This window comes from Miscanthus floridulus, chromosome 1 (genome assembly GCF_019320115.1).
Source record: "Miscanthus floridulus cultivar M001 chromosome 1, ASM1932011v1, whole genome shotgun sequence".
NCBI lineage: Eukaryota > Viridiplantae > Streptophyta > Magnoliopsida > Poales > Poaceae > Miscanthus > Miscanthus floridulus.
The window spans coordinates 57337766-57409854 of NC_089580.1; the positions used below are offsets into that span (position 1 = coordinate 57337766).

The window sequence follows — 72089 nt, forward strand, 5'->3', positions numbered from 1 at the left end:
TTAAACATTAAAAATTTATTCAAATTTCAAGTTTCATATTTTTAAACCATAATAGAACATGTACAAAAGCTACAAATAAATTTTTAGAATTTTTAGAACTATAATTATTTTCCTATAAATTTCCAAAGTTGCTGTACTATTCATAATTCAGAAAATATCAAAATCTCACTATTCTCTCTCTCTCTCACTGACAGTCGGTCCTGCTCATCAGTGACACAACACAGAGCATACGGCGGTGCTGTCAGCTCCGGCCAGCAAAACGCGCCGGCGATGAGCTTCCGACGAGACGGATTGCACCAGCACGACCTATGCCACCCCACGAATCCATCCCAGCCCTTAGAACGGCAGCAGGCGCACCGGAGGGAGCTCCACGCCAGCCATGGCGGCGCGGGCACGACGATGCACGGCGTAACCATGGCTACAATGCAGTAGAGGCTAAAGCGAAGCGAGCATCACGTTCAGGAGCTCACCATGAACATGACGGTGTGCTTGGTGAAGGCGGAGATGAGCTGGAATGTCCTGGCCATGGCGAGGTCAATGGTGGTGGTACTTCGGCCGACTCCGAGGAAGAAGGCGTCGTGCTGGGCAATTCCGGCCAACTTGAGTGATGCGAGCAAGCTAAAGATAAGCACTACTTCGAGGCGATTACGCTGGCTTAGCTAAGCACGATGGGAAGGACTCGATGGCGGCTACGGCGAGCGGCGGAGTTGATCGGTGGTGGAGCAGAGCAGAGAGGAAAAGGAGGACGACGGCAGCGGTGCTCCTATTTATGGACGGGAAGGATGCGTCCGGTGTCGACAGCTCACGCATGAGCTCACCACGGAGCCTACAGCATGTCACCGCATGAGAAACCGGCAAAAATCAACTGGCGGCGGCAGCTGCGTGGCGCCGGCGGCAAGCAGGGAGGTGGCGCCTGGCTTCGTTTTGATTTTTGGATTATTTACAGAATTGCCACTGCGTTTATTTTGCAAATTACTCACAAATTTTCTAAAGAAGTTGAAAATCTCTAAAAATGAAAGTTGCTCAACTTTTCAAACTCTACAACTTTGCTTCAAGGAATATTTTCAAATTCTGCCTCCATTTTAAAATTTGAATTTGGGATGCATTTGAGTATTTGAATCATTTCAAAATTACTCCAAATTTTATATGTAAACTTTAGAAACTTTGAATACCAAAGTTGATCCTTATCAAATAAGCTTCAACTTTGCTTTTTGTCACAACCTCAAATTCCAAATGGATTTTGAATTAGACAAAAGGGGCAAAAAGGACTTTCATGGTTTGAATTTGAATTCAAATTTGATTTGTTTACCTTTTTACTTTAACTTTGATTTTTGACCAGTAACATGGCCCATTAGGGTTATTTTAGTCAAATGACACATGGCCTCACAAGATCACATGAAATTTGACCCTTGTGGTCATGATCTTTATTTAGAGTTTTGAATCACATCACATAAAATAACAACTTATGAAATAAAGCTTATTTAGTGAATGCATTCAAAATTTTCTACTTTATGAATGCTTTGCAATGCACATGAAGACATGTCAAGTTTTAATGCAAGGTCAAAACACCAGAGGTGTTACACCAAGCCTATTTATAGGTCGCCAATGTCGGTTCGCAGCGCAGAGATCTATTCTCCGTGGTGAGATATTTTGTCGTGCCTTGGATTCCTTTGCACGTGCTCCAGAGCTCAAAGGCATTGGAGAATAGTGTGTGCTTATCCACTTTTGGCCAAGGAAGAGGCAGTGGTGATGGGCTTGAAGCGGAGGTAGGCGACATGGTATTTCCGTCGATGTCGTGAGGTAGATGACGAAGTTGACCAGCGGGTCCCGCCCGTCAGCAAAGTGAGCTAAGGAGAATGAGTGGGCTGTGGGCGTGTGCTACACTAGGTGGGGCTTGTGGCGCGATGGTGGCCCAATGCGGAGGGGAGAGAAGGGAGGTGAGCGGGCCATGGCGCGGGCCAGAAAGAGGGGGAGATGGAGAATGAGCCCGTGTGCCTTTTCCATTTTTGAAATTCCCTTTTCAATTCTAGAAATAAACTAAGCACAATTTGAATTTGATTTAAATTGAATTCAAGGGTGGAGAACATCAAGGGAAATTGCCAAGGAGAATTATTTAGTGCCAAAATAAATTCTAGAGCAAACAATCATACAATCAAACAATCAAGCAAATAATCATTTCAAACATTCCAAGCACTACAAATAAATCCTACGAGGCATAGAAATGCATATGGTGAAATTTTAATGCAGGGTTTTGGGAAAGCATTTTTCTTTTAAAAGTGGTTTTGTAGAAAATAAACTAATTAGGTTTTAGTTTGTTGTAAAGTTTTAAAAAGGTCAAATTTTAGTGGTTTTTAACATGATGCAAAAACACGGGTGTTACGGGCCCCTGGTGGACGCATCCACTTCGGGAGCCTTGACTTCGTCGACGCCGGTGGGCCAACGCCCACTCCTAGTCTTCTCCCTGGCCAAGCTCTACACTTTGGGGATCTAGACTTTGTAGCCGATCACCTGGGTCAACTGCACCTCTACGAAGGGGACGTGTCACCACCACAGACCCTATCATAGCACTCTGGACCGACCTGCAAAGGCCCCGCAATCACTGACTCGAATGCGCTAGCATGCAAGATCGACGCCTACCTCGGGATGGACCCTGAGCTGGAACAAAGCCAACATGTGTTCCATGTACTGGCCAACATCTTTGCTTAGCTTTTAGGGGTGGACTCATGCCGCTAGAAATAGAATTCTAGGACCCTATGACACATTGCCCTCTGGCTTGAGGGACGCCGCCACACTCTTCGACTGAGAGTTGGCTAGATGCACCCGCTTCTCATCGGTGCCCATTATCTTTAGGTTCGTTGGGATAGTGGAGTGGGCTCCAGAGTCCATCTATGACCTCTTGCCATTGACCCCAGGCGACATGGACCCTAAGTCCAGTTCCAAGGGTAGGTGTCACCCGTTATGAGAATGCAACATGTTGCACATCTCAAGAAATGGGGCAGCGATAGGGTGCAAAGAGGACGACGCATACCCGATCCTGTGCACCCTAGGTAGCAGGCGGCGTATGAGCAAGAGTGGATGGAATAGACAAGAGCTCACGAAGCTAACCAGGCAAACAAATGTCATGACAACAGATGCCCTAGCCTACAACACCTCAGCGTGGAGGACACGCGGCCATGGGCTCACCGCATGTGCAACCAGATCCAACATGGTGAGGGGGAGATGCTAGTCTTCCCTCGAGCTAGCCAGAATGTTGTAGCAACGGCCATGATCACATGGATGGCTCCTAAACCCTGGAGCAATGAGGGAAAGTGCGTTCATAAGGACCTACATATTTGCGAGAAGCAGCGGCAGTACAGCAAGCTCAAAGCTCTATGGAGAGGCGGCACCCCAAGGCTAGCATCATACCTATCTCCTCCACATGTGGCGGCCCCAAAAGGCACCACACGCAGACTAGATTATGGCTTGCCAAAAACAGAACGACGCTCAGGCGAGAGCTCTCCCTAGCGCGCAACTGTTTCGTTAGAAACCACAACACCCACCTAGCTCGAGGCACCTGACGCCACGAGCCAAGCATGGCAAACAATGACTAGCAACATAATGGCGACATTGACCTAGACAATCGCGATCGTCACCCTAGTAGGCGTTCACAAAGAGGATCCAACAAGCCCCATTCCTAGCATGGTTCCAAGCGCCACCTACAATCACCAAATGCTCTGGGGACACTAACCCCTCCTTATGGCTCTAAGATTTCCACCTCGCTTGCCTAACCGATGGAACAGACAACAACCTCTTCATCGTTCAATACCTACCCCTCTACCTTGCGAAAGCGCTCGAGCCTGGCTTGAGCACCTCCCCACGGATAGCATCCACTCGCGGGTGGACCTCAAACACAACTTCATAAGGAATTTTTAGGGTACATACGTGCGCCTTGGAAACTCCTAGGATCTCAAGGCCTACAAACAGAAAGTAGGAGAAACTCTACATGAGTACGTCCACCACTTTTCTAAGTAGTGCAACGAGCTTCCCAACATCATCGATGCAGATGTGATTGGAGCATTCATCTCTGGCACAACCAACGAGGCCCTCATCCACGAGCTCAGATGTAATAAACCACGGACAACATGGGAGCTGCTTGACCTCATGATGAGCCATGCCTTCAGTGAGGAGGTTGTTTGAGAAAACTTTGGCAAGGACAAGGGAAAGGCCCAGACTAAGCCTACGGATGAGGTCAAGGACCGTGCTCGGTGAGGAAAAGGCAAGGACAGTTGGATGCGTCACGGCATCGAGTTTGTTGTGGCGGTCAATAGAGTCAACAAGTAGAAAACTGGCAGGCCCAACCCTGCTAGTTTCAAAAAAATAATGAAGGCTCCATGTGTAGGGTCGAGATAGCGAACTAGAGAGGGGTGAATAGTTCTTTCTAAAATTAATCACGCCAGCGAATTGAGATAAATGCAGAATTATAACTAACTGTGTAGCCAAGACTACACTCCTCTATCTAAGTTCATAAGCACCTTACAGAGGTCCTAATATGAGCAACTAAGGTGTCGAGCTAGCTAGAGCTCACCTAAATGATTCTAGAAGCAAGGTCACACAAACCTATGCAACTAGTACTTTAAGCACCAGGAGAGCTCCTACACAAACTAGTAAAGCAAAAGCACAAAGCTCCTAAGCTCACTAGCAATGCTCAATAACAAGGCTACACAAGCCAAATTAGAGAGCCCAAAATATTTAGCTACACAAACTATGCAATGTGACTAACAAGGCTACTCAAGCCAATTATCCACGCAAGAGAGCAATTAATTTACTACCAAAGTAAACTAGCTACACAAGGGAGCTACTTCTAAGCTATACAAGCAAGAAGGTAACTAGCAATCTACACAAGCTAACTAATTATAAGAGCAACTAAATAAGCATAATATATGAATAAGTAAATACAAGCTTGTGTAAGGGGAATACAAACCAACGGGATGAACAAGGTTGACGCGATGATTTTTATCCTGAGGTTCACTTGGTTGCCATCAAGCTAGTCCCCGTTGTGTTGATCGCTTACTTGGTGGTTCGGCGGCTAATAGGTGTTTCACAAACCTAGCCCATACGTTGGGTGCCGCAAGAACCTCCCTCAAAAGTGAGGGTAGCTCAATGACACGCTTTACTAGAGTTGCTCTTCATGACTCCCGCGGGGCGAGCACAATGCCCCGCACAATCACTTCTCTGGAGCTCCGCAAAATCTTCTCGTGGGCTTCATGATGGAGACCTCAATCCACCAAGCCATCTAGGTTATGGCAATCACCAAGAGTAACAGGAAATCCCCAAATCACAAAGATTTCCTAGTGCCACCAAATGCAAATCCCTAATGCACACACTAGGCTCTTAATCCCTCACTAAAATTTGCACCAAGCTTGAGAGGGAGAGAAAGGGGAAGAGGTGGATCTTCAATCTCTCATGCACACCCACAAAGGGCACTCAATCTCTCCTAGAAATCTTAGCTCAAATCATGGGAGAGAGAGAGGAGAGAAGAACCCTAACTTGCTTGCTATCCAAATGTGAGAAATGGGGGAGAGAAATGAGGAGGAATGGGGCTGTAGCCCCCCAAATACCCTTTGCTTGCGCTCCTAATTGTTGGGACGCGTAGATCTAGGCAGAACCGGAATATCCAGGTCGGGCAGGAAAAATATCCGGGCAAAGCCCTTAGGCTACACTCACATCTGCTGGAATATCCGGGTCAAGTAGGAAAAATATCCGAGCAACCCCTCTCTGTTGGGGCACACCCAACAGCCCCTTTTGCCAACTTTAACCCTTTTTAAGGTGCTAACTTTCCCACAAAGTACCAAAACATTTTAGCACTTAAGTTAGCATTTTCACAAAGAATTTTATGGGCTTTCTCGTGCATCTCACCATGTCACTAAGCGCAATGCATATGCAAATGAAACTCACACTTAGTGGCACTAGATGACCATTGCAATTAACGATTTCCCCTCTTTATAGTACGGCTATCTATGCTAAACCCGGTCAAGCACTTCTCTACTCAACTTAGACCGATGAAATGAATTGCCCTATAAATATACCTTTGCCTTGCCCATTTCATTCCATCTCCTCTAATGTTGATGCCACACAAGCACCAATCCTTTCATCAGGCCTTTTGATCATCATCATGAGTCAACACTTGCCTTGATCTTCCTTGAATGATATGATTCACTTCATATCATCATGTGAACTTTGGTTTATCGACTTGATCTCACTTGCTCTTCATCATTGCTTCGGTCCATCAGCACCAAGTCTTACTCAAGCTTCCCCGCCATGCGGTTTATCACTTCAAAGCCTCTAACTTGCCCTTCACACTTGCGATCGGTCCATCAAGCTAAGCCTCATCATGATCTTCTCCACCTAGTCACATGACTCCATGTCATGTCTCATATGCAATATACTCCTTCATCATATGTGTGAGCATTGCAACATATACAAGCCATTTTCACCTCCATGGCATAGGTTGCTCACACAAGTGTACCTATGGACGAATCACTTGTGTATCTCAAATAAACACATATTAGTCCACCTAGGTTGTCACTCAATTACCAAAACCAAGCTAGGGACCTTTCACCATGTCACAACCACGGCTACCCCATCAAGCACACCCTTGAGGACTACGACCTCATAAAGCATGACCTCAAGGGCAAATACAAGACAACCAACATGAATAAGCTGGCTGGATCCACCAGTGATGAGGAAAAGGGAGACGCTTTCCCTGACTCAAAGGGGTGCCTCATGATATTTAGTGGACCGGTGGCCAGCGAGTCCAAACACCGAGAGAAGCTCACGAATAGAGAGATCAATGCAGCTACCTCTCTTGGTGAAGCTATCCCAACCTTCCTGAAGTGGTCGAAAACTGCCACCACCTTCGATAGGATGGACCACCCCAACCACATTCCTTACCTAGGTCGCTTCCCCCTTGTCATTGATCCAATCATTGGCAAGACATACATGCTTATCCTGGGTCCTCATGGATGGCAGAAGCGGCTTCAATCTCCTCTATGCCGAGACATATGACACCATAGGCCTATCATGAGCGGCGATACGGCCGTCCGGTGCTTTGTTCCATGGAGTCATACCCAGGCTCCAGGCCATCCCCCTCGGGGAGGTTGACCTACCCATGATGTTTGGAGGTTGAGCAAACTTCCACATAGAGATGCTCACCTTCGAGATAGCAGACTTCCTAGGTGCCTACCATGCCAGCCTAGGCCAGCCATGCTACACCAAGTTCATGGCCATCCCCAACTACACCTACCTCAAACTTAAGATATCGAGTCCCTATAGGATCATCACTATGGGCGGCGACCTTTGCCAGGTGCATCTCTATGAATGGGAAAATTGCGACAACGTGATGGCCGCATGTCCGGTCCCTGAGCCTCGACCCGTCCAGGTTGTAATAGTGAAGGCCACACCCAAATCAAGCATAAGGAGGCAAGTCCCTGGGAACCCAAGAACCCATGGAGAATGCCATAGTAGACAATGCAGGGTGGGCTGACTATGACTTCTCTACATAGTAGAGAAGCACACAGATGCCGCACCAAGCGACCTCGAGCATGCCTCACGATGAGACCCATAACAAACTAGGGCGAAGGTGACATGCTCAAACGACCCCAAAAGGTCTACATCATGCACACCTACCAAGTCACATGCTTAGGCTCGCTGCACTACAAACATCGATGGCAAGGCCCACATCAAACTGCACGGGCACCTGGCGACCACACCGATCCTATCTCCAAAATCCTTTACCCAATCATGTACACATTCACATGCACAATCATATTGTTCATGGCATCTAAGGCTCTCGACAAAACTTTCAAAATGCATCATAGAGCATGGATTGTGCATAACGCCTCATGACACGCTCATCTCCCGAGTGATCCATCTTGACCTGCGCAAAATATTCAACATGGCCCACTCATGGGGGCTACAACACATCGTGTTATGCGCCAGTACACACCAACGGGTCACACAAAACCAAGCCCTGAGGACCAGCTCCCAGGTAAGGTCAAGCGCCCGCGCATGAGAATCAAGGGGAGGGGAACACTGCCTCAACCCAAGTGAGAAAGGTCAAGGAGAAATGGGACACCGCTAAGTCTCGTGCTGCTCGCCTCCCTTGTCACAATGAATGGGTGACCTATACCTTGACATCTCGATCACATCAACAAACTACCCTAGACTAAGCTTCATGGGTCGATCCCCAAGCGAGGTCGCACATTGTTGGCATCCCAGTGGCCAAGCAATCAACAACCATGGCAAATTAACAATAAAGACGAGAATCAACATTCAAAACAAAGTTTCTTTATTTGAACAACCCTTGGTACAACCTACAAACCCTGGCCAGCGCCGCGGTGGATGTCCTCCACATTCATAGCTGCCACAATGGCATCCACAGCGGCTATGAAGTCACCAACTAGCTTCTCCTGCTCCTCCAGCCTAGCGTTGTTTGGGAAGCTAGGCACTAGGTGGCGGAGGTCGTGGCTAGAGTGCAGCTACATGGCAGCAAGGGAACCGCTGGCCCCTGCCGAATCTCGGTGATCACCACTTGATGGCAGTCTTCATGTAGGAGGGCCTCCTAGAGATGGGCCTACTCTGCCTCGTGGTGGGAGGCCACCAGCTGCTCCTCCAATGCTGATAACAAGGGAGATGAGAAAATAAAAAACGAAAGACACTAGACCAAACTTTGCGACAGAAGAAAAATCATACCCACTACCTGAGCCTAGGCGTCAGTAGCCATGGACTACGCGACAATAGTCTCCCTCTCTAGGGTAGAAAGGGCCACCTCAATGGCCTTGAGGTAGAGCTAAAGCATGCCCACCTCACGGGTGGCATTGGAGTAGATGCGGCAAGACTCGTCTGCCTCGCGGATGAGGTCTCGAATCTCCCACTGATCAGAAGAAGAAGAAGATGAGGAGGAGGAGGTATACCCCATGGTCGGTGGAGTCTCAAAATGAGCAACGTTGGGGGACCCCCACCACCGATGCCACATGCGAGGCGACCCTAAATGCATGAACAATCAGCACAGGTCAACTTTGATCTCAAAACATTGAATCTCTTACTCCTGACAATGCAAGTAAGGATGAAGGCATGGTGGTGGCCCACCAGCCTACGACGATTCCTCCCTCGGGTGCTTTCCATGGTCCATCACCCTAACTAAAGAAGAAGCTCCAAGCACAAGAACGAGGAGAAGGAAGTGATAGAGCAAGCGATCATGAACATATGCCTCCCTCACTTCACCCCTCCTATGAATTTATAGCCATGGGGCTTGTAATGACCCGAGTTTTTTTACAACATAGGTGATCATTTTGGACCCTCAAGGGAAGCAACCACCCGATCTCCTGTGCAGATCCCTAGTGCCTTGAGCAAGGCCAATCATTAAGTATTCACCGATTCACCCTGCAAGTACCCCCAGAGAATCCCAGTCAGGCTCACGCCCGAAGCAATATAGGAACTCTCAATTGGATTAAGAGTCATCCTATTGACATCATTAATACCAACTCAACCTCAGAGAGTACCCTAAGACATAACAACTTGGTCCCTAATGCCAGACCACTCAATGGTTGAATTAATTCAGCAGAGATAGTGAGACACCAGACAGTTCGCCAGATCTACTGGATCATCCAATGGATCACAGGACAGCAGCAGTAAGTGGGAAATGAGTTGTTTGCCACTTATGGGAGTGGGACCCACATGTTAGCATGAGTTTGGACATTTCACTAGCTGAAGCTACCCTCTCTCACCCACTCTCTAACTCACCCATTAATTTGCTACCCTCCCTCTCTCTCTACACCCCAAGAGTAAGGATGAACCCTAGAACTAGAGAGAGAAAAGATTGGAGGAAAGAAAAATAAAGAAGGAATCATGAGCACCACTCCATGGACACCATCAACATCTTCAATCTTGTTCATGGTGAGCTCAAGAAGAGTAGCTCTCATTTCGTGGATTTTCACCAAATGCCTAATTTGTGGTTTTTGATGGGAGATTGAAGGATTTCTTGCTGGTGGTGGATCCATCATGTGTAGAGTAAGTTCAAGAGATCTTCATCTAGTTCAATCACTCAAGTATCCCATGGATTACCTTTTAATTCATCTTTTTGGTATGTTGCAAGAGGAAGCTTATGAACAATCCATCTCTTTTTGGTATGAACAAGCCAAGGGTAGGAAGGAGTTGGATCTTCAAGTTTTTGGCTATGGAAGCTCTCAAATTTTAGAGCCAAGGATCCATCTCAATCTCATGGTTTTATCTTCTTTTTCTCAAGTTTTTGGTTTAATACCAAACCTATGGCTACACTTAGCAAACCAAGCTTTAAACCTAGCGACCTTGAGCCCAGTGAGTTGCCTAAACCACCCTAGGAATGTCTTGCACATGCATAGATCATAGCTTAGCACATCTAAGTTTGAAACCAAAGATCACCCAAGAACATAGGTTCTATCGATAGTTTGATGGAGTGTCCATCAACACGACGGAGGGTCTGCTAACTCTAGAAAACCATCCAACAAAGCCTTATCTTCTATCGACCTGAGTCAATGGAGCGTTCACGACATCATCAGAGTATCTGTTGATTTATAAGAGTGAATAACCTAGAAACCCGAGAGCACCGAGTTCTTAGCGGAGAGTTTGAGACCTCTCAAGGAGCGTCCACTAATTTATAAGCCTAGCTAGTCAGGAAACCCGAGACCTCCTAGTTCTACAGGAGTGTCCGACACATGGCCCGAACCATCCGATGAATGTTGTAGACCCTAGAAATGCCTAAGTCCTAAACCATTGGAGTGTTCCTTAGAGTATCCATGAGGTAACGAAGAGTCCATCATCTCTAACGGAGCGTCCATCAACCCAGATAGAGTTGAACTAGACCAAAGTCACCTCAAAGCCAAACCCGATGGAAAGTCCACCACCTAGGTCGGAATGTCTATCAAGGTAACAGAAGATGAGAATTTATTGAGAAAGCTTACCCAAGAGGTTAACAATACTAGTCTAAGCTTAGTTACAAATAGGGCAATAGTAGAGCCATAGTTAGATGTCTCTTCCCAAGTTCCAAATCAAGCCATCATCTCCAAGTCTCCATCAGTTATCTTTAATCTCGATCATCGTCTCTTTCAGGAATCATATAGCATGAGGAGCGTGTAAAAGCCATCATCTTCAGCTTTGAATTTGTTTGAACGACATAACCAGGCAGGCATCCCACTACTACGAACCCTATTTTGGATACCTATTATGTTTTATTATGAGTTATGCATTTCATGTAGATTTGGCTAACCAACTTAATGATGTTTCACTAAGTTAGAACTACTCACCAATTAATTAGAGCCTTTCACTTAATCAATGGGTTTGGAACGCTTAATTGCTTAGTAACGTTAGAAGTCGAGTATGAGAAGGGAACTCATGCTCACGCATGAAGGATGTCACACCGGGATACTCAACTATTAAAATGAATGAGGGTTGCAACTTATCTACTTCCCTAATTTTGACTAAGGATCCAACTTAATTTTGAGGTATGAACATGATGATCAATTTGGAAATTCTTGCTCAAGCTAGTGGTAGGTCACTGTGAGTGTGAGATCTCAAGTGACATAGTTTGTGGAGCAGTTAAGGACCGTGCATTGGGATATGTGACTCTGAGTAACCATCCATACAGACCACATGCTGGGGATGGGACTGGCAAGCCGAGTAACTAATTGCGACCGGTCTATCCATGAAACTAGCAAGAAGGTGGCATCGGTTAGATGGTGGTAGCATTAACCGGGCACTAGTTGAACCTCTCATGTGACATTTGGGCCAAATTAGGGAAAGGTTGGAAGACGTGAGGCAACCCTTACCCCGGTGCATGGGTATGGTGGTTAGTCCTATTCTTCCATGTGGATACAGTTGTTCACCTCTACAAAGTTTTAAAAGCCGGCTTGAAGTCCCTTGGGATGGAAACCCTTTGGTTGTTCCTACTTTTTATACCCATGGTAGTGTTAATTAATAATGAAACCCAATGATGATATGAGTTACATGTGTTGATCACTTACCTTGCTATCATGAATTTATAGATGCTAATACCTTTAACAATGGATTCATAGCATATCATCTAAGAAATGCCATATGCTTTTTTGCAAATGTACAAATGCCTGATAACACTCTTGCATCCACCAAATATTTATATGTTGGAATTAAGTTCTGCGAGTATGAAATGTACTCACGGTGTTGCCGATAAGTTGTTTTGCAGGTAATGTCATTTTGGTAGATGTGATCCAATGCTCTATTCTCCACTGCATAGTAGACCCTGGAGTGGGTGACTCCAAGAGTACTACAAGTTAACTCCGATAAGATTGCGAGTGAATTGCCGAAGACTTAAGCCTAGAAGGGAAATTCTAAAATGGTGTTTATCTATGTTCCACTATTTTTGTATAATAATGATCATAGTAAACCTTTCTAACTAAATTAAGTACCTTGGCACGATGTTATGTGTTATATGTGTGGTTTATTACATGGGGTGTTTTGTGTCACTCGACCATTACAAAGATCCTAAAGGTGGGGCGGGGTCCTCGCAGGGCCAACGACGACGAATGCCTCAAATGGACATGTTCTTTCCCTCACAATTAACCGCTTTGAAAGTCTCACAGAAATGAGGAGTCATGGCTAAATGAAAGGCAAAATGATGGTTGCCTAGGCGACGGTAGAAACAAAGTAAGCTTAGCACTTTCCCACATTTTGTATTTTTCAATCCACGTGCCTGCGCTCTATGATGCACGACCACTCATGAGTGGGCACCATGAAGGCATGATGTGACTTGGGAAGCCAACTGCCCCTAGATCCACGCACAGAGCGACCCACCGCATTCACGACCACGCATCACGTATATAATTTATATGTCCTTAACGGGCAGGCCCACAAAAGGGTCCGCATCCACCAAAGAGTTAGGGGTAGGGAGAAATGGGCCTCAGGCGACTCATACCAAGATGGTATGGAACCTCTTGACCATCTCCCCCTTTGTTTGAGTTGTTGGCTTTCAAGTCTCCTAGGTTGACCCCCTTTGGGGGGAAGGCATCTTACCCTCAAACCACTACGGAAGTGGTTGGCAAACAATAGGATTGACGGTCGACGACTTATGGGACATCTCTCGATGAGGCATAGTCAAACTCCACGTTGATTATTGGAGGATATCAGGTCCCACTCGAATTACACATTGAGCTTGATGAGGTGCACCGCTCGACCGGTGAGGTTATGATGGACTGTCTCTCCCCTCATGGGACAAAACCAAACCTACTTGTAGCAAGGCACCACAACCCCTTGGGGTCAACAAAGACACCGAGGAAGAAAGGAGTTAGGTCCCTGCGACCTCACTAGAGGTCAAGGCCAAGGCTCAACCAATTCCTCCTTGTGTCCATGGTCATCGACCTAAAGCTAGCTCTAGATTCTCACAAATGGGTAGGGGTCAACACGCCTTCCAGGGGAGATTAACTGGGTGGATGACTAAGGATTCACAATGGTGCCTTCCCTATGAAGCAATGCCAAATTTAGTAGGATGCGATCATGGCTCGGTCACGCCCGATCGAAAGGTCCTTGACCCATGAGCCAGGGCTCGACTGAGGGAAATCTCATGGTCAAGTAGAAGGAGGTCATAGCTCGACCTCTCACGTAACAAAGGTGAGGTGACCCTTTCGTTCTAGTGACCTCGTGCTAATGGCTTGGGCCAAGAGAGGATAGACCTCGACCCAATGGCTCGGGGGCTCACCTTGACCTTGGGAAAAGCAATGAAATTTCAAAGAGGAGCCCCTCTTTATTTATAATCAATGATTACAAGAGTGGTCATCCCGCTTACAAGGTATAGAAAAGCTGATACTACCTCATTGAAAGCCCAAAGGCGAATGCTACAAAAGGAGGGAAGGTGAGGTCGAGGAACGTCTCGCAAGCCTTCTTGTAGCATCATGACCTCAAGGCCAAAACATAGGGGGAAAGATATAGAGACCTTGATGGCTTTGGGAGCACCTCCACGTGGACCAGTGGACTTTCATAAAGCACCCCCGGGAAGCGCAAGGCCACCTAGCTCCAGCTAGCACCACCGTCGTCTCATTAGCGATAAAGGGAAGCCAGTCGACAACCAAAGTGCAACCGTGTCATAATCATGTCCTACACGATAAGGACGGAGTGACAAGGCATAGCAATTTCATCCACCTCCAGTTCCTTGCATAGCTTCTAACGGATGTCGAACGTCCTCTCATCGAGATCATGACACACCATAGGCCTACCGATGGATTTCAGAAGGAAGCCGGAGACGTCCCGAGCCTCTATCCACTTTGGGCACATAAATAGTTGTAGTTCAGGGCTAGAAGCATTGATAGGACCATGGCAAAAAGCCACAAGGATATGGACTCAGTGGACGCACTATCTCTTGCCCTCATGCTCGCAAACCTTCTTCTAGCACTAGTTGCTGGTTAAAGCATCACCAACCTCCGGCCGGTGCAATCAGGCCCTAGCAGGTCGCATCCTCAAAATCTCCACTCACTACTATAGATTGACCTATCACCAATGAATCTATCACCGTCGGTATCATTAAAAATGATGGTGATAGCTATCACCAATGGTTCGTAATATGAACTATTGGTGATGAGAGTATCACCGTCAGTGATAATGAGCTCCTCATCACTGCCGCCTTGCCATATGAACCAACGGTGAAGACATTTTCACCGCCAGCTTGTTGTATGATATGGCGGTGATAACGATGCTGCAGTATAAATAAATTCACAACTTTTTCCAATAAAGTCAGATGAAAACAAACTTTATATAAAAGTTATAGACCTTGATGAGATCGATAACTTTGTAGTTGATGACTTTTTCATTTGAAACCATTTACAGTCCTAGAATTCTATTGAAGCACTCAAATTTTGAAATTCAAATTTTTTGAATTGTACAAACGACCTTAGATGGAAAAATGACCAAAACCTGAGATCTACAACTTTATAGTTGACAACTATTTCATTAGAAATCATTTATAGTCTTAAATTTGTATTTGAAGTTTTAAAATTTTAAAACCCAAATTTTTAAACAATCTTGGATGGAAAATCGACCAAAACCAAAGTTGTAGATCTCGATGAGAACAACAAATTTGTAGTTGATGAGTTTTTCATTTCAAATCATTTGAGGCCCCAAAAGTCTGACTGATGTTTTGACATTTTGAAATTCAAATTTGTTAAATGAGCTCAGATGGTGAAACAACCAAAGTCAAAGTTGTAGATCTCGATTACAACAACAAATTTGTAGTTTATGACTTTTTCATCTGAAGTCATTTAGGGTTCTAAATATTCATTTTAAATCTTGAAAAGTGAATACTAGGGGAATGAATATGTTATATAGAAACAACTGACTTAGAGGTGGAGTGGTTAGAGGAGAGTTGTTAGAGTAGCAAAGGACAAAGGTCTCAGGTTCGAATCCCAGCACCACGTACCATGAAAAAGAGCATTGAGTTGGAGTTGGAGCAGCTTCTCGATACCATGAACTTGGAGCTAGTGGGGGGCTTCCAAGATTGAAACAAAATTTTTTGCTATTTTTTGCCCATTTTTGGGAATTTTGAAAATTCAAATCACCACCGACTTGTAATACGAACCGACTGTGATAAGCTATTATCACCGCTAGTTGCAAACCACATGTGATGAGAATGTCATCACCACCGATAGCTTACCGTCGAGGCCGAAAAGCGCTAGTGATGGGCTTTATGAACCGCTTGTGATTGGTCTGAATGTAGTAGTGACTATCTACCAAGAAGCACCTCCTCTATCAAACTCGGCTTCTCAGAAGTCTAGGAGGGACCCAAGAGCATGGTCAAGAGTGCTTCCAATGGAAGGAGAGCCCCTATTTATAGGCCCAAAGGTGGACTGTGTAACCCGTGACTCCCAAGCCGCCTGGCAAATAACGGGAGGCCATAACTGTTGTTAGGAGCCCGTGTGAGGTTGGGAAAACTGAGATCCTCCAAAAGATAGAGCCGGTACAACATTTACGAGACCGAATGTCTCAGTCTAGATCTCGCACCCCCATACGCGATGCCCTGACACGACGGATTTTGGCAAGATAGGTGCGTACCTAGCCATTAAGGAAACCAGACGAAACGGCACAGAACAACCACCTACCGCATTGAATACTTGAACCAGCGGAGAACCAAGCTTTGGGCTCAGGAATGCCGCGACCTCAACCACGCGCACACAACACATTACAAACTCAGCATCTCCACAATCACTTCAAGATCGCAAAGACGCTAGGGGCTACAACCAAGGTCAAGATACCCCACGTATATCAAGGCATCAAATAGATAGCCTCTCGGGCGGCCTAACCAGCCAAAGGCAAGCAACCATGGCCCAACTTAAGCCACAAAGATCTCGGGATGAACACCAAGACAAGCGGTCCACCATGACCTCACCCTTCTCCTTCCACTACACGCTATGCAGTCATGCTTGACCTCTCCCGTATCTCGACCCCTTGGAAAGGGCACGGAGAGGTTGGACACCATCAAGTACACCTACCCTGACAGAGATAGGCATGCTCTGCACACTCCATCAGGACAGAGAGGACGACCATCTTAGGGAAGACACCATCCTTGTGCGCCCTTGCATAGACAAGACAACACCTCAGTGCACTGACGACTGGTATGACCCCACACCATCCAGTGTCAGCCCGACAAGATAAGCGTACGGCCCCACCCGCTACGGGATGGGTCGCACGACCCTGGCCTTGACTTCACAAGACCAGCTAGGCCATCTGGGACCTCGACCTAGCAACCTAGGGTCGAGGCCTGCAGCACCACGACCCGGTAAGGTGACCAACGACTAGAGGAGCAGCCGCCTGCTCCCTCATTGATGCCACGACACCACCAGGAGAATAGAAGATGGTGATAAAGGCTGCGGCAAGACCACATCGCACAAAATATTTGGTGAACCACCGCCATGCCAATAGTGCTGTCACAACTAGCATTGTAGCGCCATGCCACGCCATGGCATAGGGAACAAGATCACAACAACCACGACGACCATGCATGTACGTGCAATGACACCAAGACAAGACAGGATGGATTGCTGACCAAGTTTCCTCGCTTCTCCATCCCTCGGTCTCTCGACCGCTCGGATCTGGAGAACCCGTCTCTCTACTGTAACTTGGCCCCTGAACTCTGTATAAGGGTGGCCAGGCCCCCTTCAAAGGGGACAAAATCTACAGACTCCATTCCGGCTTTCGTTCTCCTCACTCCTCCTACCTCGAATCCCTTAGATTACACACCCCATTGTAAGACCTCAAAGCACTTGAACCGAGGAACATGAACTCGCTACCCTCTCTGAGACTAGACGTAGAGCTCCGGCCTGAACCAATATAATTTGTTTGTATCTTTGCGTGCTACCATCATCTTCCTAGAGTAGCGTGACTCTCATAAATTCACTCATCGGTTACAAAACACCGACAGATAGCAACACACATAGAAAGTCTTAGTTGCACATATAAATAGTTAATTTATTGCATAGGTTTTGACTAGGTTGTTTTAGAGGCTATAGTTTAGAAATAGTTTTTAAGTTACATAATTCACCTCCCTATTAGGCGTCACGATAGGAACTGGGCCCTATGGAACCTAAATATAAAATAATTAATTAAATGGAGCTTTGCTTTAAGATCCGTATAAGAACAATTTACTAAAAGAGGTCCACCAGAGTAGTTCTGGATAGATTAGTGGAACGTATGATAATTTAACTTAGGACAAAATAAAAATATCATGTTTTTTTGGGGACCATGAGTAAAAACAATTGTTGCACTCATTAGTATAGAAAAAAATTTAGAGACGGTCAAAAGTGATAATCGGATACAGTTTTAAAACCGTTACTATGCCAACGATTATAAAAATAAGTGATTTTCAGAGGTGGTTTACGGTTGACTTAAGTCAACCATCCTTAAAAATAATTTTCAATTTTTTTAAAAAAATATTTAGAGTCTAATAAAAATAAAAAAAATATTTTTAATATAGTCCAAATGGCTGAGGACGGGCCACAGCTCACAATATTTATCTTTCACTTGTTTTAAATTGAATAAGTGTCGACACCCGGATTAGAACCCACACCCTCTTCCTCGCGTGATCCCTCCTCTACCACCGCACCACACAGTTACGTGTGTCTATTTATACGATGCTGTCTATCAACATTTTAACTCATAAACAATCTTAAATGAGAAAACTTTCAACTACAAAGTTTTAGATCTCGTCGAGCACTATAACTTTGATATAGAACATTTCTCCATCCAAGGTCATTTAAAAAAATTAAAAAATTGAGACTTAATTTATATATTTAGAACCCTAAATGATCTCAAACAAAAATTTTGTCAACCATAAAGTTTTAGATCTCGTCGAGCTCTATAATTTTGATATAAATTTTATCTTCATCCGACTTTATTTAAAAAATATATGAATTTATTTGTGTTGCAGCTATTTTTAAGGATGGTTGACTTAGTCAATAGCCTCTGAAAATCGATTTTTAGTTGCGATTGTCTTAAGAGAACCGTCTCTAAAAATCACTCATTTTCAGAAGTGGTTGACATAAGTAACCGTCTTTAAAAATAGCATTTTCAGATGCGGTTCTCTTAACGGAACTGTCCGTAAAAAATAGATATATTTTTATAGGCGGATTTGTTAATAGAACCGGCCCTGGAAATGGATCTTGAACAGCGGTCATAGAACTACAGTGCTCCTGGGCGACGTTAGAAGTGGCGTGTTAGTTTAACCGCCTCCGATAGAAAAGAGGGGACGTCCTAAAAGAAATCTTTTCGGTACTGGTGACGCTGCAGCTAAATTCAGACGCGGAAGGATCCAACGTCCAATGGCGAAAAATTTCAAGAAAAATACAACAATCTGGTTAGAAGCCTGAGCCGTACATTGGATAACCACTGCTGCAGGCTGCAGTTAAATTCAGACGCGAAAGGATCCAAAGTCCAATCGAGAAAAAATTCAAAGAAAAATGCAACAATCTGGCTAGAGGCTTGAGCCGTACATTCTAATGCACTGAGTTTACAAGGCACAACCATGAAGGCATCGACAATCCTGCTCATACATAACGGACAATGTTCAACAAGAACCATCTGCGCAATGGAGGACTATACGTCTTGTTCGTTTGGCTTATAAACCATACTTTTTCCGTCAATGAATAATATTTTTTTCTCACAACAAATCAGCTAACAGTATTTTCAGTCAAGTCTTGTCAGCCAAGGCAACGGGACGATAATAGACGACGCGCTCACCGTACACTTGATTAACAAGTGCACGGACATCATGTTCAACACACGCTGACACGCATTGGCGCACCGCCCGGCGCGTCTCGGCTATAGCCTACTGTCCCTTGACCTTGCCCTTTGTCAGGCAGTATGCGATGGACTGTATGGTGATCATTGGGTTGACGCCCACCGCCGTGGGCAGCAGCCTGCCGTCGCACACGTACAGCCCCTCCGCCTCCCAGCTCTCGCCGCAGCAGTCAACGACGCCTTCTTTGCGGGCTGGACCCCATCCGGCAGCTGCCCATCTGGTGCGCCGAGCAATGGAGCACCCACTTATCCGGCCCAGGGCGCATTGGACCTTCCGCGATGGTCACCTCGTCAAGGAACGCCTCTAGCTCGTCATCTCCCGCACCACCGTTGCACCGCAGCCGGAACCCGTCGCTGCGGTGGGTGCCGACCTCGGCCGCGCCCTCGGCCACCAGGATACGCAGCGCTCGGTGCAGGCCGTTGCGGAGCTCTTCGACGTCGACCCGGTTCGGCGTGTAGCACACGTGGCTGTTGGGGTTTAGTCCCACATCGTGTAGCGATGGTGGGGGAGCACAATATATAAGGTGGGAGAACCCCCACCTATCAGGCTAGTCTTTTGGGTTGAGTAAGGCCCAAGGCCTTATATGTTGTCAGCTTCGGTGGACCTGGGACCTGTGGGAGCGCAGGCTCGTAATGAGCCGGACCGGCTGTAAGCCAGCTCCAAGATCGTGAACTCGGTGGTCACCATCGGTTTCAACAATTGGTATCATGAGCCCATGGTAAGAAAAGCTAAACCCGATAAAAAAAATCTCGAGCGTCACATATGGCGGGGGCACTCCGATGTGTGACTAAGGGGGCGTCACATATGGCGGGGGCACCCCGATGTGTGACTAAGGGGGAGATTGTTGGGGTTTAGTCCCACATCGTGTAGCGATGGTGGGGGAGCATAACATACAAGGCGGGAGAACCCTCACCTATCAGGCTAGTCTTTTGGGTTGAGAAGGCCCAAAGGCCTTATATGTTGTCAGCTTCGGTAGACCTGGGACCTGTGGGAGCGCAGGCTCGTGGTAACGAGCCAGGCCGGCTGTAAGCCAGCTCCAAGATCGTGAACTTGGTGGTCACCACCGGTTCCAACAATTGGTATCTGAGCCGGTACCCATGGTTAGAAAAGCTAAACCCGATAAAAAAAACTCGAGCGTCACATATGGCGGGGACACCCCGATGTGTGACTAAGGGGGAGATTGTTGGGGTTTAGTCCCACATCGTGTAGCGATGGTGGGGGAGCACAACATATAAGGCGGAAGAAGCCCCCACCTATCAGGCTAGTCTTTTGGGTTGAGAAGGCCCAAGGCCTTATATGTTGTAGCTTCAGTGGACCTGGGACCTGTGGGAGCGCAGGCTCGTGGTAATGAGCCGGGCCGGCTGTAAGCCAGCTCCAAGATCAAGAACTCGGTGGTCACCACCGGTTCCAACAGTGGCCCTCGCCATCCATGGTCCCCGTGCTGCGGTCACAGACCAGCGCATTCGGTGACGCGGTGCATGCTGGAGATGATGCCGCCCTCGAAGCACTTGCTGGTAAGCTGTGACAGCTGTTTGTTCTCCAGCAAGTAGCCCCACGCCATGGACACCGGATGGAGGTGCAGGTTGCGGCCGATGTGCCTGTTCTTGAGCCCGCTATTTTGCAGCAGCGGTGGTGTCATGAGCGCCCCGCAGCCGCGATCGAAACCTTTGCCTCGATGCGCAGCTTCTTGGTGATGCCATCGCTCACACACCTCGCCACCACGCCCACGCACTTTCTGCTCCATCCCTTCATCCTGGAGTCATTCTCAAGTATGAAATGCTCGGCCTTGCATCCTATCAGTATGACCGCGCCGCGCGCCACAGCGTCGACCAAACACGTCGTGTCAGTGCCGCGCTTTTTGCTGGTGGGGCAGCCGATGTAGCAGCTACCGCAGAAATGGTCCTCCGACGAGTTGCGCGGCACGACGTCGGTACGTTGTAAGGAAAATGGACCCTAGGCCCATTTACTTTAGATTTTGGTGTCTAATGACCAACAAAACCAAAATTGGACTAATGAATTTGCAAGTGATTGTTTTGTAGTGCAATTGGATGCAAGACATGACTTGGACTAAGGCGACGTGATGATCCGATGATCAACACCTCAAAGAAGACCTTAGGAGCACAAGAGAAGATCTAAGATATTAAGCAAAGTCCAAGCACGAAGATAGGAACCAAGCCGCATGCAAGATCACGAAGAAACGAGCTCACAAAGGTGACCGGACGCTGGAGAAAAGCGACCGGACGCTCCGATCAGGAGGCTCGGCCATAGCAGTAGCAGCGACCGGACACTGGACCGGACCCTAGCAGCAAACCGACCAGACGCAGGACAGCAGCGTCCGATCGAGTACAGAGAGGTTCCAGAGCGGTGAAATTATGACCGGACGTGTCTGGTGGCATGTGACCAGACGCTGGCAGCGTCCGATCAGTAGATCGCGGCTCCAATGGTTGGGACGATCGGACGCGTCCAGGCAGGACATGATTAGCATCCAGTCAGTAGCAGAAAAGTGGAATTTCGTCCCTGTCGGTGTTTCGGACCGGCGGGCCCACAACCAACTAATAAAAATGTACTGCGTGCCCCTAATCCCGGATGGTGATGCAAAGAGACAAGGTTTATACTGGTTCGGGCAATGGGTGCCCTATGTCTAGTCTAAGATATCGATCTTATATTCCTTGCACCGAAATGCTCGTAGTAGGGGGTTACAAGCAAGGCGAGAGTGGGAGCTAGTCCCAGGTCTCTGCGTGGAACGGCGTGGATTGCTTGAGACATTGGTCTCAGGCGGTGGGGAAGCGTGCGCGTCACAAAGTGTCGAGCGTGTGTTCGTCTACCTCGTGAACCCGTCTATGCCTGGGTGTGTGCGAGCGTGAGAGTAAGTCTGTTCTCCTCTATGTGTTGGTCTATCTCGTGTCCTCGGGTCCCCTAGAAATGGCCCCGATCCCTCCCTTTTATAGTTGAAGGGAGGACAGGGGTGATACATGTGTTATCTACGCGGCGTCGTGCGAACAAAGGTGGCATGTCCGAGCCATGTAGCCTGTTACTGTGGCGGCACGGTTGATGGAGTGGTCCTGCCCTTGAAGTGTTGGAACAACGTGCCGGTCACATCTGATCTTGTGCGACGTGGGACCTCCAGTGATAGCTTGACGCAGGGCCTGGCAAGCAACGTGCTGGTTGCTGTGTGTTGACCGCGTGAAGAGCCGAGGCTCAGTTGGTGCCTAGGCCAAGCCATCGTGGGGGGCTCAGCAGGCGTGAATCCTGAGGTTGTCGAGACTCTGAAGTAGACTGCCGAGGCGTGGAGGGAGCAGTTGGTCCTCTACACAGATTCCAAGGCTATAGTAACCCGGACCGCATGCCGTGTTGTCCCTGGAGCAGGAGTTAGGTAGCACAGCGCAGTACGGGTGCCGATCGTGGGCACAACACTGAGCACAGCGGCCGGTAACCCCTGTCATGTCTTGTCCTGGATGGCATGGCTTCGATGTGACTGGCGTCCAGTCGGCCACGCCGCTATGTCGAGCCGTCGTTCGGCTGATATCGCGGGAGCGGTTGAACGCGCTGGGTGGACGTGACATTTTGTCCGAGAAGTTGGTCGAGGCGGAGGTGACGGGGTTCTTTTGCTGAGCCGTCCTTGAGCGAGGTGGAGAATCGGCGTCTCGTCTGAGGATGTACGCATGGGGCCTCGGGCGAGACGGAGAATCGGTTCCCCGGCCAAGGCCTTTCATGGAGGCCTTGAGCGAGGCAGAAAATCGATAGACCGTCCGAGGCCTCTCGTGTGAGGCCTCTAGCGAGGTGGAGAGTAGGTGGCCTCGGACATGGCTGGGGTTTAGCTAATAGTTATCTCTTGGTTTTGATTTTGATAGGGTATAAGCAATTTTTTTCGATAGTTGCTTAGGGGACCCCTTCTCGTGGTACCCGACAGTAGCCCCCGAGCCTCAGGGAGAGTGCGAGCGCTCTCCTTGAGGGTTTGGCGAGACTTGGCTCGCAGTAGCTCCTGGCGGGATGGTGTTTTGTACTCAAGGCCTCGGTGGGTGTGCGTGAGCGCACCCATCGGGTGTAGCCCCCGAGGCCCTGGAGGAGTGGATTTATTCCTCTAGGGGCTTTTCTTACGTTGTGAGAGGGGTTTTATTGCATTTGCTGAGCCCATGAGTGCGAGTTTGGGTCGCTGAGCCTCGGCAAGTTTCCAGGAAGAGCCCCTAGCCTCTGCGTGGAGTGAGAGGGCCGTCAGAGGTTCCCCTGGCTTTTTGTGCGGCCCTCACGCATCCTTTTCGTTTAGAAGGAGGGGTGGAGGGTGCCATGCTACCCTCGTTGGGCGCGAGTAGGGACACCCCCGGTGAGCTGTTATCGGGTAAGTCTGAGTGAAGGCCCGTGCCCCGTTTGATAAGGGTCAGTTAGCGGTCTAGAGACGCACTCCAAGAGTACCAGAGGGTTTCTCTAGTGGGTGCCGGGGCTGTTCGATGGGCTCCGGTGGCTCGGTGCCTCCCTATGGTTAGATCCCATTCGGAGACCTCCCTGCCGGTCTCGGACACGACTTAGGGCGTCCCAAGCGTTTTGCTTGCTTGGGTCTCGACCCTGTATGGGCCCGCCCATAGTTGTCCCTGACTCTATTACCCTGGGTGGCTATTGAAACCCTTGGGGGCCTAGCCTTTGAACCCCTAGACCGTAACGGGCTCGACACCCAGTTCCTTCGTCCGAAAGGAATCGAGTGGGGGATATTCCCCCCCCCCCCATCGGTTTGACAACAGCAGGCATGCCTTTTGAGGCGATTTTCTCAGGGAGGCAGAACGGCACCTGCCACTGTAGCGGTCTGACGCGATGCCGTGTCAGTGGATGGAACATAACTGTTCACACGGTTAATGAGGAAAAGGTGGGTATGTGGGCGGTAAAATCGGATCTAGATTAATTGTGCCGGATCTAAGGGAAACTTTCCCAATTTCATCGCCCACTCGTTTCGCCTCCTTCCTACATAAATATGCAACGAGCCTCGCCCCTCCCCTCCTTACCTTGCCTGCATTCGCCTTTGCCCTTGCTGCCCTCGAGCCACTGCTAGGAACAGAGAGCGCCAGGGAGAAGAAGGGAGAAGGGAGAGGAAGAGAGGGAGAGAGAGCGGGAGAGGAAGAGCGAGGTTTACCGTCGTAGCCGCATTCCCCACCGCGCAATGGCTGGCAGCCATGTCATCCTCCTGATGGATCCTTGGGGTTCGTCCGACATGTCCATGGAGATGCTTCAGTCGCTCGTCGATGACGGCCTTCTCCGCTCGATCACCGACCCCAATAGGCCAGAGTGGATGGCTCCATCGGGCGAGCCAGAGCCGAGGCCCCGTGATGGCTACATCGTGAGCTTCATGTAATTTCATGAGCGCGGTCTCGGTCTCCTCGCGGACCAGTTCATGCGGGTGCTCCCGCATTATTATGGCGTGGTGCTCCATAACTTCAACCCCAACTCTATTGCGCAGGCGGCCATCTTTGTTGCCGTCTGTGAGGGGTACCTAGGGATTGCCCCCCATTGGGAGCTGTGGCTCCACCTCTTCTGAGTGGGGCATACCACCAAGCCAACAGGCATGACGGGCATGAGGAAGGCGGTGAGGGCCGGTGGCTGCACCCTCCAAGTGTGCTAGGACCGGTAGCACCTTTACATCCCGACCTAGCTCGTGTCGACAAATCAGCGCTGGTACACCAGCTAGTTCTACCTCCGCACTGACGATGGCAGACTTCCCTCCTACACCGGGCGGATCATGGAGAGCTGTCCGAAGAGGTGGAAGTATGGCATACCGAAGGAGGATCAGCCCAAGCTGCAGCCGCTCCTAGAGGGCCTAGAGAGGCTGTGGAACCGCTGCCTTATGGCGGCTGTGGTCATGGCTGCCTTCCACCACCGGAGGGTGCTGCCGCTAATGGCTCGGTGGCGGCGGCTGTTCAAGATGAGACCAGATGAGCCGATCGAGGGCATCCGGATGTCCGCCTCCGCCCTCTCCAACGAGGAGATTCTTCATCGGGAGAGGGAGACGGTGGAGGTGAAGCTGAGGAGCGGTGGCCTGACCCCCATTGAGATGCGCCCGTCGTGGGGGTACCTCTCCCTGGTAAGTCACGCGTCGCTGCGGCCACCGAGGCCTCCTTGTTCCTCACCGTTTTCTAGTCTCTTATATGTGTTTGCCATCCCCGTAGGGGATAAGGGATGTGCGAGCCTCCCCACCGCCTATTCCTAAGGATGCAGAGCGGTGGGCGGTGAACTGGGCGCACGCTAAGGCACAGAAGAAGCGAAAGGATGTCGAGCAGGCAAAGCGCAAGAGGAAGACCCTTGAGCATGAAGAGCTAGAGAAATGCTACCGGCGGCAAAGGCAGGAGGGCCTCCCGGTGGAGGCGTCTCTGTCGTCGTCACTATCGGCGGATTTTTCGAGTGGTGATGACGAGAGCGAGCTGGGGCAGGGTCCCCTAGACCATCTCCCTAATGTCGGGGAGACTACGCCCGGGGCGTCGGCGAGCAGCCCAACGCTTCTAGGAGGAGGAGGAGTGGACGCCTCGGGGCCAGCGATCGCCCGCCCCGAGGTTGAGGCCAACACGCTCGAGGCGTGGGCGTTGGGAAAGCGTGCCATTAGCTCGGTGGGCTCGACGATAGAGGTGGAGCAAGTAGCGGTGGGGGCGATGCAACCACCCCCGCAGAGGGTCGAGGGGGTGCTGGGGTCCGGCGAGGACCGGCCGGCACCAACAGATACAGAGGTCATGCCACCGTCGCTGCCATCATCGTTGTAGAGGAGGGTTGCAGTGCTGAAGAAGTTGTAGCCCCACTCGAGGTAAGCGTTTTTTTGGTAGAGTTGCAGCATCTTCCGTTCGTTCTTTGGTCGCATGCTGACCCCATAAATATCTTGTCTTCAGCCAGAAGCATCCTATGGAGGTGCTCGCCTTGGCGCCACTTAAGGCGCTCAAAGTGAGCCCCAGCTCCACCACCCACTGGGTGGTGGAGGCGCAAGCCGCCATACAACATGGCGCGGCATCGACGAGGGCTGACCCAAAGGAGCCGGTCGCCCAAAGAGAGGCTGCCGAGGCGGCCCCACATAGGCAGGGGAGGGAGCGCCTACGCCCCGTGAGGCCGAGGCCCATGGGTCAGATGTGGCCAAGGTGTCCTTGGTCACTGAGGCCATCGAGGTTGAGGCCCCCCGGACCTCCGAGGCTGAGGCGACGGAGGCCGGGGTGCCCAGGACCGCCGAAGCCATGGTGGCGGGGGTCGGAGCCCCTGGGACCACTGAGGCCATGGTGGCAGAGGCCGGAGCCCCTGAGACAATCGAGGCCAGGTGCGGTGGAGGCCGACGTGAGCATGGCGAAGCTGGTGGCCCAGGAAGTGGAGATGAAGGCGGCGGGGGCCTTGGTACCGCCCTTGGTCCAAGGCCTGCCACTGTTGTGGGAGAGCATCTCGGAAGTGGAGGTCCATTCTATCTCCTCCGGTGATACTTCCCGGGGGAGGGAGGGGGCAGATGTTGAGGTGGTCAGCACCGTGGAGCAGCCTGCTCTGGCTTCTGGCGAGGGAAGCTTGGCCCTCATGCGGGTGCAACCCGAGCCCTGCGGGTGGGATCACCCGCGTGTCTTGTGGTAGAGCCGGGACGACCCTGAGGGGAGCCTCTATTGGTCCTTGAGGATGCGGCCAAGGGGGGGCACTGGGACACCTTCGAGCAATACCGCTAGCTGGTAGAGCGGTCGCTATGGACAGCGCTATCCATCATGGCCGACAATCTGCCCGGGGTCGCCTAGGTACGCGCCTCCTTTTCTCGTGCGGTGTCATCTTTTTCTAAGTTTTTTCGAAGTGCATGACCCCTGTTCTGCCTATCCATGATCTCTAGACCCGATCCCTTAGGATGTCAGTGTTCCTCCGATGGGAGAGGGGTGTCTAGGACCAGCTCCAGCGGTAGAAGGACCTGCTCGCTCGGGCCAATGAGCTTCTGTCGGCGCGGAGCGTGGAGGTGGAGGACCTCCGCCTACGTGGTGCTGATATGAAGGCTACGGCGGCGGCGGCTCAGGAGCAGGTCACCCCCTTGGTGGTGCGGGTCAAGGAGCTAGAGGAGGAGCTGACCCGCGTGGCCAGCGATCGGGACACCTTCAAGTCCTAGGCTGGAGAAGCGACGGCCTCTGTCAAGGCCCTTGCTGGATAGCTGGGGACAGAGCAGGGTGCGCACCAACTAATGAAAGGTGCCTTGGATGAGGCCCTCAAGGTGGCTGAGGCCTCCCGGACCGAGGCTGTGGTCTGGAGGGGAAAGGCCGAGGGTGAGTCCTGTTCCCCTTGTTTTATTTGCTTTTCTTATGTTCGCCCCCTAACTCCCTGGTGTGATGTAGAGCTGGGGAGAGAGGCTTCCAAGGCGGCCAAGGCTTCTTGGGTTGAGGTCTAGGGCTGGAAGGAAAAAGCCGAGGCCTCTTGGGTCGAGGCCTAGCGCTGGAAGGAGAAAGTCGAGGCCTCTTGGGTCGAGGCCCAGCGCTGGGAGGAGAAAGCCGAGGGTGAGTCCCATAGGCCTCTGCCCCTATTTGGCTTGTTTTCCTTTGCGCTCAACCCCATTCCATTTCCTTTTGTGCAGAGTTGGAGAAGGAGGTCACCCGGGTAGCTGAGGCCTCTGTCGCAGTGCAGGCAGTGCTAGAGACTGAGATCAGGGAGCACGACACGCTGAAGAGTGCCGCCCGTACCGCCTGCGAGGCCCTAGAGGTCGAGGGGGTCCAGTCAGGCAGCTCCCTTGGGAGCTGCTTGATTTCGTTGAGCGGCCAAGTGCATGAGCGACTCTGAGGGGCGCTGCCCACATGCGTCAAGCGTGCCTTGGCCGTTATCGCCTCGGACTACATCGGCGTCAACCTCAAGGCCATCAGCGATGGCTACGTCCTGCCCGATGATGACGAGGAGGCCGATGAGGAGGTAGCAAAGCTGATGGAGGCGGTAGAGGGCCCCAACACGGCGCTGGCCAAGCTGTTCCAAGAGGAGGTGGTCCCTCCCATGCCGTCCGCCGATGCTAGAGACCCTGAGCCTTGACCTGGACCCAAGAGGTCATGTAAATAGATTAGGGATTATGTTACCCTACCATAATGCTAGTGGCCATCAAGGCCTTTTTTAAAGTATTCGTGCATCTACATTTCTTAATCATTTTTATTATATTTCCGAGCCTCTGCCCTCTGTTTCATCTGTAAACAAATCTCTTGCAAAAAACTTCCTCGGAGCCTAAGCTGCCCCTTGGGCAAAAGGAGGTGAGGGAGTGCCATAGCTCGGGGGCATAGGCCGTCTTGCGACTCAACCGGCCTTTTGGCCTTGAGACAGTCTTTCGATCCTTAGGTTTTTTTACAATCAATTTGTTAGAGGGTGCTAGAGAGTTTGGTGTAGAATTTTTTTCAAAAAATGACTAAAAAATGGTGCATGGGACTTAGGGGGGGTCCCCCTTCTAGCCCCCGAGGGAGGCTCGGTTCTGTAGAGGCAGAGCTATGTCTTGTTCGAGCCCCGCAGTGGGCACCTCTGCAGAGGCAGAGCTGAGTCTCCCTTATGGTGTTATCGTAATGCCGAGGCTTGCAATGGGCTCGAGGGGGTTTCTTGAAAAATTAGAACAACTAAAGAACACTTCTTAATTGTATTTCAAGAAACAGTGTATACAATGCTTGGAAATTTAAGGGTAAAAGCGATGTAGCTGTTCTATGTTCCAAGCATTGGTGAGGATTTTGCCCTTCTCGTTGGCTAGCTTGTAGGTCCCGGGCTTCAGCACTTGGGCAACGATGTATGGTCCTTCCCATGGTGGGGTCAGCTTGTGGCGGCCCTTGTTGCCCTGCCTCAGCCTCAGCACTAGGTCGCCCACCTTTAGGTCTTGGCTTCGAATGTGCCAGGCTTGATAGCGTTGTAGGGCTTGCTGGTACTTGGCCGAATGTAGCAGCGCAACATCTCAGGCTTCCTCTAGTTGGTCGAGGGCGTCTTCATGGGCAGTGGGGTTGCTCTGCTTGTTGTAGGCCTGAAGCCTTAGGGAACCGTATTCCAAGTCAGTGGGGAGGATGGCCTCGGCTCCATAGACCAGGAAGAATGGTGTGAACCCCGTGGCTCGGCTCGGGGTGTTCCTCAAGCTCTAGATTACTGATGGGAGTTCGGCAAGCCATTTCTTGCCAAACTTCATCAACCGGTTGTATATTCTTGGCTTGAGGCCTTGTAGGACCATGCCGTTGGCTCGTTCTACTTGGCCGTTTGTCCTAGGGTGTCCTATGGCTGACCAGGCCACACAGACATGGTGGTTGTCGCAGAACGTTAGGAACTTGCGACCGGTGAATTGCGTCCCATTATCAGTGATGATGGTGTTTGGAACCCCAAACCTGTGGATGATATCAGTGAAGAATAGCACCACTTGCTCGGATTTGATTTGATTGATCAGACGAGCCTCGATCCACTTAGAGAACTTATCGATCGCAACCAACAGATGGGTGTAGCCCCCGGGGGCCTTCTGTAGAGGCCCAACCATGTCCAGCCCCCACATGGCGAAGGGCCATGTAATGGGGATGGTCTGGAGGGCTTGAGCCGAGAGGTGCGTTTGCCATGCATAGTACTGGCATCCCTCGTAGGAGCGTACTAGCTTGGTGGCGTCGGCAACCGCCGTCGGCTAGTAGAACTATCGGATACCATAAAAAGGGGTACCCTAAGCAAGAACCAAAAAGATTGCTTAGACCTTACAAATATCAAAGCCGAAGGACAACCATGAGGCCTTAGTCGATTCTCCGATTCGCCCCACTGAGGCCCTCTCGCCGAGGCTGATTCTCCGATTCGCCCCACCGAGGCCCTCTCACCGAGGTCCTCTCGCCGAGGCCTCGGCCGGGTTACCGATTCCCCGATTCGCCCTGCTGAGGCCGTCTCACCAAGGCCCTCTCACCGAGGCCATCCCTTTGGCAGGCTGTCCCATCCATTTAATGCGCCTGACTGCACCCGCTACGTCAGCCACGACCGGTAGGGTACAGTAATAGGAGCAATGGGACAATAGTCAAATCTCCTTTTTACCATCCCTTACTGATGGTGCAGGGGTTACCATGCCCTACGGACACACGCCCTACACTTTTCCACCTAAACTAGGTACGACGCTGACCACCGAGGCACCTGCATCATACTCAGGTCACCTCCCGGGCCTCGGCAAATCAGGCCTCGGCGCGGTCAGCCACAAACACCTACCAGGCCTCGGCGCGCCACCAAGTCAAAAATTCACAAGGCATGGCATGTCACCTACAGTGGAGGCCATGCTAACTAGACATCAACAAGGACTCCTATGACTTCAATAGCCTCAGGCATGGCCGGCATGACGCACCAGTGATCAGGTACCAATTGCCATTCCCGACACTGTGCTGCTACAGGAATAGGCCACAGTACTAGATCTTCCTTCCTCGCTAAGGCTCCACATGTAGCTCTCTCATGTACTCCAGGCTCCCTCTCTCACCCAGCTTGTAACCCCCTACTACAAGCACTTCGGTGCAAGGAATACAAGATCGATCTCTTAGACTGGACGTAGGGCACCGATTGCCTGAACCAGTATAAACCTTGTGTCTCTTTGCATCACCATCCGGGATGAGGGGCACGCAGTTCACATTTACTGGTTGGTTGAGGACCCCCTGGTCCGAAACACCGATAGTTGGCATGCCAGGTAGGGGAATACTACGTGTAAGCTTAATCATCCCAACAAGTCCCGGATGGCAGACCCCATACGACCACTACATCTCGGCATGATGATCTGGTTCGGGAGCCTAGAGTTCATGTCTCTAGGATACAAGTATGACATGGTACTCCTCCCACCTAGAGCCCCATCAACCGACGGCGACATCACGCACCAGTAGCCCAATCGCGGGCGGTGCCCGGGCCGTCGCTCTCGTCGCGCTCGCCAGGCGCAACACGGGCGGGACCACCCCAACACCATGCAAGTTCAGGGCGACGATCCACGCTCTGCCTGTATCCCATGCCTGGCTGTTGGCACAGAGTCCTTGGCTAGGGACCTGTATAGCTTAAGCCTGGGCAAGGGAAAGACGCCGATGGCGCGCAGTGATGCCTCGTCATCAAGCTCTACCCCACCACCTCCTGAGGAGCCAAGTTCTTTCATCACCCCATTCGACATGTACTGCTATGTGACTATGCCATTTGGTCTCAGAAACGCAGGGGCCACGTACTAGCGGTGCACCACCTAGGTCTTTGGCGAGCACATCGGGCGAACCATCAAGGCCGGCGTGGACAACATCGAGGACAAGTCCAGGAAGGCCAGTGACCTCGTCGACGACTTGGAAGTTGGTGGCCCACCCAAGTACTAAAGCTTGGGACCTACAAGCTAGCCTATGAGAAGGGTGAAATCCTCACTAACACTTGGAACATAGAACAGATACGTCGCTTCTACCCTTAAATTCCCAAGCATCATACAATTTTCCTCGAAATACAATAAAGAAGCGTTCTTTAATTGTTCTAAATTTTTGAGGAACCCCCCGAGCCTATCGGTATGAGTTCGGCATTACGATAACGCTAGGGGGGAGACTCGACTCTACCTCTGCAGAACTGAGCCTCCCTCGGGAGCTAGGGGGGAACCTCCCCCCCAAATCCCAAACTCTGTCATGAACTCTGACAAATCAATTGCAAAAACCTAAGGACCGAAAGTTTGCCTCAAGGCCAAAAGGCCGGCCGAGCCGTGAGACAGCCTACGCCTCTAGGCTACGGCAACTCCCTCACTACCTTTCACCCGAGGGGCAGCTTAGGCTCTAAGGAAGTTTTTGCAAAGGACTTGTCTAAAAACGAGACAGTGGGGACATCATTTTTTAGTCGTCTTTTCAAAAAATTCCTACGCCAAACTCTCTCGTGTTCTCTGACAAATCAATTGTAAAAAACCTAAGGACCAAAAGTATGCCTCGAGGCCAAAAGGCCGGCCGAGCTGTGAGACTGCCTACACCTCTGGGCTATGGCAACTCCCTCACCACCTTTTGCCAGAGGGGCGGCTTGGGCTCCGAGGAAGTTTTTTGCAAGTGATATGTTCAGAAATAGAGCAGAGGGCAAGGGCTAGGAAACATAATAGAAAACGATTAAAAAGCATATATACACAAGTACTGAAAAGGCCTCGATGACCACAATCGTTATGGTACAATGATGTACGTCCTAATCTATTACATGACCCCTTTGGCCCAGGTCAGAATACGGGGTCGCCAGTGTCGACGGACGGCATAGGAGGAGCCACCTCCTCTTCGAACAGCTGGGCCAGTGCTGTGCTAGGGGCCTCAGCCGCCTCCACCAAGCTTCATCACCTCCTCCTTAGCCTTCTCATCGTCCTCTGCCATGACGTAAATCATGTCTGAGACCGATAGGGAGATCCGAGGGTCGCACAAAAAGCCAAGGGAACTCCTGATCGCCCTCTTGCTTCGTGTAGAGGCTCAGGGGCTCTTCCTACAACCTTGCCGAGACCCAGCGACCTAGGCTTGCACTCAAGGGTTCGGCAAACAACCCCTCCTTCTAAACAAAAAGGATGCGCGAGGGCCGCCAAAAAGCCAGGGGAACTCCTGATCGCCCTCTCGCTCCGTGTAGAGGCTCGGGGGCTCTTCCAGCAAACTTGCCGAGGACCCAGCGACCTGAACTCGCACTCAGGGGCCTGGCAAACGTAATAAACTCCTCACTCAATAGGGAAAAAGCCCTTGGAGGAGTAAATCCACTCCTCTAGGGCCTTAGGGGCTACACCCAGCGGGTGCGCTTATGCGCACCCACCGGAACCTCAAAAAAACAAAACACAATCCCGACGGGAGCAGTTGCAAGCCAAGTCTCGACAACCCCTCAGGGAGAGTGCTCGCACTCCCCCTGAGGCTTGGGGGCTACTGTCGGATACCATAAAAAGGGGTACCCTAAGCAAGAACCAAAAAGATTGCTTAGACCTTACAAATATCAAAGCCGAAGGACAACCATGAGGCCTCAGCCAATTCTTCGATTCGCCCCGCCGAGGCCCTCTCGCCGAGGCCTCGGCCGGGTTACCGATTCCCCGATTCGCCCCGCCGAGGCCGTCTCGCCAAGGCCCTCTCGCCGAGGCCGTCCCTCTGGCAGGCTGTCCCATCCATTTAATGTGCCTGACTGCACCCGCTACGTCAACCATGACCGGTAGGGTACAACAACAGGAGCGATGGAACAATGGTCAAATCTCCTTTTTACCATCATATACTAACGGTGTAGGGGTTACCATGCCCTATGGACACACGCCCTGCACTTTTCCACCTAAACCGGGTACGACGCTGACCACCGAGGCCCCCACATCATACTCAGGTCACCTCCCAGGCCTCGGCAAATCAGGCCTTGGCGCAGTCAGCCACAAACACCTGCCAGGCCTCAGCACGCCACCAAGTCAAAAATTCACAAGGCACGGCATGTCACCTACAGCGGAGGCCATGCTGACTAGACGTCAACGAGGACTCCTACGACTTCAACAGCCTCAGGCATGGCCGGCATGACGCACCAATGATCAAGTACCAATTGCCATTCCTGACACTGTGCTGCTACAGGAATAGGCCACAATACTAGATCTTCCTTCCTCGCTAAGGCTCCACATGTAGCTCTCTCATGTATTCTTGGCTCCCTCCTTGCGGCTATAAAAGGAAGTAGCTAGGGCTGTTTCTATGGGGAGAGACCACACTGGCCCTCATGCGTAAACGCACTCACTCAATTCACGCACACTCTCCCGTGGCCTGAGAGCAACGTCTCAAGTAGCCCGCACCGCTCTACGCTGAGACCTGGGGCTAGCTCCCTCTCTCGCCCAGCTTGTAACCCCCTACTACAAGCACTTTGGTGCAAGGAATACAAGATCGATCTCTCAGACTAGACGTAGGGCACCGATTGCCTGAACCAGTATAAACCTTGTGTCTCTTTGCATCACCATCCGGGATTGGGAACACGCAGCACAAATTTACTAGTTGGTTGAGGACCCCCCGGTCCGAAACACCGACAAGAACCCTTGGAGAATGGTGTTTTCGATGAGTGTCTGAGGCATTGCATGGTGCCCGTAGGCCCCTGTGTGCAAGTCCCAAAGTAGGGCTTGGCCTGCCTCGGTGGTGATGCATCATTGGAGGACGCCAGATGGGCTTCGTCGGTACAACTCGCCATTGCTGAGGATGTAAGTCTTGGCTCATCGCGCAAGCCATCTGGCTTTGGTCCTGTCCATAGGGAGCTCTCCTCGAACAAGGCAATCAAGGGACAGGACTCGCCAGTCTGTGCCTTGGTTGGCCTCGGGAGGCTCCGTGTTGACTTCCATCACCTCAGGCTCGGCCGAAGGGGTCTCGGCGACGAAGGGGGCCTCGAGTCCTACGGTGGGCTCGACCGGTGGGCCCTCTTCCACTGTCGAGGCGTAGTCGATGGAAGGCTTGTGGAGGTCTCTGGCAAAAACGTTCGGGGGGACCAGGGCCTGTGCCGACACCATCTTTGCTAGTTCGTCCGTGGCCCCGTTGAATTTACGCGCGATGTGGCAGAGTTCGAGACCGTTGAACTTGTCTTCAAGGCAACATACCAGCGTGCAGTACACCTCCATCTTGGGGTCGTGGCAGTTCGACTCCTTCATCACCTGATTGACAACGAGCTACGAGTCACCCCGCATGTCGAGGCACTGTACACCAAGTTCGATGGCGATCTGCAAGCTGTTGATGAGGGCTTCGTACTCGGCTACATTGTTGGAGGTGGCGAAGTGGAGCCAGATCATGTAGCGCATGTGTACTCTAAGGGGTGAGATGTAGAGCAGACCCATGCCTGCCTCGGTCTTCATCAGGGACCCATCAAAGTACATGGTCCAGCATTCTGCCTGGACTAGGGTAGGTGGCAGTTGGATGTCGGTCTACTCTGCCATGAAATCGGCCAAGACCTAAGATTTGATTGCTTTCCGAGGCGCAAAGGATATAGCCTCCTCCATGAGTTCAATGTCCCACTTGGCTATCCTACCCGAGGCTTCCCGGTTATGGATCATCTCCCCCAGGGGGAAAGATGACACCACGGTTACTGGGTGGGATTCGAAGCAGTGACGTAGCTTGCGTCGAGCCAAGACTATGGCGTAGATTAGTTTCTAGATGTGGGGGTAGCGTGTTTTAGTCTCAGAGAGCACTTCGCTAATGAAGTAGATAGGTCGTTGGATGGGTAGAGCATGCCCCTCTTCTTGCCTCTCGACTACTACGGCCACGCTGACCACTTGGGTCATTGCGGCGACGTAAAGTAAGAGAGCCTCACCCTTGGCTGGCAGTACCAGGATGGGAGGATTGGTGAGCAATGCCTTGAGTTTGGCGAGGGCTTCTTCGGCCTCGGGGGTCCAAGAAAAGCGTTCGATTTCCTCAAGAGGCAGTACAGAGGCAAGCCCTTTTCGCCAAGGCGTGAGATGAAGCGGCTCAGGGCCACAAGGCATCCCATAACCCTCTGTACTCCCTTGAGGTCTTGGATCGGCCCCATGTTGGTCATGGAGCTGCTACAGAAGGAGTCGATCTTGCTCAACCTTGGCCTGAAGCTCACGGAGCTGCTCTAGGTCCGGGCATTGAAGTTGTCCGAGGGTGAGGCTCTCATTCCGTGCTGCCGGTGGGACAACGCATGAGGGATCGTAAGTGCCTATGTTGTCAGAGTCGGAGTAGCCAAAGCAGTAGTCGCTCGCGGCCAGGAAGTGGCGCATGGCTTCAGGGTCACAAAGTTCGGAGAAGTCCACTCTGGCCCACGCCTTGTCCTCCTCTGAGGAGTCAGCGTGGGTGTGAGTCAAAGTCATGGTGCTGAAGTCGAGGGCGAAGCGTTGGTGGCATCCTGAGGGCTCTGCGTGAGCAGAAGCGTAGGCGGAAGCATAGGTGGTGGCGGCATTTCTCAACCCAAAGGGGTATGGGGATGGTGCCATTGCCAGTCTTTGCTTCGCCAAAGTTGACTCCTCAGAAGGTGGTGGGGCCAAGCTTGATGACGGGGCATCGTCGTGCGCCACCGGCGCCTTTCCCTTATCTAGGCTCAAGCTAGACAGGTCCCCAACTAGGGACCTTGTGCCAACAGCTAGGCATGGGATACCGGTGGAGCACGGCATGTCGCCCTGAGTTCGCATGGTGTCGGGGTGGCCCCGCTCGTGTCGTGCCTAGCAAGCGCGACAAGAGCGGCCGCCCGGGCGCCGCCTGCGCCTAGGCTGTGGGTGCATGATGTCGTCATCGGTCGGTGGGGCTTGGGGTGTGAGAAGTACCATATCGTACTCACATCCTAGAGACATGAACACTAGGCTCCCGAACTAGATAATCGTGCTGAGACACAGTGGTCGTATGGGATCTGCCATCCAGAACTTGTTAGGGAGATGAAGCTGACACACAGACCCCCTACCTGGCGTGCCAACTGTCGGTGTTTCGGATCGGCGGGCCCTCAACCAACTAATAAAAATGTACTGCATGCCCCTAATCCTGGATGGTGATGCAAAGAGACACAAGGTTTATACTGGTTCGGGTAATGGGTGCCCTACGTCCAATCTAAGATATCGATCTTGTATTCCTTGCACCGAAATGCTCGTAGTAGGGGGTTACAAGCAAGGTGAGAGAGGGAGCTAGTCCTAGGTCTCTGTGTGGAACAGCGTGGATTGCTTGAGACATTGGTCTCAGGCGGTGGGGAAGCATGCGCGTCATAGAGTGTCGAGCGTGTGTTCGTCTACCTCATGAACCTGTCTATGCCTGGGTGTGTGCGAGCGTGAGAGTAAGTCTGTTCTCCTCTACATGTTCATCTATCTCGTGTCCTCGGGTCCCCTAGAAATGGCCCCAATCCCTCCCTTTTATAATTGAAGGGAGGACAGGGGTGATACATGTGTTATCTATGTGGTGTCATGCGAACAGAGGTGACATGTCCGAGCCCTATAGCTTGTTATTGTGGCGGCATGGTTGATGGAGTGGTCCTACCCTTGAAGTGCTGGAACAACGTGTTGGTCACATCCGATCTTGTGCGACGTGGGAGCTCCAGTGATAGCTTGACGCAGGGCCTGGCAAGCGACGTGCTGGTTGCTGTGTGTTGACCGCGTGAAGAGCTGAGGCTCAGTTGGTGCCAAGGCCGATCCATTGTGGGGGGATCGGCGGGCGCGAATCCCGAGGTTGCTGAGACCCTGAAGTAGACTACCGAGGCATGGAGGGAGCAGTTGGTCCTGTACACTGATTCCAAGGCTATAGTAACCCGGACCTCACGCCACATTGTCCCTAGAGCAGGAGTTAGGTAGCATAGTGTAGTACAGGCGCTGGTCGTGGGCACAGCACTGAGCACAGCAGGTGGTAACCCCTGTCCTGTCTTGTCCTGGATGGCATGGCTTCGATGTGACTAGCGTCTAGTCGGCCACGCCGCTGTGTCGAGCCGTCGTTCGGCTAATATTGTGGGAGCGATTGAATGCGCCTGGTGGACGTGATATTTTGTCCGAGAAGTTGGTCAAGGCGGAGGCAATGGGGTTGTTTTGCCAAGCCAGCCTTGAGCAAGGCGGAGAATCGGCGTCTCATCCGAGGCTGTACGCGCGGGGCCTCGAGCGAGACAGAGAATCGGTTCCCCGGCCGAGGCCTTTCGCGTGAGGCCTTGAGCGAGGCGGAAAATTGGTAGGCCATCTGAGGCCTCTCATGCGAGGCCTCTAGCGAGGCAGAGAGTAGGTGGCCTCGGACATGGCTAGGGTTTAGCCAATAGTTGTCTCTTAGCTTTGATTTTGATGGGGTATAAGTGATTTTTTTTTTATAGTTACTTAGGGGACCCCTTCTCGTGGTACCCGACAGTCCCCAACGGCTACTTTCTCAGTGGGGCTTATAAATACAACCCCCAACCGGCCAAATGAGGTGTGTGGAGTTGAGGAAACATACCAAGAGTATTGGTACACCATTTTAGTGATCTCCACTTGCATAGTGCTTAGTGTTTTATTAGGTGATTAGCGTAGGTGCTTTGCGAAGTGCTTAGGTTAATTAGACCACCGCTTATGCACTTGCTCTAGGTTTAAGCCTAGTGTTTAGTGAGGTTTGCATACTTCTTACCACTCGGTGCTTGTGCACACCATTGTTGTACATCGAAGGGGCTTATAGTCTTGCGAGATCACACCAACCGTGTTTGTGGTGTGGCCGCCACCATGTACCAAAGGGAACAAGGCCCGCGGCGTTTCGGCCAGAAGCTTGATAGTGAAGACGGCAGGGAGCATCCGGGAGAGGGTTGCCGGAAGGCACGTTAGAGACCCACTTGTGTGTGGGGAAGGCCCGAGGCTATCCTCGGAGTTACCCTACTAGGAGCTTGGCCCTTGCAAGGGATTCCTTGCAAGGGGCTCCAACGAGGACTAGGAGGAAGCTTGCGCGCTTCTCGATTCTTTGGTAAAAATACCGGAGTCATCGACGGGAGTTTGCATATCTCTACCTTGCTCTTTAGCTTCTGCATTTACATTGATTGTATTACTCCTTGTGTGGTAGAGATAGCAACATAGTAGCAAAACCATAGTTACACAATTAGATAGTTTATCTTTTGCATAGGTTTTGCTAAGGTTAGAAAAAGAGGCCATAGTTTAGACTTAGAATTTTAAGTTGCCTAATTCACCCCCCTCTTAGGCATCACGGTCCCCTTCAATTGGCATCAGAACTAGGTTGGCTCAATTGGGACCTTTGGCTTAACCGCCGTTGAGTCGACGCTATTTAGAGTGGTTGGGATGGATAGCTCTAGGCCTCTGCACTTTGACGGCGCTAACTTCCCCTATTATAAAGCTAGAATGGCTTTCTACCTTGATGTGGTTGATTTAGGTGTTTGGAGAGTCACTTGTGATGGGATGAAACCCATTAAGAATCCCGAAAAACCCACAAAGAGTGATGAAAAAGAAATGCACTTCAATGCTAGAGCTAAAAATTGCTTATTTGAATCTTTTAATATGGATGTGTTTAACTAAGTGTTCACTTTAAATACGGCACATGAAATTTGGTTAAAACTTCAAGAGCTCTATGACGGCACATCTAATGTTCATGAGCAAAAACATTGTCTAGCTAAACAAAATTATGATTCCTTTACAATAAATGATGATGAGCTTGTTCGTGATATGTATTCTCATTTGAATCTAATTATCAATAAGCTCCATTCAATAGGATTAACAAAGCTAGATGATGCGGACATTGTAAGGAAGATCATCTCCGTGCTACCACAAAAGAAATATGCAAGCATCATCACCATCCTTCCCAATATGGAGAACTTGAGCACCATGACCTCGGCCATAGTCATTGGCAAGATAGTGGCATTTGAAATATCACGCAAGATGGGTCAAGAAGAAGCCTCTTCATCAAGCAAAGGCAAAGCTCTCGCATGTGGCGAGAAAAAGAAGATGAAGGGCAAGCAAGTTGAGACAAGCTCAAGCTCAAGCTCCTCAAGTGAAGATGAAGAAGAAGATGAGGATGATGATGACTCAAGTGATGATGATCAGTCTTCCTCCTCCACCGACCTTGATGAAGAATCAATCAAACTAATCAACAAGGTGGACAAGATGATCCAAAAGCTCAATGTCAAGGGTGTGCCCATCCAAATCCAAGATCTTATTTTCACAAATCAAAGAAATGAGCAAAGAAAGAGAGGATGCTATGGATGCGGCGAGTTGGGGCACTTTGTGGAAGCTTGTCCAAATAAGCCTACACCTAAGAAAAAGAAGAAGGCATGCAAGAAACAAGCCCTCACATCAATAAGGACATGGGATGATTCTTCAAGTGAAGAAGAACACCATCACAAGAGGCGAGGGCGCAAGCACTCATCATCAAGCTCTTCTCGTGTGTGCCTTATGTCACGAGGTAATGAAAGCTCATCCTCTAGTGAGAGTGATAGTGATGATGATATGCCTTCTTATGAAGAAATTGTGCAACAAAACCTTAATTATGCTAAAGTTTGCACTAGTCAACAAAAGAAGCTCGGGAAAATAAAAAGAAAAGCTAGATAGTTCACAAGAAGCATACAAAACTTTGCTTGAACAATATGAGAATTTTGCTAATCTTAATGTTCAACTATCTACTAAAATTGAGCAACTTGAGGCTAGTGCAACAACGAATGCATGCACAATCAATGATGAGCAACTTGTAAAGAAAAATAAAAAATTAAAAAAAAAGTTAGCTAGCTCACAAGATGCATATAAAAGTTTGCTTGCTAAAATGGAAACCATGTACAAACATTGCGATGAGCTAACTAATAAAGTTGCTAATCTTGAAGCTGTTAGTACAACTCCCACTAAGGCATCTAAAAGGAAAAGTTCTAACATGTCTAAAAAGGATGCCTCTACTTCTTGTAATAATTTATGTTTAGACTCATCTTTGTGCAACCAAGTTTATGTTGAGAAAGTTGTTGTAGATACATGCACACAAGAGGTTGCAAAGGAGAATGAGCAACTCAAGCAAGAAGTAGCTCGTCTCACCAAGGACTTGACTCAAGTGAAAGGCAAGGCAAAGGAAGCCCAACTTCATCAAGATAACACCGTCAAGGGAGTGAAGAAGCTTGATGAAGGACAAACCGTGGTTTGCTACGTGTGCCACAAGAAAGGTCACAAGTCCTATGAGTTCAAGGTGAAGAATGGGAGAGGAGCAAAGAAGAAAGAGAAGAAGCAAACAAGCAAGCTCTCCAACACCTACACCAACAAGGTGGACAAGAAGGCCTCCACACCTTATCTCTTGAAGAAGAAGAAAAATGACAAGGTGGTGGCCATCAAGGTGAACAAGCAAGCCAACAATGGGGCCAAACGCTTTTGGGTGCCAAAGGAAATCATTTCCAACATGAAGAGCACCAAGAAGGTTTAGATCCCAAAAGGGAAGTGAGAAGTCCTATGGACTTCGGGAATTTGGAGACTTGGCAAGGCGTAGATGCATTTCATGGGGTGGATCATGATGGACAAAGGCATTGCTAAGTGGGTTAGTGAATACTAAGGACTCAAATTCCCCTTCCCATGTTAGGTAACTAGATTCAATTTATTTCAATTGGTATTAGATTTGATTTTTCCTACAAATGGTATCTTCTAGCATCTAGTTACTCTTCATGCCTAGGTTTGCATTTGCATTCTTATATATTTTGTCATGCATACACTAGGTATTTCATATGGTAGGCTTGCTCGGTTTCATTCTTATTCCTTGTAGCAGTCCTATATGGTTTAAAATTGTTTAAGAGCATGGCATATAGTTTGTCTTACAATTGTTCATCTAATATGTGCCAAAGTCTAAATTATAGATAATCTCTCCCTGATATCACCTTCGAAAATGACTCTCACATTCATATGATGTCATCTTTCAAGTGGTATTTATTTTTCTAAAATCAATGTGCATGTTTCATACAAGTATTCCACACTTGTGTGCACAAATTTTAGGGAGAGGTTACTCTACAAGTTGGATACTTTGAGACTAACACCTTTTCAAGCTTATCATGTGTGTAGTAGTCTCATTGCAAGAAAAATGGAGTCCCCGGAGTTAAGCATCATACTTCAAATATCCACCACCTATTGCAAGTGGTAGAAATCAAATTTATTTCTACATGGTATTTCTAAACCAATATCATCATGTTGATTTGATTTTGATATTTATGTGCTTTCTCCGTGCATTATGTAGATTAAATTCCCTTATGTAAAACTTTGCCAATTATGCATATGCTTTGTCTTCTCTCATATGTATGCATATATTTAGGGGGAGCTTAGTCTATATAATATGAGAGTTAAATTTTGTGATCTATTTCACTCTACACACAAAGGATCACAAAGTTTGACCCTCCCTTGTACTACTAATGTCTTCCTTTTTGGTGTTTGATTCCAAATGGGGAGAATTTAGAGGACCAAAAGTAAGCATTAATTTGTAGTAATGGTCCGAGAAAGGGAGGATAATGGATTATGGATTAGCCTATGTAATAGGGAGAATTTGTAGAAAACAAGGCTTAAATTCATAATACCACATGGGGACATTTGCAAGGGCAAGATAAGTTTTATATAGTCTTACAAGTAGTATCTTTTAGCATCATATAATCTTGCCTCTTGCATTGCAGCCTAGCAAGTAGGTAGTTTTTAAATTTCAAAATTCTACTTTGCTTGCTTTGGTCGTGTTGTTATCAATCATCAAAAAGGGGGAGATTGTAAGGAAAATAAACCCTATGCCCATTTACTTTGGACTTTGATGTCTGATGACCAACACAACCAAAATTGGACTAATAAATTTGCAAGTGATTGTTTTGTAGTTCAACAGGATGCAAGATGTGACTTGGACAAAGGCGACGTGATGATCCGATGATCAACACCTCAAAGAAGACCTTAGGAGCACAAGAGAAGATCTAAGATATCAAGCAAAGTCCAAGCACGAAGATAGGAAACAAGCCGCACGCAAAATCATAAAGAAACGAGCTCACAAAAGTGACCGAACGCTAGACCGGACGCCGGAGAAAAGCGATCGAACGCTCCGATCAGGAGGCTCGGCAACAGTAGCAGCAGCGACCGAACGCTAGACCAGACCTGGTGGCAAACCGATCGGATGTAGGACAACAGCGTCCGATCGAGTACAGAGAGGTTCCAGAGCGGCGAAATTACGACCGGACACGTCTGGTGGCATGTGACCGGAAGCTGGCAGCGTTCGATCAGTAGATCGCAGCTCCAATGGTCAGGACGACCGGACACGTCCGGTCAGGATGTGATCAGCGTCCGGTCAGTTGCAGAATAGCGGGATTTTGTCCCCAACGGCAACTTTCTCAGTGGGGCTTATAAATACAACCCCCAATCGGTCAAATGAGGTGTGTGGAGTTGAGAAAACATACCAAGGGTGTTGATACAACATTTTAGTGATCTTCACTTGTATAGTGCATAGTGTTTTATTAGGTGATTAACGTAGGTGCTTTGCGAAGTGCTTAGGTTGATTAGACCACCGCTTATGCGCTTGCTCTAGGTTTAGGCCTAGTGTTTAGTGAGGTTTGTATACCTCTTACCACTCGGTGCTTACGTGCACCATTGTTGTACATCGGAGGGGCTTGTAGTCTTTCGAGATCACACCAACCGTGCTTGTGGTGTGGCTGCCACCATGTACCGGAGGGAACAAGGCCCGCGGTGTTTCGGCCAGAAGCTTGATAGTGAAGACGGCAGGGAGCATCCGGGAGTGGCTTGCCGGAAGGCACGTCAGAGACCCACTTGCGTGTGGGGAAGGCCCGAGGCTATCCACGGAGTTACCCGACCGGGAGCTTGGCCCTTGCAAGGGATTCCTTGCGAGGGGCTCCAACGAGGATTAGTTGGAAGCTTGCACGTTTCTCGATACCTCGGTAAAAATACCGGAGTCGTCAACGGGAGTTTGCATATCTCTACATTGCTCTTTAGTTTCCGCATTTACATTGACTGTATTACTCCTTATGTAGTAGAGATAGCAACACAATAGCAAAACCGTAATTGTACATTTAGATAGTTTTTTTTTGCATAGGTTTTGCTAAGGTTAGAAAAAAAAAAGTCATAGTTTAGAGTTAGAATTTTAAGTTGTCTAATTCACCCCCCTCTTAGAGGTCACGGTCCCCTTCACACGTAGCCCGAGCGCCTCGAACCACGGCGCACAAGTTTGTTCTGGAACCCCTCGTCCCGGCACCCGTCGGTCACCGCAAGCCGGGCGCACACTGCGCCCATCGCCTGCACGTAACCAGGGCTCGCGAACACGGGGAGGCCGTGCTGGCGCGCCCACTCCTGTCTGACCTCCTCCGGCGTGCGGATGCTTGCCGACCAGCTAATCGCCGAACCGCAGCCAACAGTCGTGCCCGTGAATAAGATGGTCGTCACGTTGGTCGTGCAGAAGATGCCTCCCTTCTCGTAGAGCCGCTCCATGGACGGTCCCTCGACGGAGCTGTAGTCCTCGGCGGTGAAATAGTCCCCCTTCTCGATGACGACGACCTTGTGCCCCGCGGACGCGAGCACCGCTGCGGCCACACCGCCCCCGCAGCCTGAGCCGACGATGACGACGTCGCATTGCACCCTGTGGTACGCGCTAGCAGGCGCGTCCGGTTTCACCTCGAGCCCTCTGTCCATGAGTGACGTCAGTAGTGCAGTGTCGTCCAGCGCCTTGGTCTCCACGATGCCATTGTGCAGAGGCCGCGGCGACGGTGCTGCTTCCGTTTGATCTTCCCGTGTTTCTTCCACGTGTGGTACACTGTATCCTATTGCTTTCCAGCTGGGGTTGTCCTCGGAGTTCTCATTTATCTGCACGTTGGGAAAAGGATACGCATTTCACTATGAGTCTATGACTATTAATCGAAAAATGTCACATCTTCAGTCAGGGTCATGTATATAAGGAGGTAACGTGACAACAAAAATATTCCAATTTTACTTACAGCCATGTACCACCACATCCACATGTTACGGTTCCAAATACTTGCTGTTCTAAGATTTTTCATACAGATTTATCTGACCATGTTTACGTAGTGGCCAGAAGCCTGGAACCTTAGGAGACAGAAATATTAATTAAATGTTTATGTTTAGAGCATCTCCGAGAGTTCCCAAATCAATCACTCCCAATCCATGACCTTTGGCAAGATTAAAAAAAATACATCTTCAACAACTCATAACCCTAACTCCGAATCTTTTAGCACTTGGAAAATTTGATCCTGTCACATAGATAAATACGTGCACATATCAATCGCGCCAATCTAGTGGAAGGATGTGGGAAAGAATAAGAATTACGACAGCATTCCTGATATAAATGTACAAGAGAGAAAGAAAGTATATAAAAGTGGGTGGAGTGATATAGAAATAGTTCAGGATTACTGATGTAAAATTACATTTTTATCTTTTAGGAGCGAGATTTTGAAAACCGTTGGAGGAAGCAACAAATATGCTCCCAACTTGTTTTAGTCACTTGGAAAACTCATTAGTTTACCAAGTGATTTTTTAGAAACTATTGGAGATGCTCTTGGTATCTATAACTAATCAAACTTACTCATGTATACATGCCTCTTTCCTTTGTCCATTTTCTGATACAATACCAATATAATTATTTATCCAATTATGATAAAATTATCAGTTACTCTAAAAGTTTGTTCGGTTCACGTCTGTAGTTTTCTTCCTCACGACACTTCATGTGCTTTATTAATATGTATATGGTTGAAACCTTAACTTAAACTATGATGGTCTTATTGTAGCCCATGTCTCGTGATGTTGTCAATCTAAGTTTTGACTCCTAATTTTGATCTTATTAATTCCTACAAACTTTTATCTGCATGTTAAGGTGACGATTTTGTGTTGTTTGTAATTAAAAATGCTTCTAGTAAAATTGAAGACTTATGTCCTAAGCATAACCTTTAACTACAATGTTGTAAAAGTGGTCATTTACATCTGAATGATGGAGCTCAAGATTGAAGGTGGTGGTTGAAGTGAATCTTGGATAGACTAATTAGTGCTAACCTCAAGAGAATTATTATGGCAACCTAGCGCCCGTTTGGATCCTTGGAATTGAATTCATTTTAATAATTATAATTTAGGCATATATTAATTAAGCTAATATGGTTGTATATGAAATATATTTGTATATTATTGTTAGACATACAAGGAAGATACTTATATGTTGCATTTCTATTGTAGGGAAGCAAGTTGTAGAGCGTGCTATAAGTTGGATAGTAGAAACATAGCATGGTGATTTATAGAATTAATTTGCATCTTTCACCCTATGAATTTAAGATAGGCTTATATGTGAACTTGGAAAAGATGTGGAATGTCAAATTCCAAGCAAATAGCCTAATCCATTAACTAAATTCCAATTCCTTCAAAATGAAAGGATCTAAACGGCCCCTAATAAGAAATTTAAAAAACCAAGCAGATTATGGCCACACCTTAGTAAGTACTAACTTCCTCCTCCACTACTCGAGATATCAAATTTCCTCTATCATAGAATTACATGCATAGTAGTAATTCTTTATTAAACAAATAGATTGGTTATAATTATACTATAACATAGATATGGTCACTAAATGATCAATCCGTCCATCAACATATCAGTAAAGTGAAGGTATAATCAATACATAGTAGTATTTCATTTCCAAATAATGTGGTTCCACTTTGTATTTGGAGATTATATGTGTGCATGGGTAATTAAGCAATAAAACAAAAGAAGATCACCTGAAGCAATTGAAGTAAAGGAGGAGCCTAGGGGTCGCCCGACCTAGCCCTAGGCCCTCCACATCACCAATCAGCAGGAGTGGCCAACAAACATAGTTTAGATCCATCCCACGCATTGGTTTGGTGTCGGTTTTGATCCAAGAGCTAAGATGGATCTTCACTTGGATTGGAGGGCCCACCATGGTGTGTTTGCACCAGGCAACGGTGGTTAATGACCTTGGATACCAGTCAGCCACCACTAAGGAGCAACTAGGAGCATAGGATTGAAGGCAATGGAAGATCAAGGGTAAGTAGACCCTACAGGGGCTTGTCCAACCCCACTTGTTTGCTCTGCTAACTCTCCTTCACCTACAAATACCTGCCTACTCCTATATACTATAAATGGGGTGTTGGCGCCATATTCTATACAACAACCAAGAAGAAGTAGTGCCATTCTCTTTAGTAGCTTAGTCGTTAGGCTAGTTAGTGGGACTTAGAGTTGAGTCGAGCTCTGCTCATGAACTAGAATTAGTCTTTAGGAGTCTGGTATATCTTTGATCTGTTCTTTAGCGAGCTTTCTTTACTCTATCTTCCTTTGTGGAGCAGGGTAGTGCATGGCCAGTTTTGACTTGCCTACAAACTTCCAAGAAAACCCTAAGGCATTACTAAGAAGGGTTTGATATTGACTCGTCCCTCCTCAGCATACCCTCTCAACAATCGATCCAGCCTTTTTGTGGATGGCTTATCACCACTCAACTCTGTCATGGCTAACAAGGCCATCGAGTTCTCGGCTCCATCTCCTACCAACATGACCACTGGCCCAAATATCATCAATTGATATGTGAACTTCAAGCTCAAACCAGCATTTATTACGATGGTATAAGCCAGTCCCTTCTGTGGGAAATCCCACGAGGATGCCAACGCACACCTACAACACTTTCTAGAGATATGCAGCATGTTTACCATCAAAGGAGTCACTCAAGAGGCCATCTGACTTCACCTCTTTCCGTTCTCACTACTCAGGAAGGCGAAGCAGTGGTGTTACACAAACCATGAAGCCATGAATATTTGGGAGAGTGTTCCAATGCATTCCTCATCAACTTCTTCCCAACAGGTAAGATAATGCCCTCCATAATAGAATATCGAGTTTCCAAAAATAGATCGATGAGTCCATCCTTGAGGCATAGGAACGCCTATAAGAATACATTCTGGTGTGTCTTCGTCATGGAATAATGGAGGACTAGCTCTTTATTCAGAACTTTTACCATGGGCTCACTAATATGGCCCCTAATCACATTGATGCTGACGGTGGTGGGGCTTTAATTTCTTTGTGTTTGAACATGAATGAAGTAAAGAATCTGATCGAGAAGATGGTGTCCAACCAAGGGTGAAGCGATGAACGGCTCCAATCACTACTACAATAAGCATTTGTAGGGGCGGCTAGCGATGATTTGTAGAGGCAGCTCAGCTAGCCGCCCCTACCATACCGTCTCTACAAATCATGTATTTATAGGGGCGGTTCCTAGACCACCCCTACAAATCGATTTGTAGAGGTGGCTGGTGTTATCAGTCGCCCCTACAAATCGATTTGTAGGCGCCTCTACAAAATCAATTTGTAGGGGCGGCCGTAGTACTAGCTGCCCCTATAATACCTGTTTGTAGGGGTGGTTCAGTCTAGAACCGCCCCAATAGTACATTTTTCTACCAAAAGAATTCAAATTTATAATTCAAATTCGACCAGAACACACACACACACATATATATATATATATGCATATATAATTCAAATCTAACCACAAACACAAGAGCATTATATAAACTACCATTACAAATCCAATTCACAAGAATATATACAATCCATCATTAAATAGATATAATTCACAAGTCTAATTCGTTCCACAAGTCCAAACCGTTTCACAAGGTAAGACCAATGTCAAATTCCATAGACATTGTTATCAATGGCCTAGAGCTAGCCTTTCAGTCTCACAAAGGTGTTGATACTAAGGATTTCTACCTAAGTCAGAATCTCGATCATGGTAGGTGCCTTTGACGTGTACAATCTGGTCCAATATGAAGTTGCAAAGGTCGTCGATGAGCTCTAAGAGTTGGTCATCCTTGTATGGGTCTCTTTTCATTTCTTTCTCTTCTTTCCACTACAAGAGAACAAGTTTTGGTTTAGTGTTTTATATCATGTGTGAAGTTTTTATACTACGGGTGAAGAGGTTCAAACTTACCGTTAAGGGGTGTCTCCTGTAGGCACTAGTGTTACTCATCATAGAACATACATAGTATCCACAATGTACACTCTCAGACTTCTGCTTGGGACACGGTGTGTTTTGCTTATAAAAATGTTAAGTAATGCTTTTGACAGCCATGTAATAGAGTACTAAAGTAAGTTACACTTACGACACACAGTGTTTTTATAGACAGCCTTTCCTTCCGTACTGGATCATGCCTTCCGTGATGTTGATTGACATAGAACCTAAATGCCCTGTTCGAATTATTTTAGCAAATACAACTTGTTAGTATCCAAAAGTAAATGTTACAAGTATGTATACAAACATATAAGCTCATGAGGATTGCCGATATGTATACTTCTTGAGAATCGATATGAAGTCTTTCTATTTCACCAGGTCCATATCTATTGAATCAAAGACCCATGCCATGCTCCTCTCGACATCGACGCCTATACAAATCCTATGGTTGCTGCATGGATTTAATCATAGAACTAGATAAGCTCTTTTGCATCGAATAAAATATATCGAACAAAGCTTTAAGTATAGAGTTGAACTTAGTCGAAGTTGTATGGTAGCCATATAGTAGAGTGTTGTTGGAGATTTTTAAAAGCCAGGGCAATGTATGCTGAAACCTTAAGGGACTCTTGCCTTAGTTTTTTCGCATGGATGTTTCTCCCGAAGGGTCTTCCAGCAGCTAGCTCTTTGGCATCTAGTTTCGACTGTCTAGGGTAATTAAAATTTGTTTGTGCTATAGCTTGAGGGTTTATATACCTGGCTTTCATACTTGGCATTTGTTTTACAATGTGCACTTGCATTCTACAAATCACGGCGTGGGTTAGTTACAATAAAATCCAAAGATTACATTCATATCATATCAGGAGGACAAGGACTTACAGGCACCACGTGCGAATTAGATTCATTTCCATTGCTCTGAGGTGAAAGCATGTTTGCATGCCATTGAAGTCAAATATAATTTTCCTGGCTGGGCTTCCAAATGTGCTAGTGGGGAAGCATGCTTGTACGAGGTCTATGCTTGTTAGGAGAACATGCAAGTACCAATCATGGAACCTTCTCATTCCAAGTGGTAGGCGCTGGATGTCCTGGTTTGGTAGAAAGGGCTTGCCTCTTTCATATGTTTTCGGGCAATCCTTTGACCATTTGATGGCATCAATATTTCGATAATGCTTTGCTGATTGGTGGAGTTTGCTAGTGACGGCCTCCTCAGAAGCCCGTGATGGGACTTTTTTTAACTTGGTTCTCAAGTTTGAACTGGTCACGGGCATACCACTTGTGCACCGACGAGACGTCTTTCATCGAAACATAAATTGGCCTTATGGTGATTGGATGCTTCTTTCAAAGTTCCCATTCAGGCACGTCCTCGTCTTCTTGTGCATCACCTTCTTTAGGAGGACTCGTTGTTCATGTATCGGCTATGCTTGTTGAGAAGACTATGGCATCTCATCATGCACTTGCTCAGTACGAGCTAGAGAAGGTTGTGGCTTATCAGGCACATGCATGCTAGGAGGCAGGGAAGAATGTGGCATCTCAAGAATGTGGTGGTCATGAGATGGTGAAAATATCTCATGTCCTCAACAACTTGCTCTAAATTTGAGAGAGGGGGAGGCGACGAAGAAACAATCAATATAATGTCCCGTTTGTGCTAGAGGATGAACTACCCCATTACGTCTCCGAATAACACCAGCCCCTCAGGAGTTGTGTAGTCTATCCTCTATTGCATGAACTCAGGCTTCATGGTATGCACCTCAACCCTAGTGTAGTCTGGCGGTATCTTATTATTGTGGTGTAAACCATCGGGAGGATGTGCCACACCCGTTGCCACCTCCATCACAATGTTTTGCTGGCCGCTGAGAAACACCAAGGTGCAACTAGTTGGTTCCCATATGCGATCGATGAGGGTTGTGGCTGTTGTGGAACCTTGGTTGCTAGGAACTTTTGGAGGGTTGCCAACTAATGCCAGTTCTTCCGGCGGTGCCATTACTGTCCGTGGATCCATAGATAGTCCTTGCTCCTCCAGTGCCTTCGCAACTAGAGCCTTCACTTGGAGCTCAAGATTAGCCTCCCGGTCTCTGCCATGTTTCTTGTACATGTGCCTATCCTCTTCGAATCCATGCTTCCAGGTCATCCTTTTCCCTAGCCCCCTAGTGCGGCCTATGTGCTCATCGTTTCTCAAGCCAAGGCTAAGCTCGTTCCTCTCTCTAGAAGGATTGAATGAGCCCTTCTCCTTGTCTTCAGCATATTTTAGTATCCTTGATACTACCTCTTGGGTCTTCGGCTTATCAAACTTAAGATTACCACTGGATGATTCTATACTCCTCGCATATATCCTATTCCTTGAGCGTACCTTCCAATTCTTCACATCAATATTCCCCAAAGCTATGGTCTCTTCGTCCATCTTCCTAAACTGCTCTTCCTTGGCATAGTAGCTACTGGGGCCTAGATGATGGTGGTGTTTGTTCCTCTTCACCAGCTCGGTGTGACGGGCACTGAGCTCCAATGCCTTCAGTGAAGTCTTCTAAGCCATGAGGTCCTCCCATTGACTAGGAGTTATATTGTCGAACTCATTGAAGGGAGTTAACCCCTTTTGGATATACTTCTTGTTGAGCTCTGACCTCCAATGTCAGAATGACTCTCCCATGATCTTGAAAGCATTTTTTTTACCAGTTCGTGCTTACCCTCTGAAAATCTAAAATTGAGCTTCAACTGCTTATCCCATAGTTCATCATTTTTCTTCTCTAGTACCTCTTTCCAGTTAGGGATTGCTAGGTTCAATTTATCTCTTACTAGGGCTCCGATCACATTATGGAATCGTCCTCTAAATTCCTTCGACTCAAGGATCTCCCCTGTTAGCCCGACCTCCGTTATCACATAGCATGTCTTATCTAGATATTGGTTTGTTTTTCTATCCCCTTATTTCCTCTTTGGCTTGGTAGTCGTGTTCGTGGTTGTGTCTTAAGGTTGTGGAGCAGAGGCCTCAATGTCCGTCTCTGTGGTTGTTGCCTCTGCTCTCCTTTTCTCTACTCCATCTTGTCTGGTGAGATGTCATGGACGTCGACGTCATCTTTTCCGAGTTTCAGGAGGGACCTGTATATACAATAGGTCAAAGTGTTAGCAGAGGTAACATAGCCAAAGCTTTAGCAAAATTTATAAGCTAAGGCTTTATTCCTACCTCCTCGTTCGGGTCTAAATCCTTGTCCAATTCTTCCTCCGTTGGCCTCCTTCTGTCTTCATGTGGGAAAGGATCCTCAGCACTTACATATCTCTCTTCTGAGTCCTCATCATCATCATCCTCTTCTTCTTTGCCTTTAGCAGCCTCTCCTGCTCTTCCTTCTGCTCCCCCTTCCTCCTCGTCATACTGCTCCTGAGTAAGCATCACTTCTTGATCCTTTTCTAACTCATTATTGAACGGCTTCTGAGTAAGCTGGTCCTCTAGTGCATGCTCCTCATAGGTTGGCTGCTCATCATGGTCGAGGCATCGGGCTACATTGTCTGGTGTCCGCAACATTATTTCGCGCTTTGTTCTATTAGATGCAAGAAAGTGTGCTTTAGGTACACGAGAAGGTATAAGAAATCAAAAAGGTCTATAAACCAAAGTAGTCCTATAAAACAACAATATATAAAAAACGAGTAGTAGCAGTAGTAGAGGCCTCAGAAACATGTTAATCATCATTTGATCATGAACTTGGAGCATCAAGACATCATAACAAAGAAGATATGAGAAGGTAATGTAGGGGCGGCTGGTAATAATGCCAAGTTCCTCACAAGTTCTTGATCATTAGCTCATATTACATATAATGTATGGACTTGGACAATTTCATCATCGGCAAAACAAAGGAGTGGAGAGGAGATGGGAGATTTGGCAAAAAAAAAGGCCTGCAGTTCCCAAAAGAAAGGAGAGGGGAGAACTTTTAGGCTTCTTGCTGCAAAAAAACAAAAAAATCAACGGGGCATAGGATCAGTCGGAGCTCTCAGTGTTCCCAAAAGAAAGCAAGCACCATGGGGTTGAAACTGAAATGATTAAACCAGCAAAACAAGGGTTGGACCTATGGGGTCTCCACAGAAAGCACAACCCAAATGGTTACATACAAGTGCAAATGCCAAGGCTCAAAACTACTATGGTGCCATGATTTGGAGTGGTGTTATGGCTGGCCACAATTCCACAAACACAATGCCAAAGATTATCACTAACTAACAAGCAGGTGAGACCTATCACCTAGACCTACAAGTAAATTGAAATTCCTGCCATAGTTGAAACATAAACAATTGGTTTCAAGAGTAAAATGGTGGATGTCCCACTGCAACATTGTGTACTAATAATAGCCTATAGAACAATGGACCAAGTATACTTCTATCAAGTATTATTTTTACTTAAAATATAGTTTATGTAGTAACCTATCGCTCGTAGGTATTTCGCAGGTCTATACATAAAAATGTATTGCTTTACTACATAAATTATTGTATTACAATTCATTTGATAGTAAATTACTACACAGAGATTGCCAAAGTCCATGGTGATCTTAATCCTGTGGAAGAAAATTAAAGGCTGACAAAGCCATTTTAGAGATGCTACGGTAGTCTGATGCAAGTGAAGAATTAGAAGTTGAGATAATCGTGCTAGCTCCTTGCTTAAAAGACATGTAATCAAGAAACCACTTGGCAAGCTTAGTCCATCATTAAGTATTATTGAAAACACATCAGACCAAACTCTAATGAATGGAGTGAGACTTATGTTGCAATTGCTAACTGAAACTGAAAATTGAAATTAAAAAATGAAATTACTAACTGCAATTGGTAACTGAAACTCAAAACTGAAAGTAGCACTACCTGAAATTAGAAACTAAAAATACAAAATGAAATTACTAACTGCAATTGCTAACTGAAATTGATAACTGCAGTTACAATACAAAACACCAAGCAGCTGCAAAGAAGCTAGGAGAACATGGCATAAAGCTAGCTTCCATGGATTATGTCTCAACTAGCTTGCAGTATTAGTTGAACCTAAGCATCACAAGGGATACATCCAAGCACCAGCAAAACAATTATCTAACAGTAATATATTTATTCAACATCCCAGCTCCTCCCTATATTACATCTGAACATTACGTACGCCAAAACTGAATAGCTAGCTAGCTAGGGGAACTAGCAAGCTAATAGTAAGTACTATGCTAATTGTATGTATGCTGCTTTCGTTTTCTCCCGTCATTTTCTCATGCCATACTCTTTGGTTTAAATACATGTATAGCTATACTAGATATGTTTTCAAAATATAATACACAATCAAGTAATAAAGTATACAAACCAACAAGATCTACATGCCTCATGACTTACTGATGATAGGGACATATATATTTGCATATGGTTCTGTATTATCACTTATATATATAACCTTTAAAGTGAACAACATTGTCGACTTGTTTTGCTAGGAGAAATTCAAGGTAATAAGCTCGATATGAAAAGGCCTACTAAATCTTATATACGAAGTACATGAAAAAGAACCGGAGCAAACATAATGAATTCCTAAAATACATCCTAAAAAGTCAAAGCATGCAGTAACTCATAAGCGAAAATCTGTGGAGCAAACCATGCATCAATCAAACAAAAAGAACAAGGTAAATGTGATGTTTGCTAATGCATGCGCAATCCAGAAAGTGCACTGCAAATATATCAATGTTACCTACTAGTGCTGGCCTGCTGGGCACTACAAAAGAAATGAAAAAGAATCATGAAAAAAGAAATTAATAGGTGAGATCAGAATCCTAGCAACCAGCTAGAATCATCTCCCTGGTCTTTCTGATATTATATACGATACCTAGCTACTAGCTAGTAATCAATTTCCATTAAACTAATTAAGCTGATGATAATGTAGATGGGGGTCCCGATCTTCCGTTAGGTTCGAGATAAACAACGATTTGTTCGGAGAGCGACACACCAATCCGACTTTAGATCACAAAGACCCAAACCCTGCAACCTTAGCACCACGTCTCCTCTGGTTATCTACCGTGTCACAATCCAGTTAACCTCACCAAGAAGGCTAATCCCTGTTGCGAATCGAAGAACACAAGCAAGAACAAGATAAAATGCAACTCAATTGAAGTGACAATTGTAGATGAATGATTAAGCACTCGAAGTTGGGGTCTTGCAAACCGATAACGGCGACTGTTCAATGACAGATTGATCTAAAACAAAACCCAAAACCTAATGTAGGTGGTGGCTACTGATTATATAGCCTAAGGGACGTCCAAGGATCCCTCTTCACGTCCTAAAGGTGTCCCAACACGTTACAAGGCCCAACGGCCCAAAAGACGACGACGCAGCACCGTGATAGATTCTGAACGTCAACTTGTTTCGACGATTTCCATTGATTCTGATGGAATTTTGATGTGGGACCACTTCCATTGGTTTTATGAAATTATCTTTCCATCCATATGTGGATCATTAAAAACGGAGTTCGGATGCGTCCTGGGTGTCCATTTTATTACAGACTGGTCCTGACAGCCGAGGCAGACTTGAACTCGGATTGGACTGGGCCTTTGGCTTGGCTTGGACGTTCTTGCTGGCCTCCTAAGGTGGTGGCCAAGGAGGAGGACGTCCAAGGCCATCTCTTAGGTGTTCTCCATCTTCTTGGGGCGTGCTCCAACTTGGGCCTGGGTCCCAAGGATGTCTAACAAGCCCATGACGATAGTGTAGCTCCTGTCAGAAATATCGATAGAATATATTGGTGATTTGGAGGCCTTGTCGACGTGATATTGAGATGGAACCAGATCTATTTGAAAGCTTATCAAACAAGCTTTCCATCAAGTGCTCATTGACCTCAATCGCACTCCGTATGGATGAGTTATGGCCTTCCCAATGAGGCACTGTCGGGCTGCCGACGAACCAAAAGTTCAACTTTGATGAACTTCCATTATGAAACACATTTGAACCTACAATCAAATAGTGATATGTACATGTGGAACCAAGTGAATTATAACCAAAGCCACTATGCAAATGTAGGAACGAGCGCACCTTATAATCATTGTTCGTATCCGAAGGTGCCATGTTCTCATCAGGTGATGCCTTTAAACCAACTAAAGTGACACTGATGGAAGACAACAATAAACTGAGATTTCCCTATTTTCTATTTCATTATCATGAAGAAGAATGTAACATGACCCGATCTTGGAATTTTGATAAAATTTGGAACTTCTATTTCAGGAACTTGAAAGTTTGCTAGTGGACTGATTCGGGTGAAGAAATGATGCTTGAAACATCTACAAAATATCTAACATGAATTAATAAAGGAAAGTTCCAATGTTCTAATTAAGTAACATAAGTGTATTTTGCCGCCTAGAGCAAACTCCATTAGTCTTTTTCATTTCAAACAAAAAGAAAGGATGCAATTGTCAGCTATATATTGTTCAAACTAAATAGCATTCAAAAGCAGAAGAGAGACAATATGATTGTCGCCTTTTTGCATCGCTGGTGAGCCTTTATGATTTAACTAGCCAGGATGTAAAATTCCCGCATGAGGAAATGGTGCACATAATGCGCTGAAATTTGTTCTGAACCATTGGTATTTCAGTGAGCATGACCGTGTCAGCTGAATTTCTTTGCTCTTTGGTTCTCGTAGAGTTTATAGCTCTTTCCATTCAGATGAAGTAGATAATTCAGAATCCTAGGTTTGTTTTGGATCAGAACTTTGAACCTAAAGCACTCATTTGCTACTGTCCTTAAGGCTTGAGCTTTGGTTATCTACAGTATCCATATCGGATTAAAATTGTGTCGTATGTGTTCAAACTAAATAGCATTCAAAAGCATAAGAGAGACAACTACTAATCTAGTAGTATAAAAGTACAGCTATTAGCTAGTGCTGCATTTCATGCATGCATGGCCCTCTTTGAGAGAGCTAGGTGCCAATGAACATGGCATGCACGAGCATTCAAAAGCATAAGAGAGACAACTACTAATCTAGTAGTATAAAAGTACAGCTATTAGCTAGTGCTGCATTTCATGCATGCATGGCCCTCTTTGAGAGAGCTAGGTGCCAATGAACATGGCATGCACGAAAAGATCCCAATGCAAGTCAAGATATGCAAGATCTCAATGTTCAGATGTACTTACTATTAGCGAATGGGTACCAGAGCTACCGAGGGAGGGAGCAGGGACGCTGAGGTGCACCAGCACCGAGGCCACCGGCGAAGGGAGCACACACACTAGAGCGAACGGGTACTAGAGCCACCGAGGGAGGGAGCAGGGACGCCGGGGTGCATTGGGGCCACCGGTAGAGGGAGCATGAACACCAGAGCGCATGATGGGTACTAGAGCCACCGAGGAGGGAGCATGGACATCGGGACGCACCGGCACCGGGGCCGCCGACGGAGGGAGACCACACGGGCACTAGGGCACCAGGGCCGCCAGGGGGAGGGAGCTTATGCACCGGCAGCAAAAACCCTAGCCGTCATGGGTGGGGGAACGATGGCGCGCAGGGCAGGAGATGGACCAGGGGTTGGAGGTGGATCGGGGGAGGTAGGGCGCGGCGAAGGTAGGGCACGGAGGCGACGGAGGTAGGGCACGGAGGCGGCAACCTATCGGCGTCGTGGAGGAGAATAGCGACCAGACTTAGAAAAATTTCTACCTACCCGCGGTGTAACACCCCTGGTGTTTAGCTTCCACATTTGCACTACATTTCATGAACATGAGCATCATGCATCCCTTCGTGAACTTATAGCACATGAAACATAATTTCGAAACATTGCAACATGTTGTATATTTCCTGTGTGTTGTTCTTTTATGAAATGTAAAGTGTGCAACACTTAAGTGCAACATGTGCCACTCACTTAGTGAAACAAGGTTAGTTAATACTATGCAACGAGATCATGAAACATGTGAAACATGACTATGAAACATTTGTAACATTTCTTGTGTTTTTCATTGTTTCAGTACATACCTTGATTGATTCTTGTGTGACCAATGCGTGGTGTGGCTAGAAATGCTTGTAAGTAACTTAGTTACACATAAAATGTCTTTTGGAACATTGTTCATGTTGGTCACTTTGACTAATTAGGTTTCCAAAGTCATGGTTGACCAAATTTGACCCCTGAACCCTTTTGTTTGACTATTTAAAAAGTGTGGTTTAGGATGTTTGCATGTCAGAGCAACCTAAAGCAAAGATGTAGAGAATTATGTAAGGAACAAAAGTTATTTTATGGCCATCTCATGAAAATGTGCACAACATGTTCAATTTGGACCCACAAGCCAGAAATCAGGGCTGATTCTTCACTTAAGAATTTTTCTAAGTATTGATTGCAATTACAGTTTGAAGGAGCTGACTTTGGCTCGATTTTACTCTGTATCCGTTGGAAATTAGTCCTTGGCACTTAAATAGAAATTGAAGATGGAAGTACGGGCTACAACTTTCATGTTCATTGTTTCCTCTAAAATGTCACGGTTTAGGAGTTAATCGGTGTCAATGTTCGCCTGTCAGTCGGACTGGATGAACTCTGAATCGCGTTTTCAGAAAACCTTCAGTGATCATGGCCGACCGGTTCAGAAAGGCGACGACACGTGTGTGCCGCGTGTCGCCGCTCGCCTGAGCACGCTGGCCACGCGCTGTGGACGCCCTGGCATGGCCAGCCACGTCTTGAGCACCCCGCGTGCCTGCCCGACGCACTCAACCGCTCCAGTTCGCCTTTCTTCGCCTCCACCGCGCGTTGCGCCAAGCAAGCAACCATCCACCATTGCCAGCCGCACCTTCGCCTTTGCCTAGCTTCCACGCCATTGCAAAAATGCGTTGCCCCGTTCACCTAGAGCTTTGCCGTGATTCCCTTTACCATCTCCACCTCACCGTCGAGTCGATCGTGCCTTGGTAAGGGTGTATTCGCCGTTTTCCCCCACCGCAGCCATGGCAGGACCTCGCCGGCGTTGTCGCTCCACGCGGACAACCACCACCGTGACCCTCCCATCCCCTCCTCTGCCTTACGCTAGATCCTAGGTGCACTGCTGATGCTTGTAGCGCCTTCCGTTCTGGACGTAGCGCCGTAGCCTCGCCAGAGCCGGCCGTGCCGTGGCCGAGCGCCGCCGTGGCCATCGCCACCCCCGCTAGCGGCGTTAGTAGCTGCAATAGAAGGTTCCCCTAGGTCCGCTTAGGTGAGGCGAACATGTTGGCACCTTTGCCTTCGCCGGAGAAGCCACCGGCGGCGAACTGCGCCACCGGCCGTTCCTTCTCCCCTGCCCTGTCTCGCTGACGCGCGGGTCCCTCTTGTCAGCGCCGCGGCTGAAGCGGGAGCCCAGCGTGGGCCGCACCGTTGTCTGGGCCGCGCCAGAGCGTGTTCTTGGGCCACCATTTCCTCGGGCCGGCCCAACATCAGTGAAATGGTTTCCTTAATTGTTTTGTTTAACTGTTTTTCACAGTTTGGTGTATAGATTCAAAAATATGTAACTCAAGTTTGGTAGATCCAAAGGATATGGTTCCAATTTTGTGAAGTTCCTAGTCATGTCTAGTATTTAACAAAAATATTATATGAGCACATGTTTTAGAAATTTTTGATGAATTAAATAGGACTTTGAAATGTGTTTTTGGATACATGCAAACTTGTTTGAATTTTATCTTGAGTTTCTGTGATCCAAAAATTGTGAAATTTTGTGGGTAAGCTAGTATTGCTTAGTAGAAGCTCTGGTTAAAATTTGAGAGACATTGCATGTGTAGTTTTTGAGTTATAGATTTTTCCTTTTTCATTGATAGATACTTGTGGGAATTTTTGTAAATTATCTATGAATCCTATGGCCATGAAACTTGGTAGGTAGTATCTTGGTACCTTATAGATGCTAGGAAAAATATGAAATCTGTTGCTTGACACTTTTCACTAAGGTTTCCTAATTATGCCATTTTAAGTCATTCTGCCTTACCATTTTTGTGTAGGTTGTTATACTTACTCAAATGGTGTGAAATTTTTATGGTAGTCTACTTAGAGCATGTAGTGTCTACTGTAATTTTTGTAGAATTAATGGTGTATTTTTCTTATATGTTTACTATTTCCACTAATTAATTAAATAAATTAAGAAAGGTATTAAAAGAAATGTTTTGGGGATGAACACCCTACTTTCTGGTGTGCTTGTGATATGTGTGATATGTTAGTAAAGTTGGTTTTGTCCAATTAAGTGTTTATATCATAAGTTAATAATTATTTGTTGCATCATGTCCCTCTGGACAGATCTGGGGACCTTGGAAAGTTCCCCATGATAATTTGGTTTTATGTGATTGTGATGAATACAAAAGCTGTAGATAACTTATGTATCTAGCTCCTGTCAAAATTTGAGGGCATTTGGTCTAGTAGTTTAGAAACTACAGCTGTTTAAAGTTAGGTTCCAGTCTTTGCTTGTTCTCTGCCTTGGGAGGACAGAATTCTATTGATTTATGAGTTCGACCTGGTAAAGGTTAGAATCATGCTTTGAGGTCTGAAAATGTTTTGTAGACAATTTTATAAGCTTTCCAGGTTGTCTTGTTGCATATCAATTGGATTTATAAATCTCCAGTTATGGCTAGTTTACTGTACCAATATATAGTCTCCATTTGGTTGTAATACAAATGCTTGAGTGTATGCTTGTGCAATGTTCTCATTGATTGTTTTAGGGGTTAGCCTAACTTGAGAATATGCTTAGGTGCAGGTGCTAGGTCATTAATGGAAGATGAGCAATTATACCTTAGGTTATATAAACGTGGTAAGTGAAAGTGATTTGAATAGGGCTTAAGTTGGAATATGCAAACTACAGCGAACATGTGCATTCCCCGAGCATCCCCGACATTCGTACATGTGCATCCATGATATTTATCTTGCGCATTCATGCAATAGGTGTGCCGGAGGGAGTGACGTTGCTGGAGTTCGAGGGAGCCAACCAGGAGGAGGAACCCGAGGTGCAGGAAGCCGACGAAGCAGTCGCCGCGGAGGAATTGCCCGAGTGCCCTGACCACCAGCCTTCCTCGTTCCTGAAAGGCAAGCCCCGGAGCATATTAAGCCTCCTATGTTTTCACAAATACATTGAGTATCTTTTATTGTTGATGATGCATTAAGTATAGGAATTGGTTGAAACCAATTGCTGCATTATATATCCTTCCTTGTCCAGATATCGCACTGGAATCCTATTTAAGTTCAGGAACGGGTTAAATGCTTAGCCATGCTTAGTGCGGTAGAAGTCAGGTGATTTCCTGTCACCTGCGAGCTTTAGGATGAGGTGGATCACGGTTGGCTATATTTGCTATCGTGGAAAAGAACCATGTGAATAATGAATTAAGACCGGGTGGGGTCTTGTGTAGGTTTGAACATAGTGACTCCGTCTGAGTCGTTTAAGGACTGATACACTGTACGTCCTCATGTCATGTTGAACGCAGCCTAACACTTAGCTGGCCGGATAAGTCATTCCGACCGTGAAGCCTAGTAGCTCGATTCAGGCCAGGAACGCGAGCAGTGGCGGCACTCTGGAGGTAGTAAGGATGTGCGGAGAGCCATTGGCATAAGTCCAAGGCGGGTTAGAGTCCCGAACAACCTTGGCAGAGTGGTTCTCTGAGAATGCCGATCTGTTCGGACCCGTGACTCCTGAATTGTACCAAAGGTGACTTGTTGCGACCCTGACGGGGGAAGCAGGGTTTGTGTTTAGGAATACCCCTCCAGCTGGATAGGAATCGATTCGAATCGCCGTCTCTCCCGGATAGTGAGAACTTGACTGAGCAGCGGCAACGTAGATTCAATTAACTTAACAATATGGTTAAATGGATGATGATAAGGTTGCCACAATGAATACCTGATATGGTTATTAATGTTTGCATCCTAATAAAATGATTGCTTAGTACAGGTGCTAATATAGATGACAGGTTAATGGCTAAAAAGTTACTGCTAGTTCAGGTTAAGAGTTGATCATTATTACTTATGCTTTTCTGCAAAAAGAAAGTGTCAGCCAGCTCCACTACATTAAGCTATGCATAATCATTGGTGTCATTTGTTTGGTTTTCGACGGGTAAGTCTAGCTGAGTACATTCCCGTACTCAGGGTTTATTCCCACTTGTTGCAGATGACCTCCTATATCAGGGATTCTGCAAGTATTGTCTCCACCCGGTGGGTGATGAGGACTAGATCATGGGCATGATCTCCTTTCTCTTATCTGAATGCTTTTGCGGTTCGTGATCAGCAAACCAGTATGTGTATTTGAACTCGGTGTGTGAGTTAAACTATTTGCTTCTGCATGTTTACAAGACTTGTTTTGTAATAACAATGACTCTGTGATGATGTAACCTATTTGCGAACGTATGTGAAATGTTGTAACGTACGATATGTTATGTTGAATTACTGTAATCTTGGTTGCATGCAAGTTGGTTTGAAATCCTTCGAGATTTTGGTTGACTACCGGGTTTATATGGGGCTCAAGTTCGAGAATTTGATCGTTTCGGCGATTGTTTTTGTACTTGTGCTCTTATAAATTGGTCGGTTCAGTGACAGCTGGTATCAGAGCTAGATTCAACATTAAACATGTCTTATGGCTATTTAAAACAAAAAGCTTTTGTTGTTAAAATGGTTTTCAAAACTTATAGTTATATATAAGTGTTCAAAAATCAAAATTTTTATGGTATACTGGTGATCACATCCCTTATAGCCCACTTAAGGACTTCTAGGTGGCTTATATATAATTACTAACTTGGGGGAATTGATTGTCTCTATTTTGTCGTCCATGCAGCGTGATATTGCATGGATACCATTCGTTTGAATGGTAATGTATGGATCAATTGCCTCTACGCTAAGGTAAGAGTGAGTTGTGAGAGCATGACCGTCCAACCGTCGGTCTAGGGGAGAGCTAGTTGTGGTTACTAGAGTATTTACATGTTGCATACATGTATATATGAAAGTACTTAATTGTGGGTACATTTCTTGGGTAGTTTGGATGCCGAAGTATATATATTGGGGGATGTATATATGGAAGGTATCTTAGTACTGCTTGTGTAATTAGCATTGCATCTTGTTGGGTTGGGCTGCAATGAAGTTTTTCTGCAGGTACGCTAACAACGCATCGTGTAGATCGACTAGTTACCGCTCTTTGAGAGAACGTATGTATGCCACCGTATATTCCGCTAAAGCTTAAATTTTCTTAGGTTTGTGAGGACGTACGGAACGAGCATGCATCATATTCACTCATGACATTCATATTGCATTACTACCTCCCTTATAATTGCTTATCCCAAGTATAAAGTGAAATCTCTCGGCAAGAAGTTAGGAGAGGAATACCCAGAAGAAGTCCAAGGTGTCTCCGATGTGGACAGTGATCACTTCGACGAGTAGTTCGTTAGCAAGTCTCAATAGTTAAGCTTTTGCAGTCATACTTGAAATGTACTTTAATTCGCTCCCTTCGGGATGCGTAACGTTATGGTAAAGTTGAAAACTTGCCATGTTGGAATGCACTGCGTATGGCACTAGTAATCTACTTGATGATGTGGTGATTGGAGAATGAATTATTGCCTCTATTTATTGTATGAAGTTTTCATTCTCGTCAGTAAATACAGTTTGGCACGATTATGTTGTTCCTCTCCAATGTGCTGACATCATCAATAATTACTGGTTGCGCATTGTGCAGATGCCTCGTACTCGTTCCACTGGTGCGAGTGATGATGATGATCTTCTGCCACCACCACCCACACCCACGAAACTTATAGCAATGCTTGTGGAAGGACAGCGCACTATGGCCGAGGCCCTCCGTACGATTGCGAATCGTGATGGCCGTGGTCCACGACAAGGACCGGATCCAAATCAATACAGTGATTTCAAGGATTTCCTTGACACAAAACCCCCAATCTTCAAGGAGGTTGAGGAGCCTCTACAAGCTGATGAGTGGTTGAATACTCTCGAGCAGAAGTTCCATCTACTCCACTTGACTAAGGTGCTAAAAACTGAGTACGCATCGCACCAACTTCATGGGCCTGCTGGCATCTGGTGGAGTCATCATCGGTCCACTATGCCTGCTAATGCCCAAATCACTTGGGATCAGTTCAAGTCTGCTTTCAGGGGAAATTACATTCCTCCTAGTCTTATGGCGATCAAACATACAGAGTTCATGAAGCTGACTTAGGGAAGCAAGAGCCTGAACGAATACCTGCAAGCTTTCAACAACCTTGCAAGGTATGCTACCGAGTTTGTGGACACAGATGCCAAGAAGATTGCAAGCTTCAAGCGGGGACTTAGCCCCAAACTGATGAAGACCATGGGCAATTGCAAGTGCGCTCATTTTAATGAGTTTGTGAGTGATGCTTTATCGCAAGAGAACAACAATGCTGTATATGCGGCTTCGAAAAGTCATAAGAGGGCCTATGAGGCAGGTGCCTTACAATCTAAGGCTCTCGTCGCACAAAGGACTCCATTCCGTCCTCCAGCGTCAGCCACCAAGTTTCGCCCACCGCAGAAGAAGAATTCCACCAAGACGGGGTTCCGCAAGGCATTTACAGTTGCTCTTCCCAAGGGCACTACCAGTCAGGGCAGTTCCAGGGCTCCACCAAGCAACATGCCATGCTGGAACTACAACAAGACAGGCCACTAGGCAAGGGAATGCCCTTACCCTAAGAAGAATAATTACCAGGGTGGCCGTCAAGGACAAGTGAACCACACTAATATTACTGAGATCCCTTCAGGTGAGGTAGTGACTGCCGATAAGTTTCTGATTGACCAACACCTCGTAGTTGTACTATTTGATTCAGGTGCTTCGCATTCCTTCATTAGTCCATCATTTGCATCCAAGTTTATGCAGAAAACATATACTGTTGAGGGTGAGGGCTATTGTATTAGGGCTGCCAGTGGTATTATCCCAACCAAGCTAGTAGTTGGGGATGTACAATTTGTGATAGAGGGGCGAAGTTATCAGGTTGATCTGGTAGTTTTACCGGGGCTAGGTATCGATGTGATATTGGGAATGAACTGGATGAGCCATCATGGAGTGCTTATCGATACATCGACTAGGGTAGTTATGCTCAGAGATCCTGGTAATCAGGAGGGTTTTCTTGTACAGTTACCCCGAGACATCAATCTTTCTTGCACAACCAATGCGGTGCAAGCAAAGTCTCTGGCAGATATCCCTATCGTGTGTGACTTTTTGGATGTTTTCCCCGATGATTTGCCTGGATTGCCCCCGGATCGAGAAGTAGAATTCAAGATAGAGTTGCTTCCTAGTACAGCTCCCATCTCTAGAAGGCCATATAGAATGCCTCCCAATGAACTAGCTGAACTTAAGACCCAGTTGAATGAACTGCTAAAGAAAGGCCTTATCCGCCCTAGTTCATCTCCGTGGGGGTGCCCAGCCATCTTTGTGAAGAAGAAGGATCAATCTCTACGCATGTGTGTAGATTATAGACCCTTGAATGCAGTTACAATCAAGAATAAGTACCCTCTGCCATGCATAGATATATTGTTTGATCAGTTATCTAAAGCAAAAGTCTTTTCCAAGATTGATTTGAGATCTAGGTATCATCAAATCAAAATTTGGCCTGAGGATGTCCCAAAAACTGCATTCTCTACAAGATATGGTCTATATGAGTACCTGGTTATGTCTTTTGGATTGACTAATGCCCCCGCACATTTTATGTATCTGATGAATTCAGTGTTTATGCCCGAGTTGGACAAATTTGTGGTGGTATTTATAGATGACATCCTGGTCTATTCTGAGAATGAAGAAGATCATGTTGAACATTTGCGAGTGGTTCTTACTAGATTGCGAGAACACCATCTGTATGCAAAGTTCAGCAAATGTGAATTTTGGCTTCGTGAGGTACCTTTTCTTGGACACGTGTTGTCCGATGGTGGAATTATGGTTGATCCCACCAAGGTGCAAGAAGTATTGAACTGGAAGGCTCCCATCTCGGTGCACGAGGTTCGGAGTTTTCTGGGGTTGGCTGGCTATTATCGTCGCTTCATCCCGGATTTCTCTAAAATAGCCAAGCCTATGACTCGATTGCTGCAAAAAGACATGAAGTTTGTCTGGACTTCTGAGTGTGATGCGGCTTTCCATACCCTGCGAACTCTTCTAACATCGGCTCTGGTTTTGGCGCAATCGGATATCGAGAAACCTTTTGATGTGTTCTGTGATGCATCAGGTATTGGGTTAGGAGGTGTTCTTATGCAAGAGGGTAGAGTCATCGCTTATACCTCTCGCCAACTTCGGAAGCATGAAGTGAATTATCCAACGCATGACTTGGAACTTGCTGCAGTTGTTCATGCTTTGAAGGCCTGGAGACATTATCTACTTGGCAATGTGTGCAACATCTACACTGATCATAAAAGTCTCAAGTACATCTTCACTCAACCAGAGTTAAATATGCGTCAGAGAAGATGGCTCGAGTTGATCAAAGATTATAACCTTCAAGTGCACTATCACCCGGGCAAGGCAAACGTCGTCGTGGATGCCTTAAGCAGAAAGTCTCATTGCCACTCGTTGATTGAGAGTGATGTCCATTTGTCAAAGCTCCTTCATCCTGCAGTCCTGCACAACATCACTGTCAGTTGTACTCTACAGAGTCGAATTATCAAGCTACAGAAGACAGATGCAGGTGTGTTTCACATCAAGCGCAAGATGAAAGAGCAAGAAACCAAACATTTTCGAGTAGATGAGGAAGGCGTGTTATGGTTCAAGGATAGGTTGGTAGTTCCGAAGGATAGAGAGCTTAGAAATCAAATCATATCCGAAGCTCATTCCTCTAAACTATCTATTCATCCTGGTAGTAGTAAAATGTATCATGATTTAAAGCCTCGATTTTGGTGGACCAAAATGAAGAAAGAGATAGCCGCTTATGTGGCTAGGTGTGACACTTGTTGTCGGGTCAAGGCTGTGCACATGAAAGCTGGATTACTTTAGCCACTCTCTATTCCAGGTTGGAAATGGGAAGAGATAAGTATGGATTTTATAGTTGGACTCCCTACCACACAGAGGAATTTTAACTCAATTTGGGTAATTGTGGACCGACTGACCAAGTCGGCACACTTTATTCCTGTCCGCATAGACTTTCGTCCAACCGACTATGTGGAGTTGTACTTCAACCAGATAGTCCGACTTCATGGGATCCCTCGTACTATTGTCTCAGATAGAGGACCACAGTTCACTGCTCGCTTTTGGGAGCACTTACACGGATTATTAGGGACTAAGCTCGTAAGAAGTTCTGCCTATCATCCGCAAACCAATGGGCAAACTGAACGAGTGAATCAAATCTTAGAAGATATGTTGAGAGCATGTGTCATCTCGGCTAAGGGCTCATGGGAAAAATGGTTACCCCTAGCTGAATTCTCGTACAATAATAGTTATCAAGAGAGCATAAAGATGGCACCATTTGAAGCTTTGTATGGCCAGAAGTGTAGAACCCCGTTGAACTGGGTAGAAGCCAGTGAAAGGAGATATTATGGAATTGATTTCGTTCAAGAAGCTGAAGAACAAGTCTGTACTATCCAAACCCACATGGCCGCAGCTCAAGCTAGGCAGAAAAGTTATGCTGATCGACGTAGGAAACCTATTAAGTTCGAAGTTGGAGACTTCGTTTATCTAAAAGTCTCACCTATGAAGAGTGTCCAATGCTTTGGTGTGAAGCGAAAGCTTGCGTCGAGATATGTTGGTCCGTTTGAAATCATTGGAACAAAGTGGTAAAGTGGCATACAAGATTCAATTGCCTCCTGAGATGAGCGCTATCTTCAATGTCTTTCATGTATCCCAATTGAAGAAATGTCTTCGCGTCCCTGAAGAGAGAGTTCCATTAGGGGATATCGAGTTAAAATCAGATTTGACCTTTGAAGAAAAGCCGGTTCGAGTGATTGACACTCGTGAGCGAGTGACTCGGAGTTGGGTAGTCAAGTTCTACAAAGTCATGTGGAGCAATCAGGGTAGTGAACGCGATGCAACGTGGGAAAGGGAAGATTATTTGAGGGATGGTTATAAGGAATTCTATCAACAATAGTACGCTTTTCAAATCTCAGGATGAGATTTTTATAAGGGGGGAGAGCTGTAACACCCCTGGTGTTTAGCTTCCACATTTGCACTACATTTCATGAACATGAGCATCATGCATCCCTTCGTGAACTTATAGCACATGAAACATAATTTCGAAACATTGCAACATGTTGTATATTTCCTGTGTGTTGTTCTTTTATGAAATGTAAAGTGTGCAACACTTAAGTGCAACATGTGCCACTCACTTAGTGAAACAAGGTTAGTTAATACTATGCAACGAGATCATGAAACGTGTGAAACATGACTATGAAACATTTGTAACATTTCTTATGTTTTTCATTATTTCAGTACATACCTTGATTGATTCTTGTGTGACCAATGCGTGGTGTGGCTAGAAATGCTTGTAAGTAACTTAGTTACACATAAAATGTCTTTTGGAACATTGTTCATGTTGGTCACTTTGACTAATTAGGTTTCCAAAGTCATGGTTGACCAAATTTGACCCCTGAACCCTTTTGTTTGACTATTTAAAAAGTGTGGTTTAGGATGTTTGCATGTCGGAGCAACCTAAAGCAAAGATGTAGAGAATTATGTAAGGAACAAAAGTTATTTTATGGCCATCTCATGAAAATGTGCACAACATGTTCAATTTGGACCCACAAGCCAGAAATCAGGGCTGATTCTTCACTTAAGAATTTTTCTAAGTATTGATTGCAATTATAGTTTGAAGGAGCTGACTTTGGCTCGATTTTACTCTGTATCCATTGGGAATTAGTCCTTGGCACTTCAATAGAAATTGAAGATGGAAGTACGGGCTACAACTTTCATGTTCATTGTTTCCTCTAAAATGTCACGGTTTAGGAGTTAATCGGTGTCAATGTTCGCCTGTCAGTCGGACTGGATGAACTCTGAATCGCGTTTTCAGAAAACCTTCAGTGATCATGGCTGACCGGTTCAGAAAGGCGACGATGCGTGTGTGCCGCACGTTGCCGCTCGCCTGAGCACGCTGGCCACACGCCGTGGACGCCCTGGCACGGCCAGCCGCGTCTTGAGCACCCCGCGCGCCTGCCCGACGCAATCAACCGCTCCAGTTCGCCTTTCTTTGCCTCCACCGCGCGTTGCGCCAAGCAAGCAACCATCCGCCATTGCCGCTGCACCTTCGCCTTCGCCTAGCTTCCACGCCGTTGCAAAAATGCGTTGCCCCATTCACCTAGAGCTTCGCCGTGATTCCTTTTACCATCTCCACCTCACCGTCGAGTCGATCGTGCCTCGGTAAGGGCGTATTCACCATTTTCCCCCACCGCAGCCATGGCAGGACCTCGCCGGCGTTGTCGCTCCATGCGGACAACCACCACCGTGACCCTCCCATCCCCTCCTCTGCCTTACGCTAGATCCTAGGTGCACTGCTGATGCTCGTAGCGCCTTGCGTTCTGGACGTAGCGCCGTAGCCTCGCCGGAGCCGGCCGTGTCGTGGCCGAGCGCCGCCGTGGCCATCGCCACCCCCGCTAGCGGCGTCAGTAGCTACAATAGAAGGTTCCCCTAGGTCTGCTTAGGTGAGGCGAACATGTTGGCACCTTTGCCTTCGCCGGAGAAGCCACCGGCGGCGAACTGCGCCACCGGCCGTTCCTTCTCCCCTGCCCTGTCTCGCTGATGCGCGGGTCCCTCTTGTCAGCGCCGCGGCTGAAGCGGGAGCCCAGCATGGGCCGCGTCGTTGTCTAGGCCGCGCCAGCGCGTGTTCTTGGGCCGCCATTTCCTCGGGCCGGCCCAACATCAGTGAAATGGTTTCCTTAATTGTTTTGTTTAACTGTTTTTCACAGTTTGGTGTATAGATTCAAAAATATGTAACTCAAGTTTGGTAGATCCAAAGGATATGGTTCCAATTTTGTGAAGTTCCTAGTCATGTCTAGTATTTAACAAAAATATTATATGAGCACATGTTTTAGAAATTTTTTATGAATTAAATAGGACTTTGAAATGTGTTTTTGGATACATGCAAAATTGTTTGAATTTTATCTTGAGTTTCTGTGATCCAAAAATTGTGAAATTTTGTGGGTAAGCTAGTATTGCTTAGTAGAAGCTCTGGTTAAAATTTGAGAGACATTGCATGTGTAGTTTTTGAGTTATAGATTTTTCCTTTTTCATTGGTAGATACTTGTGGGAATTTTTGTAAATTATCTATGAATCCTATGGCCATTAAACTTGGTAGGTAGTATCTTGGTACTTATAGATGCTAGAAAAAATATGAAATCTGTTGCTTGACACTTTTCACTAAGGTTTCCTAATTATGCCATTTTAAGTCATTCTGCCTTACCATTTTTGTGTAGGTTGTTATACTTACTCAAATGGTGTGAAATTTTTATGGTAGTCTACTTAAAGCATGTAGTGTCTACTGTAATTTTTGTAGAATTAATGGTGTAGTTTTCATATATGTTTACTATTTCCACTAATTAATTAAATAAATTAAGAAAGGTATTAAAAGAAATGTTTTGGGGATGAACACCCTACTTTCTGGTGTGCTTGTGATATGTGTGATATGTCAGTAAAGTTGGTTTTGTCCAATTAAGTGTTTATATCATAAGTTAATAATTATTTGTTGCATCATGTCCCTCTGGACAGATCTGGGGACCTTGGAAAGTTCCCCATGATAATTTGGTTTTATGTGATTGTGATGAATACAAAAGCTGTAGATAACTTATGTATCTAGCTCCTGTCAAAATTTGAGGGCATTTGATCCAGTAGTTTAGAAACTACAGCTATTTAAAGTTAGGTTCCAGTCTTTGCTTGTTCTCTGCCTTGGGAGGACAGAGTTCTATTGATTTATGAGTTTGACCTGGTAAAGGTTAGAATCATGCTTTGAGGTCTGAAAATGTTTTGTAGACAATTTTATAAGCTTTCCAGGTTGTCTTGTTGCATATCAATTGGATTTATAAATCTCCAGTTATGGCTAGTTTACTGTACCGATATATAGTCTCCATTTGGTTGTAATACAAATGCTTGAGTGTATGCTTGTGCAATGTTCTCATTGATTGTTTTAGGGGTTAGCCTAACTTGAGAATATGCTTAGGTGCAGGTGCTAGGTCATTAACAGAAGATGAGCAATTATACCTTAGGTTATATAAACGTGGTAAGTGAAAGTGATTTGAATAGGGCTTAAGTTGGAATATGCAAACTACAGCGAACATGTGCATTCCCCGAGCATCCCCGACATTCGTACATGTGCATCCATGATATTTATCTTGCGCATTCATGCAATAGGTGTGCCGGAGGGAGTGACGTTGCTGGAGTTCGAGGGAGCCAACCAGGAGGAGGAACCCGAGGTGCAGGAAGCCGACGAAGCAGTCGCCGCGGAGGAACTGCCCGAGTGCCCTGACCACCAGCCTTCCTCGTTCCTGAAAGGCAAGCCCCGGAGCATATTAAGCCTCCTATGTTTTCACAAATACATTGAGTATCTTTTATTGTTGATGATGCATTAAGTATAGGAATTGGTTGAAACCAATTGCTGCATTATATATCCTTCCTTGTCCAGATATCGCACTGGAATCCTATTTAAGTTCAGGAACGGGTTAAATGCTTAGCCATGCTTAGTGCGGTAGAAGTCAGGTGATTTCCTGTCACCTGCGAGCTTTAGGATGAGGTGGATCATGGTTGGTTGTATTTGCTATCATGGAAAAGAACCATGTGAATAATGAATTAAGACCGGGCGGGGTCTTGTGTAGGTTTGAACATAGTGACTCCGTCTGAGTCGTTTAAGGACCGATACGCTGTATGTCCTCATGTCATGTTGAACGCAGCCTAACACTTAGCTAGCTAGATAAGTCATTCCGACCGCGAAGCCTAGTAGCTCGATTCAGGCCGAGAACGCGAGCAGTGGCGGCACTTTGGAGGTAGTAAGGATGTGCGGAGAGCCATTGGCATAAGTCCAAGGCGGGTTAGAGTCCCAAACAACCTTGGCAGAGTGGTTCTCTGAGAATGCCGATCTGTTCAGACCCGCGACTCCTGAATTGTACCAAAGGTGACTTGTTGCGACCCTGACGGGGGAAGCAGGGTTTGTGTTTAGGAATACCCCTCCAGCTGGATAGGAATCGATTCGAATCGCCGTCTCTCCCGGATAGTGAGAACTTGACTGAGCAGCGGCAACGTAGATTCAATTAACTTAACAATATGGTTAAATGGATGATGATAAGGTTGCCACAATAAATACCTGATATGGTTATTAATGTTTGCACCCTAATAAAATGATTGCTTAGTATAGGTGCTAATATAGATGACAGGTTAATGGCTAAAAAGTTACTGCTAGTTCAGGTTAAGAGTTGATCATTATTACTTATGCTTTTCTGCAAAAAGAAAGTGTCAGCCAACTCCACTACATTAAGCTATGCATAATCATTGGTGTTATTTGTTTGGTTTTCGACGGGTAAGTCTAGCTGAGTACATTCCCGTACTCAGGGTTTATTCCCTCTTGTTGCAGATGACCTCCTATATCAGGGATTCTGCAAGTATTGTCTCCACCCGGTGGGTGATGAGGACTAGATCATGGGCATGATCTCCTTTCTCTTATTTGAATGCTTTTGCGGTCCGTGAT

The 72089-nt window shown here is 47.1% G+C and overlaps 1 non-coding gene and 1 pseudogene across 1 annotated transcript; both read right to left on the reverse strand.

Moving 5' to 3' along the window:
• Positions 1–19351: 19351 nt before the first annotated feature.
• On the reverse strand, positions 19352–44584 carry LOC136457259 (long-chain-alcohol oxidase FAO1-like; annotated as a pseudogene).
• Positions 44585–47443: 2859 nt separating this feature from the next.
• Positions 47444–47550, reverse strand: LOC136511655 (small nucleolar RNA R71). The gene has a single exon (XR_010772790.1). It is a non-coding gene; the product is annotated as a small nucleolar RNA R71 (small nucleolar RNA).
• Positions 47551–72089: the final 24539 nt, after the last annotated feature.